The following is a 58,742-nucleotide window of genomic DNA, read 5'->3' as shown; positions in this document are numbered from 1 at the left end:
TTACGGGAACATTATGAAATTCGATTCTAAGAGAGAAAGTTTAGCCAACATACCTTGTCTACGCTTTCCTTAAGTTACTACAATGCCCCAACACTTCTAGCAATAACAATCTATAGGAAGATAGTGAAAATCAGTTAATAATTAGAAGGATTTCCGTGATGTAACTCTCTTAGGAATTTTGTCAAACACCTAACATGCGAAATAGACCACAAGGCTCTACAATGGAGATCCTTTCATCCCTTAACCAATTTCAACAAGAAACTACCCAAAATGGTCCATGAACCCTACATACTACAAATATGTGTTACGTGCATGGTCTATTTCCAACCCCACAATATATTTGAACTCACAACCTCTTGTATGAAAACTTAGAAGTAGGACTTACCCGGATGAAGGATAATCTAGTGACTGACTTCCTTGATTCTTGAAGATTGGTGCAAGATTGGATGATTGGGAAGTTAGATTTTCTCCTTCTCTCTCTAAAATGTTCTCACCTCTCTCTAGACTCACCAGAAAATCGTCCCAAATAAAGCCCCAAAGGCTATTTATTAAAATGGGATCGGGTTGTAAAAAAACCCGAAATTTGCACAACTGCACCGCATGGGGCACCGTGCGGCGCGATAGTGAAAAATGTGCCTAGAAACGAATTTTGAATTGTTCTGGAAATCCCCACAGGCGCGCCACATGGGGCGGTGCGGTAGTGTCACATTCTGCTAGCTTTTGGTAATTTGGTCATAATTTCTTGTAGGAGTGTCCAAATGACGAACGATTTGAAGTGTTAGAAACTAGACTCGAAGTTATTTCATTTGATAGGTCGGTCATCACATAACTCCTTATATATATGTAGATATGATCGTCCAAAATTTAGTCTTGTGCTTACCCATTTGGAAATTTAGTCTATCATGTAATTTTCTAACTTGGCTTAGACTTAGACCTCTGCTTAGACCCCACATCACTTATAATATGCCCCGTACATTTATTATCATATTCAATTGATATCCATCATATTAAGACTCCTCGTATGCATACAAAATAATATAATTAGCACACGTCAATTTCTTAATAGCGCTTAAGTACTTCAAAACTTTTCGGGGTGCTACATGATAAACGTTAGATAGATCTGGTTGAATAGTGATTGTTGATACCCAATTTTGCCCTCATATTTTCTGAAATATATATACACTTTCAAAATAGCATATTTGCATCAATATTTAGTTTACAAACCTATACAAGCATTTTCTATAATTTTTCATAATTGTTTAGAGCTTTAAATTAATTCTCTTGCATTTAAATTATATAAATATTTAGTAATTATCCCTTTAAATTATTTGTGATGACTTAGTTACCTAAAATTATTACTTTTTCACATATAATTTATATTTTAAATATTTAATTCATTTCATATAATTATATTTATATTTTTAAGCTATTTATCTAATTTTGCAATAATGACCTATATTCATACATAAAGGCTCTTTATTCTATATTATTTATGTCAAAATAGCAAATTTATATTTTTATAATACAAAGTTATTATTTTAAGCATTTCAGTGCATAAATAATATTTGCATTCATTTATTAAGTATTTTCCATAAATTATTTTAATAAATTTTGGGATATCTAATAAATAGCCCGATTTCTTACCTATTTTTCGGACCCAATACTACCTAGACCTTAGCCCAATCTACCCAAACCTTAGCCCAATAACCCTAAGCCCAAACCCAAAATACCTCTTTTAAAATACCCAGCAACCCACTACCCATACCCGTTTAAACAACCCGCCCAACTCCATTATCTCATCTTGGCCGTTGATCTCACATGATCAACGGCCCCTAATAGACCAACCCCTTTTAATTAACCCCAACCCAGAAACTCTAACCTCATTTCCCCTGAGACGCCGACCCTGTTATTTCTGCCTCTCTCATCTCTCTTCTTCTCTGATTAAACCCTAGCCGTCGTAACCCTTAATCCTCTCCGATTCCGACTCAAACATGGAATCAATCCATGATCTACTTACCTATTTTGTGATACTCTATCATTATACGCGTGTTTATTGTGTTACTTAGTTCTTGCCCTATTTTTGGCAAGAACTACTTTTCAAGAACGGACCGATTTACTTTGATTCTGTGAAGATCTGGATGATCTTTCATCTATATACATGTTATATTGAACGATTCTTGCATTATTGGTTTGATTCAAGTCGTCAGTCCCAACTAGGGTTTGAAACTTTTTTTTTCCTTTACTAATTTTCGATTGATACTCTTCCATTTGTCGTGTTTGACCGATATTTTCCTTATTCTCTGTTCAATCTATTGTATTCCCTTATTTTAAGTGTTTTTTGCATGTTATGTTTCCTTATTCTCCGTTTAATTTACTGAACTTCCTATTCTATGTATTATTTGCCCTAAATTGACTCTAATTGATTCTGGCATGCCATACTTTCCTTATTCTGTATTTAATTTACCGTGTTTCCCTATTTTATGTGTTAAATATGATACTATATAAACCCCTCCTCTAAAACCCCATAGGAAGACCAGGGGGGAATCACCTAATCACTACCACTATTCTCATTATTCTCCCTTTTCACTTACTCATTCACTCTGATACACTCAAATATTTTGTGAAACTGTTGAATTCTGGGCCGACTGAAAACCAAGGCCATTAAACGAGCTCCTCCGGTGCAAACACTACTCGGAGCCCTTCTCTGGGCTCTTGTGAACTCTGAAGCATCGGAGATCTGGGGTTCTTGCTATTTAGCTCTTTACTATTCTTTTGCTCGTATAATTTTGCTGCTGGTTAGTGCTTTTAACCCTTGCAATGCTAATTTTCTTTCTTTCTTTCTACGTGCCTATATGTATTTGCACTATATGAGTATGATTTAGTTGTGAATCCCTGATATTGCACTGTTATGATAATCCTCAATACTCTTTCGTCATCCTATGATAGTTGAATGCATGAGATAGTTTCTTCACTATGGTTTGTATTTCTATGTTGGTTCTTTGTTTTCTTGTGGAATCAGTTCTGTACCTCTAGCATCTGAATATGTTTTAGTTTTGAGTTTCAATGCATGCCTATTTTGATTTGAATCTGACTGTTGTGACTATATGTTGTTAGTTATAGAATTTCTTCATACCTTGCTTTGGATACTATTACAACTCTATGGAAACCTCTTTTTTACTTTGAATGAATCATTTAGTGCTGAGTCTTGTGTTTGATTGACTGTTCTTTGTGCACTAGCCATAACTATATGGAACACTACTTTGCAGTTTACTCTAAACATGTTTTCCTTGCTATCCTGATCCCTAGTATCACTTAGGATTTTAAGAAAAATATTCCATTTTGCCTCAACTATGATCTTGCTTCCATGCTAATATGTTTTCCAGTCTGTTTTTGTTCATTTGATATTTTGCCTCTTCCAATGTTTATCACAATGTCTAAATATTGATTAGTATGACCCTAAGATGCATGCTTAGCTTAATTCGAACCTCTTAGGTTTCAATTGGTTGAATGATAATCTATGTATATCTTGCAAACCTATTGCTTCCCCAATTTTTTTTTAATATGAGACTATCTATGAGGTGCTTTGTTGTCTTCTTAAACCTACTGGCCTCCTTAATTGCTCTGTATGCTTAACTTGGTGTAGTACTTAATTTATGTCCCTCTATCACCATCCAGTCTCCTTATTTGCTACTCATGTTATTCTGAATTCTCATTCTTAGTCGTCTGAAAGCCAAGTCTATCTATCTATTGTCGACCTCCCTAGTGTGAGCACTGCTCGGGGTCCAATTGAGGCCCTTGTGAACTCTGACACACTAGGGCTTGGTCCTAGTCACTCTCTCAATTAGTTATTCTATTTGGGCCTGTTATAGGCCTGTCTATTGCCATGTAATATTATTACTTTATTATTAATTTGGGTCTGTAATAATAATCTTTGTATAAACGATTGGGGTGTTAGAAAAAGAGAATGAGGTAGATTCTAATACTAACATGCAAAATGGGTAGATAACATGCCTATAGGACTTGGTAATATGTTTTCTATATGTGTTGTTCGATTACATGATCACCGTAGAGATCATGACATTCGGGGGAGCGCGCGCACACACACACATTACTTGTTTACTATTAAACATGAGTTCAAATGCTATGTCTACTGCTACGTGTTTATAGACAGCATGCATATAGGAATTGAGCACTCTTTCAATTTGCATGACTGCCTTCAACCGCATTAGAAACCTGCCTATAGGAACAAATGAATTTTCCTGCAATTCACTTCAGTTATTCACTAGAAATCATGCCTATTAGAATTTTGACCACTTCATTTGATATTGTACCACATTGATCATTATAAATCTTGTTTATAGGATTAAGTATAAATAAAACGAGCTCTGAAGTATTATGCATTAGAGATCCTGCCTATAGGAAATAATTACTCGTTATAATTGGTTAATGCTAGACCATTCAAACACTGCTTCATGCACGTCGTACAAATAATTCTGGGACTCTTTCCCTAGAATATTCTGTTGTACCCAATTGCGTAGATCCACTTAGGCATCACACATATAGGATTGGTAACTTAAAACTCTCAACAATTAACTTATGATACCCGCATGATTCTGTCTATAAGCTATATCCTGCATCCGAAATTACTTGCATACTTTGATTGCCTAGAAAACATGTCTATAGGATTCTGCAAATTCCTGATTGGCATATGTGTTTGCGTGCATTTACTGCTTAAGTGTGGAGGCAAACTTGATCCCCCCTTTATTGCCATATTTGAAGTCCAATGTGTTTTGTATGTCGCCTAGTTTTATCATTTTGAGCAGCCTAAGTTTAAGTCTAGAACCACCCTAAATAAAGGTCCAATTCCCTCTTGGACAATAGGTATGGGACGGGTAGTGCACGCATAAGGTACGATTTATAAGTGAATTAGTGCACTTTAGGCAACAACTTTAACATAGTAATAGGATAGGAGGAGATGATAGTCTGTGCCCGCTGAATAATGCGAGTAACACTCCATCTTGAGGGAGTTACGAAGTATTATTTATGTTGCACGGAGTGATCCTTTAGGCTAAAAAACTTAGTACCCCCTCCTCTTTATATGTTGCTATTAGATCCAAAATAGTTGTATCCCTATACTCGCACTAAGATATGATGTTGTAATAAAGTTCTTTGACTTCTGAATCCCCTTTGTTTAATTGATCACCTAGCTTAATCGTAATCCACATAATCTTAAGTTCGGCCGGGACCCACAGTTATGGACCTCGAGGAGTGTCTAACACCTTCTCTTTGATGTAACTTTAGCCCTTACCTGATCTTTGGTTACGTTGATTAGTAAAACAGAGTCCTTTGCATAATAGTTACCCTAACGCACCTTAAAAATCGTTAGGTGACAACTCTTCTCCTTTAGCATTCTATTTCCCATCCTAAAAAAGAGTTGTCACAACGTCGAAGCCCGCTTGCTTTTCGCGAGAAAAACGGGGGGCGACAGCATGGCAGTATGTAATAAGTATTCCAAAAAGCATGAGCAATATTGTAGCATTTAATAGCAATGAATAATAATAAATTGCACTTAAGTAAATATGAGAAATGATTCACCCAATAAATGATGAACTAGATGGTTGTTCCTCTTGACAATGACGAGTGACAGACAAATCCTTGAATGTTCGAATTATTCTCGGATCTGATTGAAAAGTATGGAATAATATCGACAAGAATCTTAGTGAAAAGGTGATAGTTGTATCTTAGTAAGAGAGAGAAAATCTTTTTGTCAAAGTGTGTTCTTACAAATGAATATCACATGCCTCGTATCATTGTCTTTTTTTTATTTATTAGAGACATATTACTGCTAAACCCTAATAGTACAAATGCATAGAATATTCACTAGAATATTTTCTTTAATATCTTATTTCGAAAACTAGCCATTACAACTTCATCAACGGTGCTCGACCTCGACCATTATTGACATCTCGACCACGGCTCTCGTCGACTCTTCGACTATGAGCCTTGCTGCTTCCTGGTCCACCTTGACTAACGACGACTCGATGATTCTTTCTTTAACGTTATCTTATCTTAAATATTTTAGGGCATAATAACTACTCAAACTTCTAAGACAACACCTCTCATTCACTCTAGACCAAGGACTGTCGGCTAAAGGTTGTTCAGTCCACCTCAGCTATGGCTTTGGCCTTTGAGGTTCGAGAATCGAGCATATACATGCATGTGTCCCATGTTTGGAGCCTATCAACTATATGATAATTCGTCATACAAAATCTTATAGAATAGTACATAATGAAGTTTTAGTTAGGAGATAATTAGCTTGTATTAAATAGTAATGCACTAGTAAATAACGTAACTCACTTCAATGATATATGCTAACAAGTACAATATAAGTAGTTTGCAGGGGGGATCCACACACAGAATTGTGGTGCTCAACCATCCATTGCCCATGGTATCCAACATATAATTTTATTGACAATTTCGCATGAAATGATATATATTTTGGTGAACACCCATTACTCAAACAGACTGGTGGGTGCTACTGGTTAATGGAATCTAAGTATGCGCTTTGCGTAATCCGAAGTTCGATTCTTATCATAGTGCATTCTTTAACTTTTTTTTCCGTCTCCCTTTTACATGACTTTCCCTTTTGTTCTTAACTTTGCCGTTTTTTCTTTCTTCAATTAATTTAGTTCATCGTGGCACAAAAAAATATATATTCAATTTACCACCACCAAATTTGACAGCCTATATTGTGGTTTAGAATCCCCACAATAATAATAATATTCAAGAAAATATGGATATTCATATTTTTCGTCATTCAATTTATGTTTTATGCGTATTAAATATGAGTGGTTCGAAAATTTTATCTGTGTTGTCTAAAACGTATTCAATCCGTCTACATTTGCTAGCACTAATTAATAGTGAGCACCTATTACCTTAAAATGTTGGATCTGCTGCCACTGGTAGTTTGCATTGGATTTCAACCATCAAGACAACTAATTTTGTCTCCTCTCATCTCTTCCTTTCCCAAGTTAAAATCACAAGTTTACTTTCAAAAACTTTTTTCCCCTTATAGATGTTCGAAAAGACAAATCCAATAGTTCTTTATAGACATAATTGCAGCAGCCTTATACTCATTCATAGGCAGAGAAAAATCCATATAAACACCAGACACAGTTTTGGGGAATCCTAAGATGAAGTTGCTTATTGTCAATCATAAGTTGTTCTTCTTCTAAACATAGGCGACGGACAATTTAAGCGCTATGTTGGAAATTTTTGTTAGTTTCTGCTTGGCGATCAAACATTGCCCTGAGTTGCTTTGCTTGTTCTTCAATCCGCAATTGTAAGCTTCTCTGAATCTATGAAGGAACAGATATAACCGATATGAACAAGTCTCTCTGAATCCAAAACGGAAAGAATATAACCAATGTAAACACATGTTTCTCTGATCATTTGAAATAGCAGAGTAAATCTATTCAAACCTCAAGTTGTTCATATAGGCTCTGCTGGACGCTTATTTGCAGTTTCAGAGCCTCCAATATTTGCGGATACCTACCAATATGTGCCAAAGCAAAGAATGTCAGAAACACTGAAGTATAGACAAAAAATTCTAACTTGATTAATCCTACTTAGCTGACTGATCTTATTGAGGAGTAACACTAGAGAGAACGAAAACATATGTCTGTTCCTTCCTTTTTAGCGAACTTACGTTTCTGGACCCTGCGCTGGAAATGAACTTCTATGAGGTGATCCTTCAGTTAAAACTGCATCTGCACGCAATGTAAAGTAAATCCCATTTTTCTATTAGCACATCGATGAATTCAAGGTACTATATATATGATTATTTTGCGCGGTGAAATGATTGATTCCATATTCATGCATTTTTTGACACACACACACCAACAAAAAAAAAAAGTTGTTCTCAGTTCGTTACATGATTGCATCTATCTTTTATTTCCAATTAGTGATCTATAGTTTTCTTGTCTATAAGGATCACACAGCTGATCTTTACATGATGGGTTTAACTTCCAAGTATTTAAATCTGAAGGTTACCTTTGGGGGATACCGTTACATCACAGGTAACACGATATTTCTGAAGACAAAAAAAAGAATAACAAAAGGAATACTTTAGATTTCTGAGAAGCAGGAGTCAATATCATCATCAATAATCTTGAAATGTACATAATGTTTTATACCTGCAAGTGACTTTTAATATTTGAAATGCTCAATTCGTAACAGTTCATCAGCTTAAGGATTGCCTTTGGTGTTGCCTCTGCACCCAGTCGAAGAAACAGCTGTTTAGATCATAGACATCATGTTGACTTGAATTACTACTTTCAGTATTTTTACTTACTTTTGGCTCCTCCAAGTCGATTAACACATTCACAAAATTGCTCGTGGAGATCCTGAGTCCACGTGATCCGCCTCTTTTTTGTTGTCTCTGCTCTTTCTGGAGTAACATTACTCGAAGAAATACAGACACTTTCATTAGGAGGAGATTGAGGCTTCTTCTCTAGTTGGCATACACAACATGGTTTAATAATTCGCGACTTGAATGAATCCTTCCCCACCTGTGATAACAAGAAGGACAACCATAAAGATTTCATGATAACTTTATTGTACAAGAGATAAGCAGTGTTATTAACCTCAGACCATTACATGTAAGAAGTCCTGGGGACTTGGGATTGTCTTAATCTATCTTTATAACTAGATAGATCTTGTACAACTATAACGGCAGCCCGATGCACTAAGCTCCTCTTGTGTGCGGGGTCTGGGGAAGGGCCGGACCACAAGGGTCTATTGTATACAGCCTTACCCTGCATTTCTGCAAGAGAATGTTTCCACGGCTCGAACTCGTGACCTCCTGATCACATGGCAACAACTTTACCAGTTACGTCAAGGCTCCCTTCCATCTTGTACAATTATGTCCCATTTAATTACCTAGCTAGTACATGTTCCGTATCTTGAAGCAATAAAAATTTACAATTTTTTTCTAGATTTTCTTAATGAAATATTAAGGTTAAGGGAAATGTAAAGATTTCATGCAAAGCAAATATCAAATATGTCGATATAGGCTTACTTGACTGCCTCTCGCCGCCATACTTAGATAAGGATCGCGCAAAGTTTTGGCACCCGTCAGGGCTGACTTGTTCTGCTGCCACATGCGATGCTTATGATGAAGCAAATCTTTTGCCAAAGATTCAGGTTTGTGTCTACAACTAAAAGAAGATTGCACCAGTGAATGCAAGGTATCTCTTGATTTAAAATTTTCATCAGCCAAATCATATTTATTCAAAGGTTTATTTGATGTACTGGCTGTATCATACATCTCCAACTCCTGTGAAAACATAGGCATTTTATGATCATCAGAGTTTTCACATAATTGTCCAAAAGTTCTGGAGCTTTCAGATGCAGAAAATTTAGAGGTTCTTGATTCTAGATGTTTACATAGAATTCCATAGAGAGAATCATCACCACCCGAGACTCCTTTGATCAACTGCAAGAAACTTGGCTGTGATGGAAAACCATTTGAAACAGAGAAACAGGTAATTTAACTACAAAGTAAACTTATTTGAGAATTTGAAGTACTCTTCTGAAATCAAAAGATGCTGATTAATTGTTCACTTTCAGATGTTAAGATACCATATGTGAAAAAGACCAAACAAATGACAAAAACAAAGAGCCAAAGAATCAACTTGTCTAATTTGCTGCTATAGTTGGATTACTATCATTCCAAATCTTATGCAGTGAGGACTATAAGAATTAATTTAGCAATATCAGTGATGACAGTTAGCACAAAAGAATACTTTCACAGAAAGTATAATGCAAAATGGACAAAATGTAGCGTTTACCATCATTGCCCTCGCTCTCAAACTAACTTGTAAGAAACTATAGAGACCAAAACTTGTCCAAATTCACCAGACAAGAAAGTTGGAAATAGAGAAGGAGATTTCTGTAAATTAAGTGCAACAAACTTAAAGAAACAAATTTCAAGGTTGTGTTTCTATTTAAGAATGCAGAAAATGGGAAGCATGGTATGGGTGGCATTTGAGGTATGCTTAATTTTTATAAGGAATGCCATCACAATGACAACAGTATGTTCAAAAAGTGTGTTGTTGTGGGCCCTTTAACATTTGTATATGTAGCACAAGAATTTTGTTTTGCTTCTTTCATTGTTTTTCCTTTACCTCTTTATTTTGCTCAGTCAATTATCCAATATCATGACATGAACCTAATCTACAATATTCGAACCTGCATGGCTGCATGCACTTATTACTCACGTCTCACTGGTAAGTCAAATGGAGAAAGACTTATTAAATTTGCTCTAGATCCATATATTGTTTGAACTGCAACACTACATATATTACTATATATTGTAATTAATATAAATATTACTACAACAACAACAACCCAGTGAAATCTCACAAGTGGGGTATGAGAATATAAATATTAATGTATATTATAATTAAAATAAAACATCAAGTCAACTAAAAAGTATAAAGAAAACTAAAGATGAGTTTCTCTATGCAAACATATTAATACCATAAGCTAAATATCCAATTTGGGTCTATCGGAAACAATCTTTCTACCTCTCCAGGTAGGGGTAAGGTCTGCGTACACACTACCCTCCCCAGATCCCACTTGTAGGATTACACTGGGTATGGGTATGTTGTTGTTGTAAGCTAAATATCCAATTACACATAATAATCAAATGATTAATTCATAATGTTATAATTCCTATAAAATGATGTCTAGAGAGTATGTTAAGAAACCAAATAGTCTTAAGAATATTATGCGTGCAAACTAATCCCTTAAGATGACAAAGTAGCATTTGTTTTCCATACTTCATGCTAGATAGATGTTGATGCATGTATCAGGAAAAAGACAATTGAACTTATGAGGATACAAAGAGGGAGTTGATTATAACAATGAGAAAAACAAGGTGATGCTGATGATACAAGTTCCACTGGAGCTACAATAAAGTTCCTTTTCAGCCAATGGAATTGCTCCATTCTGATAATACAATTACCAAAAGAAGGGTCTCCTAAGCTTCTATATAGTCGAAATGCACTCGATTCAACAAAAATTGTGCAACTTCTTCTCTGTTAGAAGGTACTACACGAGGAGAACTGCATTGATACAACCATCATTTTCAGGATTATTCGTCACTTGAGCATATTTCCCTGGCATTCTAGCATCCAATAGGAAGAATCATCAGAATTTGAAGGACAAAAAATCCCAGAAGTGTAACATCTTAGTAACGCATATCTTACCCCATACAACTTTCCCAGCAGGAGTGACAAGACCAAGTTCACTAACATTAACCTGGATTTTATAGCAAGACCATTAGCGATGCAAGCTAAACTAGATAAACTTTGGTTCAGTGTTGAAAAGGGAAGATTACCTCAATGATGGTTCCCTTGGTCATAACACCTAGTGAAGTATACATTGGACCATTAGGATTCTTCTTCACCCCGATAATCTCAAGGTTGAATGTGCATTTAAGTTCAGGGTGTGTCACATGGGCTTTAGTGAACCGTAATCCAGACGGGCGGATGAACCGCTCATACTTTGGAGGTTTCCTGGTAAACCCTGCTCCGACAAAGGTGGCTTTTGTAACCATTCTCTTCCACTGCTTGGCTGCAAAGACGAGCACATATCAAAATGGTAAAAAAGTCACTCTTACCAATCCCAAAGACAACAAATAATACAACAAAGGATAAGTGTGAGTTGCTGAAATTAAGAACCTGGACATGGCTAAGAACCTGTAAATACAGGCTAACCACAGAAAACGAAATTAGATGATTGTAGAATACTCACTCTTCCTTTTTCCAGATCTTATCACTCTGAAGTCTGAACATCTCATCCTCAGCCACAGGCCTAACCTGTAAGGTAAAGTATCTTATTAGAAAGCAATTCAAGTAAACAAAAAGATAAAAGCACATTTACCCATATTAGGAATTAAAGTGCTGCTCAGATGCTTATTGGAAATGGTAACTCTTTGTGCGGCATCTATTTTCAAAAGCACAGTATACTTATCTAAGAAAACAAATAAGAATCATCGCTCTAGCTAAACGAATTCTATTTGAGACAAAAAGATTCACAAGTGCAGTGTTAAGAACACAAACTGAAGTATGAAGTATCTCTATTTGTGACCAGTCAAACAAAGAGAGACAGAGAGATGTCAGTATTTCAGAATTGACGAACCCTTAAAATTGCACAGGAACACAATCAGGGAAAAATATGAACACACCGGACAAGGGTATAACCATACAGAGATAGTATTGAATGAGTACCGTAAAGATGAGAATAAGATCACTATTCCAACTTTACCTTAGGCAGAGGCACCTCCCATTTTCCAGCTTTCTCTTTCCGGTTTTGCTTTATTGTGTTGCTAAGAATCTACACAGAATGTTTAACATTTAAAACCAGTATAAACAGTCTATGTTCGTTTTAGCTTTTAGCACCAATTGAGCAAAAAGACAACACTCAACATACCTTAGCTCTTGCGGTTGTATGAAGGTCAATCAGATATGCAGGGACAGCACCATCATGCACATCATCATCAACCTTGTGACGGGTTGATGACTCTTCATGCATAGCCAATCTATTCAAAGAAAGAAAAGAGGTTAATTGATAGAATTTCAGAGACTCTGCTACAAAGTTACCATGCCTTTTTTTCATTTATAAATTGGCACAGGCTTTAGTGCCCGGAAAATCATCAAATCATGTGTCCCGCCCACAAGGATCACATGATCACCAAGTAGTCTATAACTGATTTTAGAAAATTAGCGCATCATAAATAGAATCATCCACAGAATACGGCAACAGTAGTCAGAAAATATGGAGATGCTACTTCGGTGTAAGAGGCAGAAACTATCTCTTCTTATTATCTTTTAATATGACCTAAATCTATACAGAGGCTTACTATTCACTGATTTAACAATTTATCCCCAAAAAAACAGAATCAGTGATATTGAAGTTAACCTTATTAGAAGACAAAAGTTATACAATTATTTCAATACAACTGCTAAATGTTAGAGAAACTAGGTTTGCCATTTTAGTAACCTTGAAGTGGAAACAGTTAGTTAAATGATTCAACTCCCTCCCTACCTTCCTCCCTCTCTCTGAGTTCAACGCAGACAAAGTCTACGTTTATTTCAATCTGCTAAAATTATGTTTGACATTTTAATAGACTTAAATTGGAAACAATTCATAAATGATTCAACCTCTCCCTCTCCCTTCCTCACCAAGAGTACTACCGCCATCTTCTGGCACCATAACATAGAACAGCAGCCGCAATATAGCTAGAAGAAAAGGAGACACTATGGGAAATCAGAGAACTCATAAAACTCACCCTCTAAAATTGAATCAGCATCTCCAGCTTCAGATGTGAGATCCTGATTCATTGATCCAAATGAACACTATGTAAGCTGGTGGTTGTAAAGCAGAGTTGGTTCTATTTCCAACTCAAAAGCAAACACTAAACCAAAGATACAAAACCTTTCAGTATATCCCAATATTTTCTCTACCCAAACAACCCAAAGAGCACTCATAATATGATAATAACCAACTGTAGGAGCATTAATTATTCCCATTACCCAAAATAAAAACCACACAAATATCATAAAAGAGTTACTACACCATCTTTTATTATTTCGAATATCTCTTATTCATATATTACTAAAGGATCACAACTTCGTTCCCTTAGGCTCATTTGTTCCAAACCTTAACTACCGCAGCTGATTTAGACCACTCACGGGGAACAACAGAACGAAGCCTTTTCGCTAGCTGCTAAAACAGGGGTCGGAGGGTATAACCGATAAGCAGGAGCGCCCTTATCGATCTGTCACCCTCGTTTACCTTTACTTTAGATTACCACTCGCAATGAAAAACTGGATATGATCCCACAGGAGGAGATGATCCTGAAGACACACACATGGAAACCTCATCTAATCATCCCAGATCACAGAATAGAAGAGATCTGGGTAAGAATGATGAAAGAGGGCCCATCTAATGCAAACCGCGCGGGACCGTCCGCTAGCTCACAAGATTCCACTACAGTGGATCGGCCGGCTCGTGGGCTCTATAGACTCACTCTCTTCACAACGAGAGGAATTTACTACGCTTATGGCCTCCTTTAGATTGACAATGCTGCCTGTTTCATTTGGGCTATGAAACTAATTTTGATTATTCAAATAGAAAATTACTGAATAGTCAATTTAACTACGTCTCAGTCCCAAACAAGTTGGGTCAATTATATAAATCCTCATCATGTAAGTTCAAAAATGTGCGCAAATTAGTTCGAAAAAATTGTTGTTCACTATCATATCTGAACGATCAATTTTAGTATATCAGACAAACATGTGGATACAACAATAACTAAACCTCAAGCCCAAACTAGACGGGGTCGGCTCTCTAAAATCCTATGTTCATTCTACTCTAATTTGAGCATTTCATTCATCTTCAACTATGCGGTCCTTAGTTTAAAAAAAAATGATATTCACAATCACAATAAAAATCAAAGTGTTTCTTTTTTGAATTTTTAACACAATCACAATTTCATGCCTAAAATGGTAATTACAAAATTAGAAGAACTTACGTTTTCTTCATTTGGGCTTTTTCAGCATACCGCTTCTTAGCAAGCATCTTACCCTTAATACCCAACGCTTGTTTTTGACACAAAAAAAAAAAAAAAAAAATTAAGCAAAACTTTCATACAAAAGGGGAGTTTGAATTATAATAAGGATAAAAAACGAGGGACCTTTTGGGCAATTTTGGAGCGCTTGTGAACTTCACGAGCCTCCCTCTTACGTTTACGCTCCTCGTGATCATGGCGACGGCCAAATCTCTTCCTGTGTAACTCTATATAGTCTCCCTGCGGCTATTATTTTTATTTGCAAGTTTTCACATCACAAAAACAAAACGATCATTAAAAGCAACAGTATATAATATGTGTAAAGCAAATTGTAAAATAGATAAGATTGATGAAGTAGTTGAATTCAAACTAACCATGGCTACACGATGAAAAACTGGGAGGAAGAGGGAGCGAGAAAACCGCTAATTTTATTTAAACCAAAGGGTTTTTAGATATAGAAATGGGTACGGGTCTCTGAGAGCGGAGCCGGCACTATTATTGTTTACTGGTTATACCTAATTACTTCCGGTAACTATAATTTTCAATTGTTACGGCAGTGTATTCGTTGTATTCGTGCTGTTCTATTCATGAATACAATACCAAAAAGTACCTAAATCAGGGCAGTCCAGCTATACATGCGTGTATTCATATGTATTCGCGCCATGTATTTATGAATACAACATCAAAAAGCGCCTAAAATCAAGGCAATCCAACTGTACGCGCATGTATTCGCGCCATGTATTTATGAATACAGTACTGACAATCACCTTAAAAATAGGTATATTCAGCTGTCTAATAACGGAAATAATATCAATTAGCGTGATACACTCCTAATATAACTCAACAAAATCAATTCTAACATGCCTCATTATCAACCCAATTAAGTAGAATGATTTTTCAGTTGTATATAACTTTTGTATTTAGTGTGTTTCGATATTTTTTTTTACTTTTGCATTCATTAGATTTAATGTTTGTATTTATTGTATTCGCTATTTTGTATTTAGTATATTCAAATGTATTTGTATTAATAATATTTTAGTTATTCCTAATACATGTAATTACTGTTGTATTCAATATATTTCATTGGCTGGATTCACTGTATTTCTATTTGTATTCAGTGCATTTTACTGTATTTTAAAATTAAATATATTCATTGTTTATATTCTGTTCTATTTTAATATTTGTATTCAGTGTATTTCAATGTTTATATCCTGTATTCATGCATATTGTATGTGCAGTATGCATGAATATAGGTATATTTAGTTGTATTAAAAAAATACAGACATTCGAAATACATAAACACAGGCAAAAATATATATATATTTATACAAAAAATACAACGTGTTTGAGTGAATTTGTGCAGAATACAATATATTTGTATCATTGTATGTAACTAAATAGCAAATAAGAGAAGAAAGTTCGTCCGGGATGGCGTTTTCCGGCCAAAACTCCTTGTATCGCTTCACTACCACTTCCATTACAATTTACAACGTTTTCAATTCGACCGCTTCTTCCTCTTTTCTCTCTTACTTACCGCGCTAAGAATCCCTCTTTCTCTTCAATCTATCCGTCGCACAAGGTATCTCTGCTTCCTTTTTTATTTATTATAGGTTTACTTTCATGTTTCTGATTTTGAGATTTTTAGGCTTTCTTTCATGATTTGTTTCTCTTTCGTGTATCTATGATTCGGCCTATTTTGCTCGAAGAGTGAGAGAGAAGAAAGAGAGAGAAAGAAGAAAAATTATAAGAGAGAATCGTGTGTTAATTGAAAGAAAGAGAGAAGAAAAACATAAATAACGTTTTTCATGCCTTATTCCATGCCTCAATTGTAGTATATATCATAAATATTTATTTTGCTATAAAATATAAAAGGTAGCTATAAAAAATAATATTTTAAAATAATTTTAGTTTATAATAAATAGGGTGTGTATCTTTGATATAGGAGGTAAAATTTCCTTTTTGATAAGAACAATTAACTGAATCAGACCCATTTTATTTATAAACTTAAAATAAACCTATTTTCTTTTTATCACCCATTTTAAACAATTGTAGCCGGTTAAGCCAGCTAACAAATTAGGCGTAATTGTAGGGATTTCATATACCCAAATTAAAAAGTTCTCTTTTCATTCTTTTTCTTCTGTTTTTCAGTTACCCAAATAAATAAATTAAAAAAATTCATTCTCTCTCTTCATTTAACATCATAATAGGAAATATTTTTGAAGAGCTTTGCAATGTCATATCTACGCAGTTATTTTGTTTGATATTCTTGTTAATTTAAACTTAATCCTTCTAATTTCTCATTTTTTTCTATCAAAATTAAAATTATGGTCAAAATTTTCATCCAAAATACCCTAAAATCCAAGTGGGAATGGAGGATATGTTGGTTTATGGGCTCTTCCTTGACTGCCTTTTATTGTATAATTAATATATACTCACTCTATAATATGTATATTTCGAAAAAAAAGTAAATACATAGAAAAGAAATTATTTATACACTGTATTATAAATGTGTAATCAGTATATAATCACTATATAATATGTGTATAAACCAATGCATATACATTACACACTGATTAAATACTGGTTTATAAATTTATTATATCAGTATTATGCATTGTGTTCATTCGGGGAATCTTTTTTGTTGATTCGTCATAGATATGCATAAGAAACGTTTGTATATCCATGAGGAAATCCCAGAGTCCATGATTATCGTAACTGCCTGTTGAGAGATTTTTTTCTCTTTCTGTTTTTTTACCCTCAGGCTTAAAACATTTATGGCTAAATTTTGTTAGGGCCAACTAAAGTAAGCTATAGTAAGAGGATGGATATTTATATTTTTTCCCCTTTTTATAAATCACTACAGTTTTGAGTCTATTGACCATACGTAATTATAAATTACCTAATTACTATTCATAGCTATTGTTCAATTGTTACCGGCTTGTATCAATTGTATTCAGCGCAACAAATACAACTTGTATCAACGGTATACAATTACAACCTGTATCAAATGTATTCGTTCGCGCTACAAGGATATGTACAAAGGATATAACTTGTATCGACTGTATTCATTCGCGCAACGAATAAAACCAAGGTGAAATACATAAATACAAAAACAGAATGCTTTTTTTGTGAGTCGAACTCAAGACCCCCGCTTACGAAGCAAGTGCTCTAACCAACTGAGCTACTCTCTAGTTTCAGTTCAGAAGCATTGATCTCTTGCTTTGTGGATTTGCTATAAAATTTAAATACAACTAAGAATGAAAATTTTCCGAAAGTATAGCTACGAGTGATAAATGCAGTATATATATTTGTTGTGTCGCGTAATTTTCTTTACAAAATTTTAGGCGATTCGCAGTCTGTCGCCTGAATTCATGAAGATGGCATGGACATTAGCAAATAAAAAAATCAGAAATTGTCCTGAATTCTTGGTTTTGGCCCAAAATGCCAAAAGACGTGGAACGGTCATAGCGAAGCAATAAGTATTGTTAATTAGGTCACTTCTGATGGATCCACATAAATTTTGGCGAATCGGATCTCGTTGCCCGATTTCACGAAGATGGCGCGGACATTAGCACACGAAAAATTGAAAATCGTTTTGAATTCCTGTTTAATAGCCCTAAAATGCCAAAAAAGAGGAACAGTCATAGCGAAGCGATGACTATTGTTCATTTGGTCGCTTCTGATGTACCCACAAATTTTAGGCGAGCCAGAGCCCGTCGCCCGAATATATGAAGATGGCGTAGACATTAGCATACAAAAAAATAAAAATCATTCTGAATTCTTATTTTATGGCCTTAAAACGCCAAAAAATGAGGAACGGTCATGAAGAAGCGATGATTGTTGTTCATTAGGTCACTTTTGATGAGCCCACAAAATTTTAGGCTATTCGTCGCCCGAATTCATGACGATGGCGTTGACATTAGCACACGAAAAAATAAAAATTGTCTTTAATTCCTATTTTATGGCCCTAAAATGCCATAAACAAGGAACGTCATTTCTGATGGTCCCATAAAATTTTAAGGTGATTCGGAACTCGTCACCCGAATTCATGAAGATGGCATGGACATTAGCACACGAAAAAATAGAAATCGTCCTGAATTCCTGTTTTATTGCCCTAAAACATCAAAAACAAGGAACGATTACGGCGAAGCAATGACTATTATTCATTAGATCGATTCTGATGGGCCCACAAAATTTTAGGTGATTCGAAACTCGTCGCCCGAATTCATGAAAATGACATGGACATTGGCACACGAAAATTAGAAATCGTCATGAATTCCTGTTTTATGGCCTAAAACGCCAAAAAAAGAGGAACGAGAATGGCGAAGCAATTACTATTTCTCATTAGGTCGCTTCTGATGTGCCCACATAATTTTAGACAATTCGGAGCCCGTCGCCCGAATTTATAAAGATGGCGTGGACATTACTACATGCTTATTTTGTAGAAGTTTTTTGATGGACCCTGATTGGCCTGGAATTTTGTAGGTTTATAGGAAACGGCTTATTGACCAATACTCGTTGCTTTGCCATGACTTTCGAGTTCATTTTATGGCATTTCAAGGTCATGCAACATGAGTTTGCGACTATATCCATTTTTTTTATGAGTATTAGTACTTGTTAATTTTGTAGAAGTTTCTAACGGACTCCGATTGGCCTGAATTTTTATAGGCTTATAGAAAAGTGACAAATACTCATTGCTTCACCATAACTTTTGGGTTCATTTTATGACGTTTCATGTTTATGACAAATACTCATTGCTTCACCATAACTTTGGTTGATCATGAAGCAATACATGAAGAGTTCAACCCATAATTGTAATTTTTAGCAGAAAAAAATGAGGAACAAATGGTCTTAGACTTACCAGAGGAGTACTCACATGACCTTTCTTCTTTAATTTCTTATTCTAACCTTGATCATGTGGATTTTATTTTTGGGAATTTACAGGAATATGCATGGATTGATCTTGTAAATGAATGTAGAAACAAGCTGACTATGATCCTAAAAGAACAATCCACTGCTCAAAATGAGGACAAGAAAGAAAGAAAAGAGCGGGTCTTGCAAATACCCTTAAAGGACTTTGGCCTAATGGGCTCCATAAAGAGTCCCGAGGAGCGAAAACGAAAAATGCATTTAGAATTAGGGGTGGAGTTCACAGGTTCTCGGAAACGAAAAAAGTCCAGGGGAGTTTTCTTTACCTCTTATTTTTTATTTGTGTGTCATGGGGACATGCCACAATTTAAAGTATGGTGTAGGGATGTAAATATATAAATAACTGTTTGTTTTCGTTTCTTGTGTGTGTTTTCATTTCTTTTGATTGAAATTTTTAAGTTCGAAGAAAAAAAATATTATTTTTTTTAAGTAGAATAATAATTCCCCCTTGGTTTTTCTTTGTGCCGCAGTTCTTTATCAAGGGTTTTGTTTGAACCAGGTGTAGTTAGTTTTATTTTTTTAGGAGTAGGAGATCTTGTGCTGTGATTTTAAATGAAAGCAATATCTCTTGACTTTATTATGCCTTGAGAATAGTAAGTATTTTAGCTGTGACACTTATGCTCAGTTTTGACTCTTGTATAAGTACCTTAAATTGTATGATCTTAACTTTGCTTAACTGCTTTGACTAGAATGTTTCAATGAGTCCGATCCTGAGTGAGTTATGTACCATGTGTGTCTGAGATTCCATGTATTCTGTGCATTGCGTTTGATGTCTAGAACTTACCCCGTGTGTTTGCAAAGCGAAATAATAGTTTTATTCAGTCTTGGAAGTGATATATGCGTTTCTTTGTTGAGCCAGTTATATGTTGTACCCACCTAATTGATATGTATTTTAGTTAACCCCTTTTGAGCTAGGAATCCTGTTACTTTGGCAACCACATTACAAGCCTTACCCATTTGTTTGAATTGACCATCTATTCGAACCTTTTTACCTCCCACGAGCACTTGAATTTGTTATGAACTTTGTAAAAGTTAAAGTGTGGAGTGATGGTTTGGCTTTTGAGTGGAACAAATGTAATAAGGAGAAATGTGCACTATATTAAAAAAGTAAGAGCCACTTGAATTGAAAAAGAAAAAGAAAAAGAAAAAAAAAGTTAATTGTATGATTGTGTAAAATATTCAATGATAGTGGTAACTCTTGATGTAATTGTACTTAAAGAAGTTGGGAGTTAATGTATATTGATGTGAAGGTGGAGTTATGATTTGACATAAGTGTGGGGTTTTGAACAATGAAACGTAGGTATTAAAATACTTAGGGAGGTGTAATGTATTCTACCCGTCCCGCAACCTACATTACAATCAAATAAAGTCCTACTTGATCCTTGACTGAATGAGCTTAATTAGTAGAGTAATACATTACGGGCAAGCTTATGGTACGTTTTGTGTAGCACATGAATATTACTTCTGAAAGTGAGTGAATTCTTTCTATCTTGAGTTCCTAATTGTTCTTAAACTTTATTATTTTTGGAACTACTCTCTATTGTTCTGTGAGGGCACTTGATTCATGAAGGAAAGGTAATGTCATTGATCTCTGTGTTAGAGTAAGTGAGCGGGTTATAAATAATGTGTGGTGCTTTTGAATCAAATCTTGAGGCTAGGCTGTTACCGTATTGTGCTTAATCTATTTTAATTATTCTTGGTGTGATGAGTTATGAGAGTTGTTTAAAATGATCGTGTCTATATAAAGCATAGTTTGATTTCTCGAGGACGAACAATAGTTTAAGTGTGGGGTGTTGATGGTAGTATATAATTACATATTTTAGTCGCTTATTTCACTCTAATTTACTGCACTTTAACTGAGTTTGAGCTTTAATTGCTAGTGTTTTGAACTTACTGTGTGTTTTATGCCTTGTAGGAGTGATTCCGAGCGATGTAGTTGCTATGGAGCTAATTCGAGATATTTGGAGCTTTGAAGTTTGAGTAAAAGCCCAAGGGATTAAGCCGGTGTAACGACCCGACCGGTCGTTTAGAGTATTATAACCCTGTTCTCCCATTTACTGCTCAATTTATGCTTTATAATTATTTTATGACTTACCGGGGTAGTTGGTTCGGATCCGGAAGGAATTCGGAGGGAAATGAGACACTTAGTCTCATAATTAAAAAATTTGAGCTAGAAAAATAGACCGGATATGTACCTATGTTTAAATAGCCTCGGATTTGAATTTTGATGATTCCAATAGCTCCGTATGGTGATTTTGGACTTAGGCGCGTGTCCGAAAAATTATTTGGAGGTCCGTAGTGGAATTAGGCTTGAAATGCCAAAAGTTGAATTTTTGGGAAGTTTGATCGGGGGGTTGAATATTTGATATCGGGGTCGGAATACGATTCTGAAAACTTGAATACCTCCGTTATGTCATTTTATGACTTGTGTGCAAAATTTGAGGTCAATCGGACATGATTTGACTAGTTCCGGAGTCATTTGTAGAAATTAGAAATTTTAAAGTTCAATAGGCTTGAATTGGGGCGTAATTCATGGTTTTAGCGTTGTTTGAGGTGATTTGAAGATTTAACTAAGTTCGTATGATGTTTTAGGACTTGTTGATATATTTGGTTGAGGTCCCGAGAGCCTCGGTTGAGTTTCGGATGGTTAACGGATCAAAAAATTGAACTATAACAACTGCTGTAATTTCCTTGTGCTGGAAATTTCTTCTGCCAGATTCGAGCCCAAAATCGAGCCACGATCGAGGGCCATGATCGAAGGCAAGGTCGAGGATCAGGATCGAAGCCACGATCGAGCACAGGGTCGAGGGCCAGATCGAAGACCAGGGTCGAAGACATGATCGAAGGCTAGGGTCGAAGACATGATAGAAGGCCAGGGTCGAGAGCCATAATCGAGGCCCAGGATTGAGGCCCATGATCGAGACCCAGGATCGAGGGCCAAGATCAAAGGCCAAGATCGAGGCAGAACCGAGGCTGTCTGGGCAGTATTATAAAACAGGGACTTCGTCCCATTCACCATTTTTGACAAATTGGAGCCTTGAGGAGAGGCGATTTTTGATAGATTTTCAAGGAAAACTTGAGGTAAGTCCCTTGTGATCATTTCTACTTCATAATATTGAATTATCATCGAATAATCCGACTAGATTACATGATTTTGAGGTGTAAATCGGAGATTGGAACTTAGGAATTTGGAAATAAGATTTGAAGATTTGAGGGTCGAGTTGAGATCGAATTTTGTTAAAATTGACATGAGTAGACTCGTGGTTGAATGAGCTTTCGAATCTTGTAATTTTTGTTGGGTTCCGAGACATGGGCCCCACAGGAGATTTTTGAGCTAAAATTCGTATTTTTATGAAAAATTAGCATTTTCTTATGGATTTAATTTCAATGAATTTTATTAACTGAAACGAATTATTTATGGCTAGATTCGAGGCGTTTGGAGGCCAATTCACGAGGAAAGGATATTGCAGAATAAGAATTTCACGGCTTGAGGTAAGTAACAGTTATAAATCTAGTCCTGAGGGTATGAAGCCCCAGAATTTTATGTCATGTGAATATTTTGGAGGTAACGCACATGCTAGGTGACAGGCGTGTGGGCGTGCACCGAGGGAATTGTGACTTGGTCCGTCCCGTGAAACTGTAAAGTTAAATAACTTGTTGTTAGCTATATGCTTTCTATGTGTTGAAAATATTTGAGTGTAAATCATGTTAGAAATCATGCTTAGGCTATGTGATAGTACTGTTGGGACCCACAAATGTCACATACTTGTTGAATTATTTGCTAATTGCTATCTTGTGCTCAGTCATGATTTTACTTGCGTAGCATACCTCAGTCTTTTTTGATATTTGTTGATGCATTATGTTATCTTTGTTTGGGCTAATCTTTGTGATTTCTGAGAGCCCGAGAGACTAGGGATGTTGAAGACTAAGTAAGGCCGAGGGCCTGTCGGTGAGGTAAGGATATTATGGCACGTGAGTTGTCTGTGAAAATTATGGCGCTTGGGCTATAGGAGCCCCTCCGGAGTCTGCACACCCCCAGTCAGCGCGGGTACCCATTGAGTGTGAGTGCTGAGGGCTGAGAGCTGAGTGGTTGAGTTGTTGTGATGAGTTGAGTGACTGTTGCCTGAGAGACTGTACTTGCTTTGCATTTGTTGTTGCACTTGGTTGCTATCTGTAATTGTTGTGAAATCTGTGAAAGATTTTATATCCGGATTACATGAACTTGAACTGTATAAAATTGATTTGACTTAAACTGCCAGATTTAAAAGCATGTCTATTCTTTGCAGGAATTACAGAAAGTGAACTATAACTGCGTAGCTCGTCATTATCTTCAGTTCCTTAGTTATTATTGTTACTTGCTGAGTTGGTTGTACTCATACTACACCCTGCACTTCGTGTGCAGATACAGGTGCTCTCGGACATAGCGGGTGTTGATCATTTCGCGTAGTTAATTTTCAGGAGATTTTGAGGTAGCTGCCGTATTCCGCAGACCTTGTCTCTCCTTCTCTATCTCCTTGTTTACTGTATTTAGTCTGAGACTATTATAGACCGTATTTTCCACACTTGTATTCATATTAGATGCTCATGTACTCAGCGACACCAGGATTTAGGGAGTGTTCATGTCAGTATTTGTGGAATTTCGTATTGTATTAAATTATTGTATTTTCAAACTTAAGAGAAATTGTGGTTTATCGTGATTTTCGGCTTGCCTAGTATCGAGATAGGCGCCATCACGACAGATTGGTATTTTGGGTCGTGACAGCCGGGATCGTGTTCGGGGTCGAGGACCAAGTCTGGATGTCAAAAGCGAAGCAAAATTTGTACTCTGAGAAATTTGCACTAATGCGACGCACTTTGCCATGCACTATGCGATGCGCTAGTGCAAATTCTGCCCAGAACTTAAATTGCAAATCGTACTGGAATTTTCCACTACTGCGTCACATGGCACAATGCGACATGAGGCGCGATAGTACAAATTTGTTAAAGTATCGTACCATTTTCGCTAAAAAGGTATTTTCCTCCGGGGTTTATTGGGGAATGGCTTAAATACACGGGAAAACACCATTTTTGGGACTTTTGGACACAATTGCAACCTAAGGAGGCCAAGGAGGCTAAGGAGGAGTTGGAAGAACACAAGAATAAGGATTTCACCATTCCTTCCCCACTCAAGATCCTGGTTTGGATTGAATTTATGTTTTCCTATATTTTAGTTATGTTTGTGAAGAACTTCTCCATGTCTATGGAGTAGATCCTTTTGGGTTTTGATGGATTTGGTATATAGATGTTTGTTTGTGGATTATAACTCTATTTTTATGTATTTGAATTATTTTGGAAGATTTAATTGTTGCATCTATATTCACTTGTTCTTGTAATCGAAAGAGGCATAACTTGTGATATCTTTGCATTATATTGTTGGTTGAGTTCATAGATTCTTCTATGTAATCGAAATAGGCTAGTTGAATCATTGATTTGGTTCATATTGTGAGGTTGAGACTTAATCGAGATAGGAGTTTCTACTATACAATTGTACTGAAAATTAAGTTCGAGAGACTCACTTGAACATTAGAAGTGAATTATCTAGAGTTAAATCTCACACAATTATCTTGCACTTATTCCGTCAAAACCCTATTTTCTTCCATTGATAACTTCCTTGCTTGTCTTTGTTGCGACTGTCATTAGTCAATAGCTTTAGATTCTTAGTTAATGTTAGTTATTAATAATATAAATCTCGATTGTTGAATCTCCTGGATAGCAATCTAGCTACAAACTACGATAATATTGTTTAACTCCAATCCCTGTGGATACGATAATTATATTATACTATCTTTGACTAGCGAGCACAATTTAAGTGTGTGTTTTATGCTCGTCAAATGGCGTCGTTGCCGGGGATTGGCAATTAATAGTGTTTGAAATAGTTTGTAGTACTAATTCAGGAATTAGCTTTTAATTTTCATTTTAATTTTTTACTTTATTTTTTTAGTTTTGTTATGTTAACTTCTCTCTCAAGATTTCTTTTGTTGAAGAAATCTTGAAGAGCATATTCTTGATACTGAACTCTAAATGTTGTAAAGATGGAGTACAACCAGCCTAAGAAAACGGTTGAAGAGTTAGCAGCTGAACACTGTCAGCGGTCTGCTATGTGGTTTAAATGCGGTGAAAATCATCTATGGGTTAATTGTCAAGCAGGTAGGTATTCTTCTTATGGCTCATATTTTGAAAACTCTCACTCTACTTCTAGTCCGTACATGTATGAGGATTCATATGGGCACAATTCTGAATTTGGTTGGGATGAATACCTTTATTATGACTGGAATGAAAGCGAAGTGAGACAACCACATCAAGGGGAGAATGGTAGTTTAAAAGAGCTTATGTATAAGTTCATAAATAAGGTGGAAGAGAGATTTACACAAGATGATGAAGCCATTAACAACCTAACAATGCAAGTGAGTCAAATAATAAGTACACTTTGAGAAAGCTCATTGCATTGTGATGGTGAATATATAGAGGAGATACCCGGTGAGAATAAGCCTACCCGAGATGATGAACATCTACAGAGAAAGTTTTTCACTCTGCAAGAGGATTCTGTTTCAACTGAAATGATTGAAAATGAGGCTTCGGTTGATCATGAAGCAATACAAGAAGAGTTCAAACCCCCATCCACCTTCCCACAATTGTAATTTTTAGTAGAAGAAAATGAGGAACAAATGGTCTTGGACTTACAAGAGGAGTACTCACATGACCTTTCTTCTTCAATTTCTTATTCTAACCTTGATCATGTGCATTTCATTTTTGGGGATTTACAGGAATATGCACGGATTGATCTTGTAAATGAATGTAGAAACAAGATGAGTATGATCCTATAAGAACAATCTACCGTTCAAAATGAGGACAAAAAAGAAATAAAAGAGCGGGTCTTGCAAATATCCTTAAAGGATTTTGGCCTGATGAGCTCCATAAAGAGTCCCGAGGAGCGAAAGCGAAAAATGCATTCAGAATTAGGGGTGGAGTTTACAAGTTCTCGGAAACGGAAAAAGTCCAGGGGAGTTTTCTTTACCTGTTGGTTTTTATTTGTGTGTCATGGGGACATGCCACAATTTAAAGTGTGGGGTGGGAATGTAAATATGTAAATAACTGTTTGTTTTCGTTTCTTGTGTGTGTGTCTTCATTTCTTTTGATTGAAATTTTTAAGTTCGAAGAATTTTTTTTTATTTTCTTTAGGTAGTATAATAATTCCCTCTTGGTTTTTCTTTGTGTCGCGGTTCTTTTTCAAGGGTTTTGTTTGAACCAGATATAGTTAGTTTTATTTTTTTTAGGAGTAGGAGATCTTTTGCTGTGACTTTAAATGAAAGTAATATCTCTTGACTTTATTATGCCTTGAGAATAGTAAGTGTTTTAGTTGTGACGCTTATGCTCAGTTTTTAACTCTTGTATAAGTACATTAAATTGTATGATCTTAACTTTGCTTAACTGTTTTTACTAGAGTGTCTCGATGAGTCCGATCCTGAGTGAGTTATGTGCCATGTGTGTGTGAGGTTTCGTGTATTCTGTGTATTGCATTTAATGTCTAGAACTTACCCGTGTGTTTGCAAAGCGAAATAGTAGTTTTATTCAGTCTTGGAAGTGATATAGTCATTTCTTTGTTGAGCCAGTTATATGTTCTACCCACCTAATTGATATGTATTTTAGTTAACCCCTTTTGAGCCTGGAATCCTATTTCTTTGGCAACCACATTGCAAGCCTTATCCCATTTGTTTGAATTAATCATCTATTCAAACCTTTTTACCTCCCGCGAGCACTTGAATTTGTTATGTAAAAGTTAAAGTATGGAGTGTTGGTTTGGCTTTTGAGTGGAATTAATGTAATAAGAAGAAATGTGCACAGTATTGAAAAAGTAAGAGCCACTTGAATTGAAACAGAAAAAGAAAAAAAAGTTAATTGTATGATTGTGTAAAATATTCCATGATAGTGGTAATTCTTGATGTAATCGTGCTTAAAGAAGTTGTGAGTTAATGTATATTGATATGAAGGTGGAGTTATAGTTTGACATAAATGTGGGGTTTTAAACAATGAAACATAGGTATTAAAGTGCTTAGGGAGATGTAGTCAATATATCCAAATGTATCCTACCTATCCCGCAGCCTACATTATAACCAAATAAAGTCCTACTTGATCCTTGACTGAATGAGCTCAATTAGTAGAGTAATACATTACGGGAAAGCTTATGGTACATCTTGTGTAGTACATGAATATTACTTCTGAGAGTTAGTGAATTCTTTCTATCTTGAGTTCCTAATTGTTCTTTAACTTTATTATTTTTGGAACTACTTTCTATTGTTGATTCACGAAGGAAAGGTAATGTCCAGGGGAGTTTTCTTTACCTCTTGTTTTTTATTTGTGTGTCATGGGGACATGCCATAATTTAAAGTGTGGAGTGAGAATGTAAATATATAAATAACTATTTGTTTTCATTTCTTGTGTGTGTTTTCATTTCTTTTGATTGAAATTTTTAAGTTCGAAGAAAAGAAATATTTTTTTTAAAGTAGTATAATAATTCCCCCTTGATTTTTCTTTGTGCCGCGGTTCTTTTTCAAGGGTTTTGTTTGAACCAGGTATAGTTAGTTTTATTTTTTTAGGAGTAGGAGATCTTGTGCTTTGATTTTAAATGAAAGAAATAACTCTTGACTTTATTATGCCTTGAGAATAGTAAGTATTTTAGTTGTGACACTTATGCTCAGTTTTGACTCTTGTATAAGTACCTTAAATTGTATGATCTTAACTTTGCTTAACTGCTTTGACTAGAGTGTTTCGATGAGTCCGATCCTGAGTGAGTTATGTGCCATGTGTGTCTGAGGTTTCATATATTCTGTGCATTGCGTTTGATGTTTAGACTTTGCCCCGTGTGTTTGCAAAGAGAAATAATAGTTTTATTCAGTCTTGGAAGTGATATATGCGTTTCTTTGTTGAGTCAGTTATATATTGTACCCACCTAATTGATATGTATTTTAGTTAACCCCTTTTGAGCTAGGAATCCTGTTACTTTGGCAATCACATTGCAAGCCTTACCCATTTGTTTGAATTGACCATCTATTCGAACCTTTTTACCTCCTGCGAGCACTTGAATTTGTTATAAACTTTGTAAAAGTTAAAGTGTGGAGTGTTGGTTTGGCTTTTGAGTGGAACAAATATAATAAGGAGAAATGTGCACTATATTAAAAAAGTAAGAGCCACTTGAATTGAAAAAGAAAAAGAAAAAGAAAAAAAAAGTTAATTGAATGATTGTGTAAAATATTCAATGATAGTGGTAACTCTTGATGTAATTGTACTTAAAGAAGTTGGGAGTTAATGTATATTGATGTGAAGGTGGAGTTATGGTTTGACATAAGTGTGGGATTTTGAATAATGAAACGTAGGTATTAAAATACTTAGGGAGGTGTAATGTATTCTACCCATCCCGCAGCCTACATTACAACCAAATAAAGTCCTACTTGATCCTTGACTGAATGAGCTTAATTAGTAGAGTAATACATTACGGGCAAGCTTATGGTACGTTTTGTGTAGCACATGAATATTACTTCTGAAAGTGAGTGAATTCTTTCTATCTTGAGTTCCTAATTGTTCTTAAACTTTATTATTTTTGGAACTACTCTCTATTGTTCTGTGAGGGCACTTGATTCATGAAGGAAAGGTAATGTCGTTGACCTCTGTGTTAGATTAAGTGAGTGGGTGATAAATAATGCGTGGTGCTTTTGAGTCAAATCTTGAGGCTAGGATGTTACGATATCGTGATTAATCTATTTTAATTATTCTTGGTGTGATGAGTTATGAGAGTTGTTTAAAAATGTCGTATCTATATAAAGTGTAGTTTGATTGCTCGAGGACGAGCAATGGTGTAAGTGTGGGGTGTTTATGGTAGGCTATAATTATATGTTTTAGTCGCTTATTTCACTCTAAATTACTGCACTTTAACTGAGTTTGAGCTTTAATCGCTAGTGTTTTGCACTTATTGTGTGTTTTTTGCCTTGTTTGAGTGATTCCGAGTGATGTAGATGTTATGGAGCTAATTCGAGAGATTTGGAGCTTTGAAGTCTGAGTAAAAGCCCAAGGGATTAAGTCGGGATCGTGTTCGGGGGACGAGGACCAACCAAGTCTGGATGTCAAAATTGAAGCAAAATCCGTACTCTGAGAAATTTGCACTAATGCCACGCACTATGCCACGCAATGTGCGACACGCTAGTGTAAATTCTGCCCCAGAACTGAAATTGCAAACCGTACTGGAAATTTCCACTACCGCATCGCATGGTGCGGCGCAGCATGCTGAGCGGTAGTACAAATTTATTAGAGTATCATCCCATTTCCGATAAAAAGGGGTATTTTCGTTCGGGATTTTTTGGGGGATGACTTAAATACACGGAAAAATACCATTTTCGGGACATTTGGACACAGTTTCAACCTAAGGAAGCCAAAGAGGCTAAGGAGGAGTTGGAAGAACACAAGAACAAGGATTTCACCATTCCTTCCTCACTCAAGATCCGGGTTTGGATTGAATTTATGTTTTCCTATACTTTAGTTACATTTATGAAGAACTTCTCCATGTCTATGGAGTAGATCCTTTTGGGGTTTTGATGGATTTGGTGTATTGATGAATGTTTGTGGATTATAACTCTATTTTTATGTATTTGAATCGTTTTGGAAGATTTAATTGTTGCATCTATATTCACGTATTCTTGTAATCGAAAGAGGCATAACTTATGATATCTTTGCATTATATTGTTGGTTGAGTTCATATATTCTTCTAAGTAATCGAAAGAGGCTAGTTGAATTATTGATTAAATCTAGTTAGGAGAATATGTTGCACCCCATATTTTCGTACGTAAAAGTACGCCATGAGTAAATTGATGAAATATCAGAAATGAGATATTACATCCCGCATTTTCGTACGTTAAAGTTTCGTCGTAAGCTAATCGTTGTAAGTTCGAGAATGAGATTATTTTCAGATTATAAGCATTATGCTATTTCAAACAAGTGACGAGTAAATTCGTGAAGGTGAGAGGGTAAGCAAATCGAAGAAAATAAATTTCATCGAAATTTGACATTTTGGAATAAAATCCAGTCCAAGCTAAAATGCTTGTATTTATGGACTAGTACCATACAAGGTACCACATGGCCATGATAGTAAGATATATTAAAAGTGAGTAATACTTTATGTAATTTGAGATAATTCTTAATTATGTGGATAATTGGATAATTATGACTTTTTAAGTTGGAGATTAATTTATAAATTGGATTTTGTGGATAATTATTTAGGTGAAGATTTTGGATAATTCTAAGGGGACAACCTTCACGTGGGTTTATGAAGAATTGGCAGCAAGTTAAAGCCAATTTAATGACTCTTAAATTTATGTGAAAGGTGACATTTTAAGAGATTTTAAAGTGGCTAAAGTAAGCCTTATAAGTGGGGCCCACACCACTATAAAAAGGGACCTTTTTAATTCATTTCATTCTTTATAAGAAAGAATGTCATACGGGATATGCTTTGGCAAAGTAAATTGATTCAACAATATTCTTAGCCATCCCTTGCAAACACGTAGAAAGGGAAGTTTATATGAGTCATCTTTACACTTTATCTTCAATTGATATCAAGAATTCACTTGGGGGGAGTTATAGAAAGGGAAAAGCCAAGGACGAAAAGGTGAGGGATTTTAAAATTCATACGAGACTCCATATTGTAATAGCAACGGGAGTTCTTGGATTAGCAAAGGAATTCATACGAAATTATACTGCATAATAGCAACGAGATTTTGCGATTCTAAGAGAGTACGATGCAATCTTTCTCAAGAATATCATACGGATTTTTCTCTACTTCGATCCGCCGTTACGTGTTGTCGCAATCAACAGGTGTTAAAGGGATTGTCAAGGGAATCAGTTCAGGTATGTTAAGGCTATACTTTCTTTCTTTTTGGCATGATCCGTACGATACAAACGAAACGAGCAAATGCATAATTTTCATAAATAACTCTATTCATAGAAGTATTAGAGATGCCTACGTTCTTGATTCCCCATATGAATTAATATTATATCTTCTGTTCATGGGTCTCAGAAAAATACGTAGTTGATAAAGTTTGTCCGAAAGGTATATTGATCTTATTAACGTATTTCGTATGCATTTCATTCATTTATACATGTACATTGACTCATGACCAGATGGCATTATATACGCATATATTATATGTATATGGGATATGAGAAAAGGTTATGACGTTATATACGCACCACCACCTGATCAGCTGGTATACGTTGATGATTTACCCACAGTGGCCGAGATGATATGATGGGATGCCCTCAAAGGCTTGATGATATTATGAACGCATATACCTATGCATGGTATGATATTTATACGCATATGCATGACATTATAATATTAAATGATTCACAGAGCTATTCAGACTTACATGTCGAGTCTTTTACTCCATGTTTCTCTTATGTCTATTATTTACTGATTTTTATTCCTTACATACTAGGTACATTATTTGTACTGATATCCCTTTTGCCTGGGGACGTTGTGTTTCATGCCCGCAGGTCCCGATAGACAGGTCGAGAGTCCTCCAAGTAGGCTATCAGCTCAGTGGAAGATGTTGGTGCGCTCCATTTGCTCCGGAGTTGCTTGTTTGGTCAGTATGATTTAGATGTATATTGTTTGGTATGGCGGGGCCCTGTCTCGACCTTTATGATAAGTATGTACTCTTAGAGGCTTGTAGATATATGTCATATATACGGATACTTGTATGGCCTTGTCGGCCTATACTTTAAGTATATAATGGATCACATTGGCCTTATAGGCCCATATATCACAGGTATGAGTTTCTATATCAGGTTGGGTCATCCTATGTCTAGTATTCCCTCATGCTTTATTCTAGTTATATCATGACAGCCTTTCCGACTCATCTACCTATGATAGTATGATACGAAATATATGTTATGTTGGTACTCGGTTGAGTAAGGTATCGGGTGCCCGTCGCGGCCCATCGGTTTGGGTCGTGACAGAATATTCGAAAGAGGTTTTTCTAAAGACCAATCCATTACGAATTCTTGTATATCTTCACAGAGTTTAAATTGGTTCATATTATGAGGTTGAGACTTAATCGAGAGAGGGGTTTCTACTAAATACTTGTATTGATAATTAAGTGAATTCGAGAGACTCACTTGAACATTAGAAGTAAATTATCTAGAGTTAAATCTCACACAATTATCTTGCACTTATTCCGTCAAAACCCTATTTTCTTCCATTGATAACTTCCTTGCTTGCCTTTGTTGCGACTGTCATTAGTCAATAGCTTTAGATTCTTAGTTAATGTTAGTTATTAATAATATAAATCTCGATTGTTGATTCTCCTGGATAGCAATCTAGCTACAAACTACGATAATATTGTTTAACTCCAATCCCTGTGGATACGATAATTATATTATACTATCTTTGACTAGCGAGCACAATTTAAATATGTGTTTTGCGCTCGTCAGTCATGCAACATAAAGTTATGGTTATATGTATTTTTTTGTGTGTATTAGTACATGCTCATTTTGTGGAATTTTTGATAACTTCGATTGGCTTGAAATTTCGTAGGTCCATAGGAAACGACCTAGTGACCAATATTTATTGTTTTGCCATATTTTTTGAGTTCTTTTTATGGCATTTCGAGGTCATGCAACACGAGTTTGCGACTATTTCCACTTTTTTATGTGTATTAGTACATGCTAATTTATTAGAAGTTTTTTGACAAACTCCGATTGGCCTTAATTTTCGAAATTCATAGGAAACGGCCTAGTAACTAATAGTCATTGTTTTACCATAACTTTTGGGTTCATTTTATGACGTTTTATGATCATGCATTACGAATTTGTGATTATATTCATCTTTTCGTGTGTATTAATACATGCTGATTTAGCTAGTAAGGTTGACGGAACCTTTTGAGTACACCAAATGACTTGCATGTACGGATGGCATCGACGATAGTCTAAGATTGAAATTAGACCGAACAACTTGATCCCTCTATCTATGGTGTGACAGGTCTGAGGAGTATTCCAAGTTGAACTTTCAATGACTCGTTCTTAGGGAGGTCGTTCTCTGACGAACAACCGGTTGCTTGTGTGTTCAACCTTTCGCCTGCATCAGCTTTAATTTGTATACGATTAGTGGAGTCCTTGTACTTACAAGTTTATTTGTCGCTTCTTGTATTCTTCCTTCCTTTTTTTTTTTTAGAGAATTAATGCCTTATGATAGACCCTAATAGCAGTTGTCGCCTACTTCACTGAGTTGTGGTTCTAAAAAGGACTTCTTAATGAGTTAACAAGAAGAAGCTGCAGTTTGAAATTGATACCACTCCCTTTCATGATCTTTTTTGAAGAGGTAATGATTGTATTAATAAGTAGCATATAGTGCTAGAGAGGGGTGAAGCTACATTATCCGATGGGTGATTAATTAACCACTATTCATCGAAAAACTAAACTGTATATATAGATAAAGTATTACTAAGTTTTAGAGATATATAACATATACGAACACCCTTTGCCGAGAAACTTTTTTCACTTCTTTTAAGTTTGAATAACCTTGTGTAAATTTCTGGCTTCGCTACTACTGCTAGATTATCAATACTAAGAGCCTGTTTGGAAAGCCACGCATTACTTGGATTTGGGTGTAATTGGGGTGTAATTACACAATTTGGCATGTTTGTCTAGCCAAGTAATTATTTGATCAGCATGGAATTGGATGTAATTGGAGAGGTATAATTACACTCTCCAATTCTCTAGGGGGAGAGGGGGGAGGGTGATGCTAATTACACTGTGTACTTACAAGGTCATTTTTTAATTTTTTCCTTTTTGTTTTTATTTTAATTTATTTTCTTTATTTTAATTTCTTTATATTTTTATTTTTATTTTTATTTTACTTTTAAATTTCTTTTTAAATTTTAAAAAATATATTTTTTTGTATATTATTTATCTTTTATTTCTCTACCTTTACTTCTTGTGATTCCATGTAATTACTCGTATATTTTATTTCTTATTCATTTTATTTTTTTCATTAGTGTAATTGCGTTATTATTTTAGTTTTTGAAACTACACCTCCAAATATTAGAAATAATGAGTCATTAACAAACTTGGCATATAATGAGTGATACCATTTAAGTAGAATTTCGTTGTTGAATGAGGTTATAAACTTATTATGTTTCCTAATCTTAAGTGATATTGGAATTTATTTTTATTATGTTGTTAAAGTTTTTTTTTTTTTTAGGAATTTTGAAATTATGTTATATTTATGGTTCTAATTTACTTGTTTTAGTAGTATTGACTTGTTATTTCACATTGCATGTTGTTTATTTTTTAGTTAAAAGTGATAGATTAGTTTTGTCAAATATTTGCATAATGTTATGACTTATGATATTATGTTTAATATTAATTTATTTTATCAAACATGCATTCCATGATGTTCTTACAAAACGTATGTTTTTAGTTTTTATAATTAATTAAACTTAATATTATTAATTTAGAAAATATATACAATATTAGTTATAAATATATGATTACTAATTAGTATATATTCAAGAAAAAAATATGCATCTTAAATACCAAATCTAATATCATTTATACTAATAAAAAATTATTTATAGGAATATATTTATTATATTAGCTTTTAAGTTTTGATAATTATTTTATTTAAAATTTAATCTAATCGTGTAATTGTATAGGTTAAAATTTGCCTCAATGGGATTTAGCATGAAGTAGTATTATGGAAAGTGATGTGGCCGAGGTCGACTAGTGGACATCGGGGCTCGTAGTCGGGTGGTTAATAACGACCAAGGTCAAGTATAAGGACGGTACTAACAACTAGTTTTTGTAATAGGATATTTAAGGGAATATTCCACTGATTATTCTATGTACTGGTACTTTTAGGGTTGACTGGGGATATGCCCCATATAAATAGAAAAAGAGATAAGATGAAAAGGACATGTAATATTTTCGGATAAGAGCACTTTTTGAGAAGAAGACTCTCTCTAGAAAAAATACAAACACTACCTTTCTAATAAGATTCTACCATCCAGTATTCCAAACTTTTCCATCAGATCCAAAAATAGCTCCAATATTCTAGGAATTGTCTATCACTCATCACTGTCAGAATGAAGAATCATCTACCTCATTCAATATTGGGTGAATCATTCTTCTTATTTACGTTAATGCCATTTATTGTTATTTATTACTTGATATTTTTCCATCATTACTCCTCTTGTAATATTAAATACACAGTGCATCTAATCCCCCACCAACACTACCCTGCATTATTTGTGTTAGCTAGTTGTGAATCCAGGGATATTATTATCAACTAGGCTTAATCCCTCATTACATAAAATTAATTAGTTTAACCGAAGATTTACACTTTTTGGTCAAACAATTTGGCGTCGTCTCTGGGGATTTCCTAGTTAAAATTTTAGTTTCTTCTAGATCTATAACTAGCACAGTTTACAAAAAAAAGTAGCAAAACTCCTTTTTCCTTGTACACGCGGATCTGACATGGCAGGTAATGGAGAAGAAAGGATGAAGGCTGTGGCTAATCTCACCACCAACCTCTTGAACACCATCAATGAGGTTTCTGAATCAGAAGGCGAGGATATAAGGCCCAATGCCTCCCCCAGGCAAGTTGGGTCGCCCCTCCCTCACAGCAGTATCACAACATCCCGCGGTGAAGGAGCTTCCACGTCCACGATGGAAGAGGCACCACCAACAGTGAAAAAACTACTTGAGGCTTGGCTAACAAACACGCTAACCAGCATCCTCGACAAGCCCACCCATGAGGCATCTAGAGAAAACGCAAGGACTAGCATTACACCGACAACGGCCGAGCAGCACGACCCTCTCCCTCCAGTAACATGTATCGCTCACAATGTTAATAATGCAAGTGACGACACCCTCACAACCATTATGAGGAAGATGGGAGAAATGGTAAATGAGAACAAAATGCTTCCGGACCAAATGAGAGAGCACCAAGAAAGAGTCGACAAAATACTAGGTGCCCCAAAACTCTTGCCAAAAAGAGATGTTGGTCGGTTCGTTGAGCAACCTTACAGTGATGAAGCCGCCCCGCATGCCATACCCAAGACCTTCAAAATTCCGCCTTATCTGAAAATATATGATGGACTGACCCCGAAGATCATGTGACTCACTATGTCACTGAGGTAAAAGGCAATAATCTCGCCAAAGAACAAGTATCCTCCATCTTGTTGAAAAAGTTCGGTGAGACCCTCACCAGAGGAGCATTAACTTAGTATTCACAACTGCCCGCGCGCTCCATCGAAACATTCGAAGAGAAGGCCGACAAGTTAGTAACGGCCCATGCTGGGGCCAAAAAGGCAGAGGAAAGAGTGAGCGATATATTTACCATCAAACAATCGCCCGGAGAGGGATTGAGGGACTTCATCGCTCGATTCAACCAAGTAAGGATGACCTTGCCGAATATATCAGAAGGAATGGCTGTAGCAGCTTTCCAAATCGGGATGAACAGGAATGGCTCAAGGGCGACCAGAAAATTATTAAGTCAGCTTATGAAATATCCTCCAACAACTTGGGATGAAATACACAACGCATACTGTAACGAGGTCCATGCAGACGAAGATGACCTGAATGGGCCAACTCATCGGTTGACCTCGGTGCAGGCCGAATCCAAGAAGGATCAAAGAAATGATGCCAGGAGGGATCTTGCAGCTCCACGACCCAACCAAAAAGGCATCAAACATATATCAGAAGCGCCATCATGCCCCCCTCCCGCCACGAAGAGGGCCCATCTAGACCAAGGATATGGACTCACCGGAACAAGAGAGGTATGCCCACTTTATTATTCGCTCACAATTTTTGTGTGTCACCCTCAGAAATAGTCTACGCATTGGAGAAGCTTGGACCAAAAAGTAAAGTGGCCACAAAAGATAAGGTCAGACCCAAGAACAAGAAAGTCAAACGCCCACTGCGAATTCCACTAAGAGCGAGGTCACACAACTGAGGGTTGCATCGCCCTAAGGCAGGAGGTCGTAAACATGCTTCACCAAGGACACCTCAAAGAATTGCTGAGCGACTGAGGAAGGACCAACTTTGCCCGAGGACGTAAACAACACCAGGGACCGTCGAAACTACCCTCACCGACTCGCACCATTCAAATGATCATCGAAGGCGACGACGACGCTTCGATCAACAGCGTAAAGTTCACCACAACCCACAAGCTCAAATGGTCGATCACTCACGAACGGTATGACGAACTCGAAGAAAGTATCATCTTCGATAAGTCAGATACCCATGTTTTGATTTTCCTTTATGATGCCCTTGTTATCACTTTACGAATATTAGATACAGATGTAAGACGCATTATGGTGGACGATGGGAGCGGCGTGTGCATTATCTACCCTCGAGTACTTGCACAAATGAAACTCGAGGATAAGATAGTGCCGCGCTGCATCATGCTAGCAGGTTTTAACAATGCAGTTGCACGACCGTCTGGAGAAATCACACTTCCCGTCTTGGCTGGCGACGTCACTCTGGAAATCACATTCCACATTATGGACCAGGATACGGCATACAATGCCATAATAAGCCAACATTGGATACACGCCATGAGGGCCATCCCCTACAGGTTGTACTAAGTTATCAAATTTCCAACCCCATGGGGAATATTCAACATACGAGGAGAACAACGCATATCTAGAGAATGCTACCGCATCACCCTGATTGTACGACCACCTAACAAATGAAGGGCAAAGCAAAAGAGGCATAGCAATTAACATGGTCGAGGTCGAGCTGTGACGAAAGAGAGGACGTCATCAGAAATCCCAAAACAGTAGAGGTCGCGAGATCTACCATAGAAGACCTCGACCTGTTCAACTTGATGATAACGACCACATCAACAAAGCCTAAAATATCGGTTGCAAGCTTCAAGAACCAGATATATTCCGTTAATTCTTAACTACTAACACACACTTATTTGCTTTTTCCCATGCAAATATGCCAGGTATCCCGAAGGAGATCGCCACACACAAGTTGAACGTCGACCCATTCCACCCCCGGTGAGGCAGGTTAGGCGGAAGTTCAATTCCACAATAAATGATGTAGTCCGCGAAGAGGTCGAAAAATTATTGTAAAATGGCTCCATCAGGGAGTCAAAATACCCCCAATGGGTCGCCAATGTGGTCATGGTGAAAAAGAAAAATAGGAAGTGGCGAATGTGCGTAGATTTTATAGATTTGAATAAAACATGCCCCAAAGATTCACTCTCGTTGCCCCATATCGACCAGCTCATTGACGCAACAATTGGGCATGAATTGTTAAGCTTCTTAGATGCCTACTCAGGCTACAATCAAATCCTCATAGAAAAGGAGGATCAGGAGAAGACCACATTCATCACCCATCAAGGGACGTACTGCTACAAAGATATGCCTTTCGTATTGAAAAATACGGGGGCGACATATCAAAGGTTGGTGACCAAAATGTTCAAAGATCAACTCAGCAAGACTATGGAAGTCTACATAGACAATATGCTGGTCAAGTCCAAAAGAAAAGAAGATCACATCGCCACTTGAAAGAAGCCTTCGATATACTCGGGCGATACGGAATGAAACAAAATCCTGAAAAGTGTGCATTCGGTGCGACCTCAGGAAAATTCTTGGGTTTCCTAGTATCACAACGAGGTATCGAGGTAAACCCTGAATAAATCAAAGCCATAAAAGGAATACCAGAGAACTTAACTACCAAAAACTAGGTTCAGAGGCTGACTGGCCATATCGCCGCCCTGTCAAGATTCATTTCGCGATCATCCGACATATGCCACAAGTTTTTCGGCATACTCAGAAAGGACAACGACCTCCATTGGACCTCCGAGTGCGCCCAAGCCCTGAAGGAGTTAAAGGCTTACCTGTCATCACCGCCATTGCTTTCCAAAGCGAAGCCTGGGGAGCGCCTATCTGAAGTAGCGATGAGTGCGGTCCTGGTCCGAGAAGATAAAGATACGCAATCTCCCACCTATTACATTAGCAAAATCTCCCGTGGCGAAATGCTTAGGCCTGAATCAAACGCGACGCGTCCTAGAAAAAGTCCACGAAGGCCACTGCGGAGCTCATTTCGGTATTCGAGCTTTGGTCAGATGTCTCATACGGGCAGTTTGCTACTGGCCCACTATGAAAAAAGAGGTCGCGGACTTCGTGAAAAAAAGCGAGCAATGCCAAAAATACGCCCCAATGATCCATCAAGTGGGCGAGCACCTCCACTCGGTCACTTCCCCTGGCCGTTCATCAAGTGGGGAATGGACATCGTCGGCCCCTCCATGCGGGGCGAGGTAACGTACGATTTCTTTTAGTTTTAACTGACTATTTTTCTAAATGGGTACAAGCAGGAGCATTCGCCTAGATACGCGAATAAGAAGTGATCGCCTTTATATGGAAAAACATCGTGTGCCGCTTCGGCCTCCCCAAAGAGATAAATTGCGACAACGAACCCCAATTTACTGGAAAGAAGGTCATCAAATTTTTTAAGAAGTGGCATATCAAAAGAATACTCTCAACACCGTACCACCCTGCGGGCAACGGGCAAGTGGAATCCTCCAATAAATCAATACTGAACATCATGAAGAAAAAGCTTGAGGACGCCAAGGGACTATGGCCGGAGTTATTACCAGAAGTGCTTTGGGCCTACCGTACAACACCGAAGACGAGCACATGAGAGACGTCCTACTCATTAGTCTATTTGACTGATGCGGTAATACCAGTCGAAGTCGGAGAGCCCAGTTTGAGATATTCCCATGAGAGCGGGTCGAGGAACGATGAAAGCAGAAGGCAAAAGCTCGATGAAGCCAAAGAACGGAGAGATATGGCCTACATAAGGTTGATCACCCAAAAACAACAAGCATAACGCTATTATAACAAAAAGGCCAAGACCAGACCACTCAAAGTCGGGGACTACATGCTCAAATCCAAAACACAAGCAAGCAAAGACCCGCGGAAAGGCAAATTGGGAACAAATTGGGACGGTCCATACAAAATCACGGCAACAACAAACAAAGGGTATTTCCAACTAGAAATAATGGAAGGAAAACTACAACCAAATAACTGGAACATCACACACCTCAAGTACTTCAACTTTTAAGAAAAAGTGTTCTCCAAGTCGTACTATTTTTTCCCTCACTTAAGTTTCGTCCCAGTTGGGTTTTCTTAAGGAGGTTTTTAACGAGGCGACAAGGGGGAAACTTCAAGTTGAAATAGGAATGGAAAAAGGCACCGGACAGTCAGTTCATTGCCCAGCCTGTCAACACGCTTCCAGGTCGCCCAATGAAGGGACTAGATAGACTGGGACTGGAATGCTAGCCTGGAAAGCATGTAAATTTCTCCAAGTAAATGAACAAAATACAAATGTATGAAGTCCGCCCATACTTTCTCCAGAGCAACATTGCCTCAATATCTACTCGCCCCCGGCCACAATTAAGTATGAGTTATATTCGACCTCGTTCGAATCAACACCCGCTCGGCCCCCGGCCATAATTAAGTAAGTTATATTCGGCCTCGCTAGAATTAACTCATATTCGACCTTGATCGAATTAACTAAGTACGGGTTACATTCGACCTCGTTTGAATCAACACCCGCTCGGCCCCCGGCCACAATTTAAGTAAGTTATATTCGACCTTGCTTGAATTAACTCGCATTCGACCTTGCTCGAATTAACTAAGTACAGTTAAATTCGACCTCGTTCGAATCAACACCCGCTCGGCCCTCGGACACAATTAAGTAAGTTATAATCGACCTCGCTCGAATTAACTCACATTCTAATTGCTCGAATTAACTAAGTATGGGCTACATTCGACCTTGTTCGAATCAAAACCCGCTCGGCCCCTGGCAACAATTAGGTAAGTTATATTCGACCTCGCTCGAATTAACTCACATTCGACCTTACTCGAAGTAACTAAGTACGGGCTACATTCGACCTCGTTCGAATCAACACCCGCTCGGCCCTCGGCCACAATTAAATAAAAGTTACATTTGACCTCAGTCAAATTAACTCACACTCGACCTTGTTTGAATTAACACCTACCGGGCCCCGGCCGCGACCGAAACTGAGTTCTATTTCGACCTCGTTCAACACACATAAACCAAGTTTTTACGACTAAAACGACCAATCAGAAAAATAAAAGAAAGAGGCATACAAGCCCGAACAGAAAGAAAAGAGTTAGGTACGAGCATCGAAAATGGAATTTAGTAAAATATATTCTTTATAAAGGCTAGAATACATGCCCACAAAAATATGTACAAAACTTACAAGCAAAAAGAAAGAAAAAGAACTACTCGCCACGTAACCCAACAATGTCATCTATCTGACTGCCTAGGTCATCTCTACCCCATCTCCGCCAAAAACCTTCCCCGCCGCCATCAAGTCCCTAAATATATCCCGTTGGGCCTCGTCGTGGATCCATATCTCATACATATCCCACGAAATGTCAGGAAAGGCAGAAGAGCGAGAAGAGGACGACTGAGCCAATAACTGGGACTTCTTGGCTTCAAGGGAGACAACTCGTTCATTAAGGCCCGAAGCTTCTTTCTCCAACTCCCATATACGCTCGTCGAGTTGCTCTTCTCTGAGCCTCGCCGTCTCCAAATTACTCGCCCGCTCTTAATGAAGAATGCGAATTACGACCTCTTATGCCTCTATTTGCCTCAGAGCTGCCAACCGATCCAATTCCGACTTCTCTAAGTCTGTTATCTTCTCGGCGAGCTCACCACTCAGAGCATCCGACCTGATTAGACTTTCTTCGAGATCGACATGCAGCGAGATCACTTGGGCTTGAAAGTCGGTGCATTGGGCCTCGAATCCCCTGCTCACCTCGAGCTCCTCTTCTTTATCCCTCAACTCCCCCTCGAGCTCACTACATTTTCCGATGACCTTTACCAATTCATCATCCTTCTCCTTTAGCTCGTCTCGGAGAGCCCTGCAAAGCTCGCGGTGCTTATCACGATACTCGCGATATTTCCGCTCCAGCTTTTGGAAAATAGCTTTCTGCCTGTCCTCTCGGTGGGAGATTTCGATCTCCAAGATCACGGTCTGAAAAAAAACAAGAAGCGAGTAAGAACAAAATCGGATTTGACATGAACGTACAAATAAAATGCCCAACTTACCCTAAGAGGAAGGCCGTCTATGGTCCTCGACAATGTGGAGTCCTTCAGTTTCTCGAGGGTCTTACCCTCCACGTCGAAACAGAGGGGACCAAGAGAAGGGACCACGTCCTCCGTATCAACTAGCAGATCTCTGTCCAGAGGTATCGCAATGGTCTGTGCGGTTCCTTCCAATCTCACCTTGAGCCGGGTGAGTCCTTCTCCCATTATCCTAACCTCCCCATGGGCCATATCAGAGCCCGTCTCGTAACCATTCTCAGCAACCCCCTTACCTCTCTCATCGGTAAACGAGGTGGGAACATCAACGGGCCTTGAGGACGATGGCACATCTCGCCGCATAGTACCCAGAACCTCCACAGACACTCTACCAATTCCGACGTTGGCATCAGGAAGAGGCACGCTCTCTGCAGCTTTCGCTGATGGCAGGACCTCAGACGGAAAATTTGCACCATCTTCAGGACCAACGGAGACCGGTTCATGTTCGTTCCTTGTAGAATATACAGCTCGGATTGTCCCATCGCTGACGTCCACCGACCTCCTTTTACGAGGGACCAAATCCTCCTCGATCGGTGAAGACTCTTCATCTATTAAATGAAGCAAGGGAGAGGCCGGAGTCTCTAGTATTGAAGCCATCGACGATCGAGCCGATCTAGCCGAAACCAGAGGCTGAATAAAAGTGGATGGCCGGGCAAGCCTAGCCACAGCAGGGGCGGAACCTGTTGTGGTGTTCATCTGGCAAAACGAAGGAGTAGGGGCCTTCGACCTCCTCGGGGATCCCCGGGCTAAAAACAAAAGAGAAGAAAAAGAAGATTAAGAGGTCGATCCCCATAAAACAATAAGAAGCAAGCGAACAGAAGGACACGACAATAAAGATTTAAAACGGGTAAACTCACCGGTCGCTGAAAGCATGGGTCCGAACTTCTTGATAAAGGACGACCATTCGCGAATCCTCACTGTGTGAGACAAGACATGGCTAACCAAGTCATGAATATCCGCAACCAAAAGAGGGGAAAAGTCTCAGCTGAACGAGGAAAGGGCAAAGTGTTAGGCTACAATCAAAATGAGCAAAATAAGCGCTTAGTAAAAAAATACTTACGAGCATAATTCCATCCCTCAGGAAATCCATTCGCATTTGTCACCACGTCCTCGGTCTTGACGTAGAAGTAGCTAAGCCAAGAACCGACGATTTGCTTTATCGTCCATCTTCACTACCAAACTCTTACTTCCTCAGTGATGAAGATGCAACATCGCCCCCCTAAAAAAACTGGACGTGAAGAGGTGTATCAGGTGGCAAAGAGAGATCCTGCGGCCGGCCAATTCCGCGTACTTCGTCAACATACAGATGAGTTTGTAGATGTAAGGTGAAAGTTGGGTCGGGCAGACACCGTAGTAGCGGAAAAATTCCTCCACCAATGGGAGAAGGAGAAATGAGTAGCCCACATAGAATGGATACGAGTAGAATGCGCAGTATCCGGGGCGATGAATCTACACCACGTCACGACCAGCTAGGACCAGATCGATGTGGGCCTGAATTTTGAACTTCGCCCTGAAATTAGCAAGGGAAACTGCATCCATCACCGATTCAGTGGCCTCAGGGTCATCCTCGGGTGATTTTGAAAAGTCAGATCTAGCCTTCTCGTTACGGGGAATTATTTCCTCCACCATAGGAAAGCTTTCATCCTCCGCAACAATGGCAACCCCATCGTCATGGGGAGGCATGCGCACTGCCAATGGAACAGGGTCAGGTACCCCCTAGAACTGGAAGACACGTTAGCTATCTTTGTTTATGAATAAAGGAGGTGTAAACACAGAAGAGTCAAGAGTAGTAGGAGCCACCAGAATCAGTAAAAGCAAGAATATGGAAATAAGATCAAAAGAGCAAGGATTCTGAATGAGGAAGGAAGAAGAAGGTATCAAGGTCCAATATTTAGTTTGCCAAGAGTAAGGCAAAGGATCTTGTATCCCTATTTATAAGAGTTCATGCATCAATATCGAGAAAGCAAACCGTCGTTACCCAGCTCAGGAATCAAAGTGGCAGAGGCACGAGAAACGATGTAAGGTATCGGGAAAATGCGTAATAATGACGTATGATGACATGACGTCACTCTGAAACGATGTGACCCTGGGTTGCGGCTCACGGAAGGCCACGTTTCTACCCCGTCTGCAACGCTACTACTTGACCTGCTCGTCTAAACTTCTCAACCATAACTAATAGAGTCCGCTCATCGTGGTCGCCCAAGGTCGACATGAATAGGCGGAGGGACTAACTGTATAGGTCAAAATCTGCCTCAATGGGATTTAGCATGGAGTGGTATTATGGAAAGTGATGTGGCTGAGGTCGACTAGTGGACAACGGGGCTCGTAGCCGGGCGGTCAATAACGGCCAAGGTCAAGTATCAAGGACGGTACTAACGACTAGTTTTTGTAATAGGATATTTAAGGGAATATTCCACTGAATATTCTATATACTGGTACTTTTAAGGTTGACTGGGGATATGCCCCATATAAATAGAAAAAGAGATAAGGGGGAAGGGCATGTAATATTTTCGGAAAAGAGCACTTTTTGAAAAGAAGACTCTCTCTAGAAAAGATACAAATACTATATTTCTAATAAGATTCTACCATTCATTATTCTAGACTTTTTCATCAGATCCAAGAATAGTTCCAATATTCTAGGATTTGTCTATCACTCATCACTGTCAGAATGAAGAATCATCCACCTCATTTATTATTGGGTGAATTATTCTCCTTATTTACGTTAATGCCATTTATTGTTATTTATTGCTTGATATTTTTCCATCATTACTCCTCTTGTAATATTAAATACACACATGCATCTAATCCCCCACCAACACTATCCTGTATTATTTGTGTTAGCTAGTTGTAAATTCAGGGATATTATTATCAAATAGGCATAATCCCTCATTACATAAAATTAATTAGTTTAACCGAAGATTTACACCTTTTGGTCAAACAGTAATTATATTTATGCAACCAAAAAGTATGATTATAATTACACTGTAATTATGTTATGACAAACAAACATGTCGTCGTAATTACTAGGTTGTGTAATTACTTTCGTGATAATTACACCAATTCCAATTATCAGGAGGCTTTTCAAATAGACTCTAAGTGAACAAAAGCAGAAAGAAAACCGAAACTATGGTCCTTTTCAGCCGACAGATTCTATGAATTCTAACAGGCTTAATCCCTTATTTACGTTAATGCCATTTATTGTTATTTATTGCTTGATATTTTATCATCATTACTCCTTTTGTAATATTAAATACACACATGCATCTAATCCCCCACCAACACTACCCTGCATTATTTGTGTTAGCTAGTTGTAAATCCAGGGATATTATTATCAAATAGGCTTAATCCCTCATTACATAAAAATAATTAGTTTAACCGAAGATTTATACTTTTTGGTCAAACAGTAATTACACTTATGCAGCCAAATAGTACGATTATAATTATACTGTAATTATGTTATGACAAACAAACAGGTCGTCGTAATAACTAGGTTGTGTAATTACTTCCCTGATATTATCAGGAGGCTTTTCAAACAGACTCTAAGTGAACAAAAGCAGAAAGAAAACCGAAACTATGGTCCTCTTCAGACGAGGGATTCTATGAATTCTAACAACGTTTTGCCTCATTAGCACACTCCAGCTTACACCAAGAATGAAACGACACAAGTGACAAGACAATCAAACTTAATCCTCTGAACTGATTTGTACTTCTCATCAAAGCATCTAAATAGAAGAGGAGCGTTCGCGTAACTGGTAAAATTGCTGCCATGTGACAAGGACATCACGGGTTCGAGCCGTAGAAACAGTCTCTTTCAAAAATATCGGGTAAGACTGCGTACTACAATATACCTTTGTGGTCCGACCTTCCCTGGACCCCGCGCATAGCGGGAGCTTAGTGCACCGGGCTGCCCTTATTAACGTATCTAAAGTGTATCTAAAGTGCACCGGACTCAAGAACAGTGTTCCACCGGCTATTTCTTACTTTGTGGCAAAAGCATGGCTTAAGATTATCAATTGTCAGTAAGACTTCCTTTGGCCACAACCCAAGAGAAACAGTACACTTTAAGGGGAGCTTCCGGACTTCCAAATTTGTTTTCAGGGCCATGGCTTAAGCTGTTGATTTTCCTTCAACATAATTCTATAGTAAGATTTAACAGAGAACCCCCCAGACCCTACGTGAACACTTCGGGCTGCCTTTTTCTCTGTTGTTGCATCCTTTCCAAAACAATTTATCTACAGTAGCAAAGCAACTTTGGAAACTTTCAAGCAGCTTATATTAGATCTCACACACACTTGGCATTCCCAATCATTCATGTTCCTTCTGAAGTTGACTGAGTAACCCTTGCTGCCATTTCGTGATTATGACATGATTATTGTTGTTGACAAGCATTTCAAAGTCATAATTGAAATAATAAATTCATATATGACTTCAATTTCCTGCTGCAACACTTTTTATTTGACATAAGGTTGTTATTCATATTTTCACACATCACTAATAATTTATGTATTTCTGTACATTCCCAAAAATGAAATTAGCCATTGAAACCGACATAATGTCCAAGACATTACTTCTGGTCAATGCTGCAGCTTTGTATCTTATACTTTTGTGGTATTCTGACAGTAATATCTCACGGCAGGCTGTAGACTGTTGTTGAGGTGAATAGAGCACATATGAAGAGAGGCCCATTAGTTGATAAGTAGTACTGGGCCTAATATGTACAGCCGGCCCATTAGTATATTAGGCCCATTTTATAGCATGGGCGAGGGATTAATCTTGGTAACAGATTCATTTTTATACAGATGATGAAATAAAAAATATTCCTCTTCTTCTCTCTCATCTCACCCGATCTAGGGTTTTCTTTCTTTTCATTTCTTTCAATTTCTGCAAATAATCAACTTAACATGGTATCAAAGCGGCATCATTGGAACGATCTCGACATCAGCTATCGTCCGATCCTAACTTGAACGATGTTTTGGAGATTTTCTCGGTGCGGTGATTATTCGCCAGTGGAAAATTAGGTCTTTACTTTCATAATTTCAAATCTGAGTTTCGATACTCTCTATCCTCTCGATTTTGTAGACGATTAGTAAATCTTCTCATCTTCCTGATTGCATGTTTGATTTGGACTGATTTCTAGGGTTCATTTTAAGTATTGGAACCAATATTAGTCTGGGTTACATCTACTATATATTCACAACTCCACTGCTTCTTTGTTGTATTTTTGTTGTTGAATTTGCTGATTACAATGAGTAATAACACGAATTTGACTGAGGACCTTCATGGTACCACGACTGATTCTGAAGGTTTTAGTGAATTCACTCTTGATCCTTGTCACCCTTTCTATGTTCACCCATCGGATAGTCCTGGTAGTCAATTAGTCACCATTCTTTTTAATGGAACTGGCTTCGTTATTTTGCGTAGCAGTATGTTGACATCTCTCTCAGCTAAAAACAATTAGGGTTGGTAACTGGTAGGATACCTCAACCTCAACCTCATTCTCCTTATTATCCTTTTTTGGAGCGTTGCAATAACATGGTCAAGGCTTGGATTACTAACTCCTTGACTAGAGAAATTGATGTGAGTGTAATGTGTTTCAACACTGCTAGTGAAGTCTGGAGAGACATAAATGATAGGTATGGTCAGTCAAATGGTTCCAAGTATATCCAAATTCATAGAAAAATTAGTAGTACCTCTAAAGGGACATCTGATATAGCTAGTTGCTTTACCAGAATGAGGAGTCTCTGGGATGAGCTCAATTCTGCCTATGGACCAATATGTTCATGTGGTGCACTTCCTAAATTCATTAAGAACTAATACATGTTTCAGTTTATCAGTGGGTTAAATGAGTCCTACTCCACAGTCAAAAGTAGCATTTTAATGATGTCTCTTTATCCAAGCATCGGCAAAGCCTATTCACTTTTACAACAAGATGAAAGTCAAAAGGAAACTAAGTCCATAGCTCCTGGGTTTTCAGCTGATTCAGCAGCCTTATTCTCTGCTTCATCTGGCATATCTTCTTCCACCAATAGGCCATATAATCAGAGGGTAAATTTTGAGTCTAAGAAGTCTATTTCTCCTGTAACTTGCAAATATTGCAAGAACCCTGGGCACAGTGTAGAAAAATGCTATAGACTCCATGGGTTTCCAGCTGATTTCAAGTTCACTAAGTCCAAGAGATCTGCTGCATGTGTTCAAGTGGGGGATTCTTCTCCAAGAAACTTGATTGCTACTCGCATTAGCAACAATTCTTCAGACTCTGCTTATGGATTCAGCAAGGAGCAATATGAACATCTCATGACTCTCTTCCAACAAGCAAATATTTCTTCCGGTTATCCTCAATCCACTTCTTCTGGAGAAAATATTGGTTTTGCCAACTTTGCAGGTGTGTGCAATCTCCCTGTAAATCAGTTTCCTGCAGTAAATTCTGTTATGCATTCTTTGTCTGCTCAGTTAGGAAGAATTCCTTGGAGTTTAGATTCAGGTGCCACAAATCATATGACCCCTCACAAATAGTTTTTACACAATATTAAACATCTACCTTCTCCTTACTTAATCACCTTACCAAATGGGTATAAAGTGAAAGTTATTTCTACTGGATCCCTACATATTAGGCAGGATATAACTTTACACAATGTTCTTTTGGTTCCTTCTTTTCAATTAAATTTAATTTCAGTCCATCAACTCCTTTGTCAATTGAAAGGTCTAGCAATCTTCAGCAGTTTCTCCTATTTTCTACAGGGCCCTTCTCTGAAGAGGCCATTGAAAATTGGTAAAGCTGCTCATGGGCTCTATTTTCTGCTACCTGATATGGTTATCCCTTCATTTTCTTCTAATGCTTCTTGTTCTATTGTTTGTAATTCATCTACAACAAAGGTTATCCCTTGTTTTCCTAGTTCTACTTGTAACTCATCTAGTATTATCAATAAAATGGATCTAATTTGGCATCAAAGGTTAGGCCATATGCCATTTCATAAGCTGAAATCTATTCCATGTTTATCTACTCAAGTATCGTCTAAACAATTATTTGTATGTTCTATTTGTCCTATGGCTAGGCAATAAAGACTACCTTTCTATGATAGTCACATTCATTCAACTGTACCTTTCCAGTTAGTCCATATAGATATATGGGGACCTTACCACACTAATACATACAATGGTTTCAGATACTTCATTACATTGGTTGATGATTTTACTAGAGTCACCTGGACACACTTATTATCTTCCAAAGGCAATGCCCTTTCTGTTATCAAAGCTTTCACTATGATGGTCAAAGTCCATTTCAAGTCTTTTATTCAATCTTTTAGATCAGACAATGCTTTTGAATTAGGTAGTAGTTCAGAGGCTATATCCTTCTTTGTTGATAAATGGCATTTTACACCAAACCACTATACCTCATACCCCACAACAAAATGATGTGGTTGAAAGAAAACACAAACGTCTTTTGGAAACTTTCAGAGCCCTTTTGTTTCAATCTAAACTCCCTACCAAATATTGGGGTGATTGTGTGTTAACTGCAATCTACATTATCAATAGACTACCTTCATCTGTTTTGACTAATGCTACTCCTTTTGAAAAACTACATGGAACTCCTCCTACATATGATCACCTAAGATCATTTGGTTGTCTTTGTTTTGCAACTACCCCTAAATCTGGAAGAGACAAATTCCAGTCTAGGGTTGTTGCCTGTGTTTTCCTGGGTTATCCCTTTGGATAAAGGGGATATAAATTGCTTAATCTCTCTACTCATTCTGTATTTTTTTCCAGAGATGTAGTTTTCCATGAACACATCTTTCCCTATTCCTCTGCCCCATCTTCTTCTATTTTCCCTTCTTATTCTGATTCCTTTGAAGATCCTCTTTCATTTCACTCCTCCACTGCTCATTTACCAACTCCTCCTGATAATATTTCTGTTATACCTCATGAATCACATCCCGATCCTTCTACTTCTTCCTCCCACCATCAAGAACCACCTGTTATACATGTTTTTTCCTCTGTCTCTCCTCATCTCAATGCTCATGTTCCTCCTTCTAACACCTTGCTTGTTAGGCATTCTACCAGGATTTCCAACCCTCATTCCTACTTGTCAGATTATGTCTGTTCTTCTGTTCTTTCTGCCAACCCTGTCTCTATAAATTCCAAGGTTTTCCACTACTGAGCTACACCTGCAGGAACCTCAATATTATCAGTAGGCTGCCTCACATCCTGCTTGGCAAGCAGACATGCTAAAAGAGTTCCAAGCTCTTGAAGCTAACCATACTTGGGATATTGCTCCTCTCCCCGCTCATAAAAAATTCATTCCTTGTAAGTGGGTGTACAAGATTAAACATAAATCTGATGGCACTGTTGAAAGATACAAAGCCAAATTAGTCATAAGGGGTGACACACAAAAGGAAGGGATAGATTATAATGAGACTTTTTCCCCAGTTGTTAAATTCACCACTATCAAGTGCCTACTCTCTCTTGCTGCTAACAAGGGGTGGACTATTTATCAACTAGATGTCAACAATGTTTTTCTTCATGGTGATCTCCATGAAGAAGTTTATATGAAGCTGCCTCCTGGTCTAGTGGTTTCTAGTCATTCTTCCTCCTCTTCTCCACTAGTTTGCAAGCTCAAGAAGTCTCTCTATGGCCTCAAACAGGCCTCCAGACAGTGGTTCTCTGAATTGTCTGAAGCCTTGTGTTCCAGAGGTTATATTTCCAGCAAAAATGATTATTCATTGTTCACAAAGTCCTCTGGTGGCTCCCTGACTGTCTTAGCAGTGCATGTAGCTGATATCTTATTGGCAGGAGATGATATTTCTGAATTGGATGCTCTTAAGGCTTTTCTGGATGCTACTTTCAAAATCAAAAACTTAGGTTGTGTTCACTATTTCTTGGGTTTGGAAGTTCTCCAACAACCCCAAGGTTTCTTGATGAGTCAACACAAATTTACAAATGATCTATTGGAGGAGTTTCACTGTGATCATTTCACTCCTGTCAATAACCCACTTGACCATTCCATCAAACTATCTTGTGATATGGGGGAGCCCATTTCTTATCTTGGCATCTATAGAAGGATTGTGGGCAAGCTCAATTTCTTATGCCACACAAGGCCTGATATTGCATACTCAGTCCAACAATTTAGTCAGTTTCTTCAAGCTCCTCAAGTTCCTCACATGTTGGTTGCTATACATGTTTTGAGGTATCTGATGAATGCTCCTGATTTGGGTATTTTCCTTCCCAAGTCTACTGATCTTTCTCTCCAAGCTTACTCTGACTGGGCCACTTGTGCCCAGACTCGAAGGTCTATCACTGGGTATTACATTACTTTAGGGGGCAGTCCTATCTCTTGAAAAAGCAAGAAACAACCTACTATAGCTCTCTCATCTGCTGAGGCAGAGTATAGAGCTCTACACAAAGTGGTTGCTGAGATTTCATGGCTTGTTCGACTGCTGGCTGATCTTGGGTTGGTTATTTCCAGTCATGTTCCTGTGTTTTGCGATAGTCAAGCTGCTTTGCATATAGCCAAGAATCCAGTCTTCCATGAACGTACTAAACACATTGAAGTTGATTGCCACTATGTTCTGGATAGCCTACAATCTGGTCTCATCACTTTACATCATGTTCTTCTTCTGCTCAACTTGCTAACATTCTCACTAAGTCCCTTCCAGGCACCACTCATCATCATTTGCTTGGCAAGCTTGGAGTGTCAACACCCTCAAGCTTGGAATGATAAGTAGTACTGGGCCCAACATGTACAGCTGGCCCATTAGTATATTAGGCCCATTTTATAGCATGGGTGAGGGATTAATCTTGGTAACAGATTCATTTTTACACAGATGATGAAATAAAAATATTCCTCTTCTCCACTCTCATCTCACCCGATCTAGGGTTTTCTTTCTCTTCATTTCTTTCAATTTCTGCAAATAATCAACTTAACAACTGTTGCATCGCAATCTTCATTCTGATTCAAAGAGAATAATTTAAAGCAATATCAAGATGTGAAACAACAATGAAAATAACTACTAGGAGTAGTATATATATCAGCAAATTTACTAAAATCAATCATCAGATGAATTTGAGGTGATGCACTAGTGTAATTCTCTAAGCTAGTATTCAGTAACCCTGTGTAGTAGTAGGCTACATATATATTATGTATACACGATACTCTAGCATATACAGCTTGAGCAGTATTCTCTCCCCAATCATCTAGGGACAAGTAAGCAAGCAATCTTGAGAAATCAAAGGATTTTGACGATCCAAAGTCTCCTTGACAGAGCGATAAAAGAGCAGCCAAGATGAGGAAGGGGAATGCGAGTCCAACGAGAATGTCGGGTTAGGAGTAGCAGTAACCAAATCCAGAACAGAAGGCGCTACTGGTCTGAGCGGCTGAGGGAAATTGAAAGCCAAGTTATCTACTTTGTGTTCATAAATCTTGCCATTTCGATCCAGTTTATAGGTAGAAGTGCCCTGGAACTGGCCTTTGGCTTCCCAGGGGACACGAGGTATACCCGTCAAGTTCCATCGAATCAATATCACATTCTCTGAGGGTTGCCAAATCCTCATTACTTGCAGAGATATCTCTCTGAACAGAATTCTACCATGAAATCTCAATGCCCAAAAGATCAATCTGTACCTCTCAATACCGTTAAACGTGTTCAATGGGTCTACAAATGTGATATCATCCCTGTCAACATGAGCAAAATCATATAATCTAGTTCCTCTTTCTTTTAATCAATACAAAAATGAGCTAAAGTAAGTACCTGTATATGTCGTAATTGAGGTCTTTGGTGAAGATTAAAGGAAGGTCTTCGCGGAGAGTGCGAACAGCTAAACCCAAATTAACGTAGAAATCGTCGTTGTTATGGTCATTATTACGTTCCTTTTGCAAGGAAGGAGGAGCTCTGTTGACCTGGACAACCCTAGCAGACGCAGAAAGGAGTGGGACGTCGAGGAGGAGCTCGGAGGAAGAGGCGGAGGAGAGCGGAGACAGGTGGTGGTGGTGGTGGACTACGGGGAGTTTGTCTTTGGAATGGAGCAGATTAGTAGACAGATTTGGCAAAGTATAGGCCATATTTGCAAATAATAAAATGGCTATGAGTTTCAGCTTCAATGGCGGGGATAGGGGTCTCTCTCTTTCTTTCTTTGTGTGTGTGTGTGTGTCTGAGGGGGAGCCAAGTGTTTAATGGATGTTTGAATGGAGATGCCGTTTCTTCTTTTTCTCCTTTTTGAAACTAAACTAAGGCCATATAGTTTTTTTGACCTTTTTTTTTCCTAGTTTTTGACTTCCCCTCCCTAAATAATAGTCTCCCCTTGACCTTTACACCTTGTTTGGATGGTCGTTAATTATTGTATTATACCGTATTGTTACTTTAAATATGATATTTATTTTGATTGTTAATTAGATTTTATTATATCGTATCGTTAAATATTTATAACGACGAAATGTTCCACTTTATGTAACGACCGATTTGGTGTGGTCACGTCGTTACCTTGTCTTTTATCTCTCAATCTCACCCTTGGTTATTATTAAATAATTTTATTTTATTATTTACCCTACCTTTTTATATATCGTGTCATAATTTTTTTTTATAATATTGCAAGTTTATTATTCATATTGCTGGTGTGTGATATCATAAAACGGCGACAAACGACACAATCTATCCAAACATTGTATTCATCAAATAATACAGTACAGTACAATACAATATAATACGATACATTATTAAACGATACGTAACAACCATCCAAACATGCTTAGAAGTCTTTACAAAACCAAACAAAAGGTACAAAATATCAGAAAATATGAGATTCCCTAGCGTTTGGATATAGATTTAGTTGGAACTTGAAAATGAGTTCTTGAAGTTGTATTGAAAAATAATTTTTGGAAGTTGAAATTGTGTTTGCACGCGTATTTTATTGGAAAAAACTTGAAGTTCTTTGAGTAGAAGAAAAAAAATTACCCAAAAATTGCCCTAAACCAGATTTTAAAAACTTGAAGAAAAAAAAATATTCCATGAAAAAATAGCATTTTCAAAAAAAAAAAACATTAAAAAAAAAATGTTACCAAAAAGTACTCAAAAATTCCTAGAGAAAGAATATTCATAAACCTCAACTCTAGTATAATAAATACAAATGCAAATTCCTTGCTCCTTATTATTTGTGAATTTTGCTGTGGAGGAATTTTATGGAAAGGCATGAAGTAATTATCCTCTCGAAAAATGAAACATGAGATTAGGAAGAATTGACAGCTAGAAAAAAGGCAAAGAAAGCAAAAAAGTATGTTATGAAATAAAAGCAATTTAGTAAAATATGAACAAGAACAAGTTATGAAATAAAAGCAATTTAGTAAAACATGAACAAGAAATAGAGATAGAGAGAAGGAAGAGTATTTTTTCTTCAATTGTGTGTATTTTCCTATCTATTGCAAGGCCTTTATATAGGCATGAAAAGTGAAGAAAAATATGTCATTGAATATGTCATTAAGCATAAAAATATGTCATTGAATATGTCATTAAGTATTTAAGAAGATCATGGAGGAAGAGTAGACATCCACCATAATTTAATTTTTCTTATAATACTCTCCCTTGGATGTCCATAGATAATGTGCCTCAATAAAACCTTATTAGGAAAAAACCCTATGGAAAAAAATCCTAGTGAAGGAAAAAGAGTACACATGTTTAGAAATACGTCTTTTGGTTACCTCGTTAAAAACCTTGCAAGAAAAACCCAGTGGGACAAAACCTTGTAAGGGAAAAAGAGTACAACACGTATTAACTCCCCTGATGAGAGCATCAATTCACATCCTTGAGCCTTCGCATCTCAATCTTGTACACTAGTTTCTTGAAGGTTGACGTCGGTAGATATTTGGTGAACAAATCAGCCATATTATCGCTTGAACGGATCTATTGCACATTGATATCACCATTCTTTTGAAGAGCATGCGTGAAAAATAACTCCGGTGAAATTTTCTTTGTCCTATCCCCTTTTATAAATCCTCCCTTCAATTGGGCTATGCATGTTGCATTGTCTTCATACAAAATTGTGGGTAGTTTGTCACACTTCAAACCACATTTGTCTCGAATAAGGTGTATTATAGACCTCAACCATACACATTCTCGACTTGCTTCATGAATATCAATTATCTCAACATGATTAGATGACGTAGCCATGATTGATTGCTTAGTCGATCGCCAAGATATGGCAGTGCCTCCATATGTAAACACATAACCTGTTTGAGATCGAACCTTGTGTGAGTTAGATAAATACCCAGCATCGGCATAACCAACAAGATCGGGACTGCAATCATTGCCATAAAATAATTCCATATCGGTAGTCCCTTTTAGATACCGCAATATGTGTTTGATTACATTCCAATGTCTCCTTGTAGGAGCAGAGCTATATCTTGTTAAGACATTAACTGAAAAAGTTATGTCAAACCTTGTAATGTTAGAAAGATATATTAGTGCATCAATTGCACTAAGATATGGTACTTCGGGACCAAGAAGCTCTTCATTATTTTCACGAGGTAGGAATGGATGTGCTTTATCCATATAGAATCGCTTTAAAATCTTTTTAATGTATGCTGATTGATGAACAAAAATTTTATCTTTCATATACTCAATTTGTAGACCAAGATAAAAATTTTATCTTTCCAAGATCTTTCATTTCAAATTCTTTCTTTAAATAGTCTACTACTTTAGGAAGCTCTACTGCTTTAAGAAGCTCCCTAGGAGTTCCAATGATATTTAAATCATCAACATACACGGTGATTATAACAAATTTAGATCCATATCTTTTTATAAAGACACAAGGACAAATTGAATCATTCTTGTAGCCTTCTTTCAACAGGTACTCACTCAGGCGATTATACCACATGCGCCCTGATTATTTCAATCTGTATAAGGATTTTTGAAGCTTTATTTAATAAATTTCTTGGAAACCTTAATATGCTTCAGAACAATTTAAATCCTTCAATGATTTTCATTATACGCATATCACGTTTTTCTTGTATTGCCAGATTAAAACCTGAAATGGCGACATCCACCACAGGAGAACATGTCTCTATATAATCAATGCCAGGATATTTACAAATCTTCTTGTGACACAAGTCGTCTTTATGTCTATCGACTTGACCTTTTTTCGCACAAGAACACATTTATACCTCCACTGGCTTTATACTTTCAGGTGTTGGGACTATCCGTCCAACTTCATATTTTTCAGGTGAAATCAATTTTCATTGCGTATTTTTTCATTTGGCCAAACTGTCCAAATTTCATGACAGATTTGAGCTCAAGATCCTCGTCAATATTAATAATATTGAGCGCTACATTATATTAACAATATCGTCGACGATCATTTTATATCGGTTCTACTATTACCCAATAAAGACATAACTTATTGAGATCTTTTTATCTTATTATTTTTAGGTACCTGAGCCTCTCCCATGAGGTCTTATGAAGTGTTATGTCGTGGTGCTCTTTTAGAGCACTTGCCTCCTTATTATGACCATCTTGAATATTTGCTCCTCTTCTTCTTCAAGGAGTTTTATCTTTGGAACCGATTAGTCTATTATGCTTTATGCATGCCATAGACTCTATTCATTATGAACTTTATTTTATTTGGAGCATTAGCAGGCTGAATATGACATTTAGCTTTGGGTCAGCAAATACGCCTGGCAATATTTTGCAAATGAATTATCACTTGAACGTCAAGTTCACATTTTCTCGTATGAGGATCTAGATGTACTCATAATAATTCATTACATGCATTACTTTTTCAGCTGCCCATTTTCTTCCCTATTCTTGGGATCACCAACATATATCCCTAGCCTTATTTGGGGATCCATCTTTGTGCATTGTGGTGGAACAATTAAATCATATAGCACATTCATATTTCTAGATGGAAATTATTTGGTTCCTGACCCTGAACCGATTGTGATAGGGAGAACTTATCATAACTTGGCTAGATGCGTACAAGTGCTGTTGTATATTAAATAATACATCACATACCAAATTTTATTTTGGCAGTTTTGTTCTCATAACCAATGGTTTAGATATAATTGGAGGCATACAATTTCTGCTAAACCAACTTGGATTTAAACCAGTATTATCAAGATAAATCATCATAATTTATATTCTGGAACTGTGCTCTAATAATTTGAGCAATCAATCTTGCAAAAGCCAAACTGCAAGTTGATAACAAATGCACATGTTACCATGGAATAGATGCATCTATTAAAATTATATAATAGTAAACGGTCCACATGGAAGGTGACTGGGCCCATATATTTATCACCTTTTATTCGTTCCAGAAATCAAGGGATTCAATCCCAACCTTAACTGGTATATCATGAGAATAAGCAGCACAATTGTTGAAGAATCTTATATTTCTTCAATATATGCCAATGTAATTTTCAATTAATTTTTCGCATCATAATTGAACCGAGATGGTCAACCGGTCATGCCAACTAATATTTATTTCAGTAAACCTCTAGTTTACTTGTGGCTTGTGATTGCATCATCATGCTTATACTTGTGTAGTACAAATAGAAGAAAAGTCAGGTAACCTTTCATATTTACCCGGTATGATTATAGTAATATAAAGATATTCAATCTTCTTTTCATTTATAGTCTCAATATGCCAACCACTTTGGCTAATATATTTGTAAATCAAAATATTTCTTTTGAGACTTACTACAATATTAATGTCATGAACAATTTGATTCATCCTGGTAGTAACAAATTAGTTCTTTCAGAGCTCTTAACTGCTTTTGTACTACAAGATCTTTTGTCACACCATCCATATAATGAATGTCTCCTTCACAAAGAGAATCATATCATAATAATTGTCATGTTCAAAATCATCATAAGCAAAATAATTTCTTGCTTTAATTTTGCTTTTAATAACTTTCATAAGGCATGACAAAATATTTTTGGCGTATCACCTGTATGCGACCAATGATATATTCATGTAACTACAC

General features: G+C 37.2%; 2 protein-coding genes and 1 pseudogene across 6 annotated transcripts; all 3 read right to left on the bottom strand.

Moving 5' to 3' along the window:
- Window positions 1–7,136: 7,136 nt before the first annotated feature.
- LOC104092011 (myb family transcription factor PHL5-like) lies at window positions 7,137–10,383 on the bottom strand. Of its 5 annotated transcripts, none has more exons than XM_033655042.2 (9): window positions 9,852–10,383; window positions 9,327–9,511; window positions 9,080–9,218; window positions 8,354–8,570; window positions 8,196–8,272; window positions 8,053–8,092; window positions 7,709–7,769; window positions 7,482–7,551; window positions 7,137–7,358 (listed from the first exon to the last, which is right to left on the bottom strand). In XM_033655042.2, exons 1-9 carry the CDS (start codon window positions 9,855–9,857, stop codon window positions 7,254–7,256), a joined length of 900 nt encoding a protein of 299 aa, XP_033510933.1. In that variant the 5' UTR covers window positions 9,858–10,383; the 3' UTR covers window positions 7,137–7,253. The 5 variants fall into 5 exon arrangements, with proteins under 5 accessions (XP_033510933.1, XP_070038141.1, XP_033510931.1 ...); XM_070182040.1 differs by having other exon boundaries at window positions 9,080–9,337; window positions 9,448–9,496; window positions 9,852–10,378; XM_033655040.2 differs by having other exon boundaries at window positions 9,080–9,511; window positions 9,852–10,381.
- Window positions 10,384–10,894: 511 nt separating this feature from the next.
- On the bottom strand, window positions 10,895–15,136 carry LOC104092010 (uncharacterized; annotated as a pseudogene).
- A 37,637-nt stretch (window positions 15,137–52,773) lies between these two features.
- LOC104092009 (uncharacterized) lies at window positions 52,774–53,989 on the bottom strand. Its single transcript, XM_009597481.4, has 2 exons — window positions 53,524–53,989; window positions 52,774–53,447 (listed from the first exon to the last, which is right to left on the bottom strand). Exons 1-2 carry the CDS (start codon window positions 53,832–53,834, stop codon window positions 52,970–52,972), a joined length of 789 nt encoding a protein of 262 aa, XP_009595776.1. The 5' UTR covers window positions 53,835–53,989; the 3' UTR covers window positions 52,774–52,969.
- Between the last annotated feature and the right edge of the window lie 4,753 nt (window positions 53,990–58,742).

This window comes from Nicotiana tomentosiformis, chromosome 8 (genome assembly GCF_000390325.3).
Source record: "Nicotiana tomentosiformis chromosome 8, ASM39032v3, whole genome shotgun sequence".
Lineage (NCBI taxonomy): Eukaryota > Viridiplantae > Streptophyta > Magnoliopsida > Solanales > Solanaceae > Nicotiana > Nicotiana tomentosiformis.
Note: the sequence above shows the minus strand (reverse complement) of the source record. Positions and strands in the feature narration are given on the sequence as shown.

What these genes read in the sequence shown, in the direction of transcription:
- LOC104092009 (XM_009597481.4), bottom strand. Translation starts at nt 53,834, where the DNA reads ATGGCCTATACTTTGCCAAATCTGTCTACTAATCTGCTCCATTCCAAA. An exon ending in CTCAATTACGACATATACAG is followed by an intron (nt 53,448 to 53,523) that starts GTACTTACTTTA and finishes TCATGTTGACAG; the next exon opens with GGATGATATCACATTTGTAG.
- LOC104092011 (XM_033655040.2), bottom strand. An exon ending in ATATTAAAAGTCACTTGCAG is followed by an intron (nt 8,093 to 8,195) that starts GTATAAAACATT and finishes TTTTGTCTTCAG; the next exon opens with AAATATCGTGTTACCTGTGA. An exon ending in TGTAACGGTATCCCCCAAAG is followed by an intron (nt 7,770 to 8,052) that starts GTAACCTTCAGA and finishes CATTGCGTGCAG; the next exon opens with ATGCAGTTTTAACTGAAGGA.